We start from the raw sequence: 72089 nt of genomic DNA, 5'->3' as shown, positions 1-72089 counted from the left end.
TTCCAAAATAATTCCACTTTAGAGTTTTAATCATGTTCACTTTAACTGATCTGGAGAAGTCCAGCAACCATCCCAAGCTGACCCCTAAGGCTCACAGGGAACTAGGAGTGGGGATGCTGTGAGACTGGAGGACTTGTCCACACCTCATCCCTGCCTCAGACTAGATTCCTTCTCGGCATGCCCCCAGTGGCCCGTGCCCTTCTGCTCCAAAATCACTTCCCTCAGGCACTGAACACAGCCTTTGGGAGCCTGGAACGATTCCACAGACAGAGGGACCAGCAGGAGAAGGCGGACTCCCATCTCAGGCGTGTGAGGTCGCCTTCTAACCAGGGCCACGGGCTCGCGGACCTGAGCGCTCCTGCTAAATGGGCTTGTACCACTTTTCATCTGCCCCAGGATGCAACAAGCGCCGGGGACCAAGAGGTCACAGAGGGGAACTTAAACCACTGCAGGAGGCACCAGCCCTTCAGGGAGTGAGGGGAGGCTCCTTCTGCATGGGGGTCCCACTCGGGCACCAGCCGAGCACCTAATCACCAGCTCTCCCCGCTGGGCAGCCGGGACCCGGTCACTGCCCGACCCTCGCCCACCTGGCCCGGGGGGCGCCTCACCTGCAGGATGTCCCCTCTCTGACAGTCGATGGAGACCAGATCGTAGCGGATGGTGATGAACTCCTCCGGCTCTGCGATGAAGAATGTGGCGCAGTGTAGCTGCGGCCGGTCGGCGGTGAAGGTGAACTGGCCCTGGAGGCTCAGCATGTCCACGCACCCTGCGGGAGAGCAGCGGCGTGGCGGTCCGGGGCTGCAGCCCCCGCGGCGCCGCCCGGGGCAGCCTCTCTCCGCGCCCCAGCGACTCCCGGCCTCAGCGCCCGGCTCCCCGAGCGTCACCCCATCTCGCCCAGGGGCACCTCCTCGGACCGACCCTTCGCGACGGCAATCGGGGCATCCAGCTCCCTCCCAGGGGTCTGGCCAGCCCCCACCGCCCCACTGCCGGCAGCCGGCAGCCCGCACTCACGCAGGGCGCGGCGGTACAGCTGCGCCCCCTCCAGCTCCCGCTTCGGGCTGGCGCCGCCGCCGAGGTGTGCAAAAGGGTCGTGGTCCACTGCTTCCCGCAGCTGGCCGGGAAAATTAGTCAGTCCGGAACAGTTCAGGGAGGGGGAGCTGGGATCAGAAGGGGGATACCCTGCCCGCCCACGGCACAGAGAAGCAAGTGAGCAGGTCGATGTGTCCAGGGGGATCCGGAGAAGATGGGAAGTATCCACCAGACCGGGGCATCCCCAAGGGGCCAGAGGGAAAGGGGGAAGAGGTAGGCGGGAAGACCTAGGGGAAACCCGGGAACAGAGGGGGCACAGTGAAGGAGGAAAAAAGAGCTAACCCCAACATAATCTGAGAGCATAGGCAGCCTGCCCACCCCCAAGGCTGGACACTCAGGGTTGGAAGGTGAGATGGGTCAGCCCCAGGGAATCGCTCACCTCCAGGTACCGGCTCTCTCCTCGTAGAGCCAGCAGGCAGATCAGAACGAAGTGACCCTGAAGTTTGAAAGTGGGGGCCATGCCGGCCCTGCCGCTGCAGCTGGTCTTCCGGCTCCGGAGGTCTCAGGCTTTGCTTCCCAGGCTCACCCAGGCTGAGAGCTAGAAGCTGGTAGGGGCCCTTTGCTGGGTCTCTTTTATAGAGCAGTGAGGAGCGGAGGCTCTCTGCCCCTTAACTGATCTGAGCTCAGTAACCACGGGTTACCTGTCTCGGTGACAAAGTGCGTGGCGATGACGAGGGTCCAGCCCTCAGCCACAAGTTTTCAGAGTGGTCCAGCATTATTCACCAAGAGTGATTTCAGACACTTACAACTTAGTGAACTAAAGTGTGGGGAAAAGAATGAGGTAGGAATAGAGAGTAAGGGATGGCATTTACTTGACCTGCCACATGCTGGATTATCTTCTCCGGTGGATATGCAGGGAATTTCTGACTTTGCAAAGCCAAGTGACAATGTTACACACAGGCATAAAATGCCCACTCCCACACACAGCCTTACCATACAGCCTTGTCACATAACCTTAAATGGAATTGTGTTGGAAATTGTCAGAGAATATAGTATTCACGCGGTTGCCTCTCAGGAAGAGACTTGAGGAATTTTCAGCTCCAAGGAGTAGATGAACAGAAGTTGAAGTCTGATTTTGCAGAATATTGCAGTCACGTAATTCAAGCTTTCTTTCTTCCCTTGGTCTTTGCTGTATCCTGGTCCAGTTTCACGTAAGCATTTCCTTAAGAAAAAGCTAACTCTGGAGTCCGTGGACATCTGGATTTCAGCCAAACTATGTCATATGGCCTGAATGTATAGAGAGGATGGATACACTCCTGAGCCAGTTAATCATGGCCAGGACCTTAACATCCATCTGAACCCCTGAGAGATGGAGTCCTTCCATTTCACACCTTCAGATACCTGGATTACTTTCATACTCCAGTAGAAAGAACTGCTGAGAAGCTTTATTAAAACTGTTCATCAGCAAATTTGCAGGGCTAAACAAATGACTTAGAGATACAGGAATAAGTTAAGCTTATCTTTGTTGATTAGATAAGAAAATTGTTTCTCCTTATGTCCAAAATTGTGGGAAATATTAATGTCTCCACTTCTACCCCTCTCCAATCTCTGTGATTCAAGGCAACTACAAATTCTAAAAACTTCACATTTTTACCTTTGCCTGACAGAAAATTTGGTTTCTACCCACAGCTTTCTTTGCTATTAAAATTATTACATATAATAAGACTGTCATAGGGTTTTAACTCAAGAAAATGGTTGCATATTTAGTGTATAAATACTCTGAAGCAGTAATCTACCCACTGGTTCAGAACTTGATATTTTCTGGTTTTTTTCTTTTTATATGTTCTTATTTAAGACAATTCCCAGCTCTGAAGGAGCTGCCTCTTTATTGTTTAACCTGGAGGCTTTCCTAACATTGTCCAGTTCTGTAAACAGACCTCAGACCACAGACAGCCTGTGAGGAAGGGGCACCCAAAGGTCATAAACACTGGTCATCATGTCCTTCTCCCCATCCTGGGGTTGTTTAGATGTCTGAATCTTAGAGAGGGTATAAAGAAACCTGAGAGGAATTAAAAAAAAAAAAAAAGTGAAAAACACACAGCTTAATCCCAACTAGCCTGGCCCAGCATGCCCGGCCTGTCTCCCACCCTGGCTGTGCCTGGAGGGAGGCTATGCCACTCACAGGCCCATCCTCCTTTCTAGTCAACCCAGCCATGGCCTTGAATCACTGAGAGAGGGAGTCCTTCCATTCCACACCTTCAAAACCTGAATTACTTTCCTACTCCAGCATGCAGCCCAGCACTCAGCTTGGAGACCCCTGCTTACCCCATTCTGTGGGTCTGGTTTTATCAGCATTGTCACAGAGACATTCTTCTCCAAATCAGTCCTTCACCCACACACACAAGCTCATGGACCACCATGATGTTCCTAGCACGCATTTGTGGGTGCTCCTCCTCAGAAAGCACACCCAGAAGGAGCTGGGATGAATGAGGTGAAACTCGATGACAGACGGGCAACATCCTTCTTTATGGAAGAATCTACAAACTGGAGTATTATAGAAGATGGACTTCATTCCTGCCAAAGCCTGTGTGGGGAAATTCAAGTGTAAGTTTCACCAGTTTGGCAAATATCTGCTAAGTCAGTGGAGACCATGTTCTATTTTGTTTTTGTTTAAATAAGAGTAACTAAAGGATGAAAACTAGAACCTACAGGGGAATATCAAGAAGATAGAGTTGGAGGACAAAGAGAAGCAGTTAGCCATTCTCTATGAACAAAAGTATTAAAAATGGGTGAGAGCAATGGAGGGGGTCAGCTGGATTAGACCACTTTCTGGACAGTAACTAGGTCTGTGTCTGAAGAGGAATTGTTTCTATGGACCGATTCAGTCATTCAACTAGCTTAATATTTGTTTTAACCAAATTTGATTATTTTGTTGTACATTCTAAGTAAACCCAAGAGTCTCCACGCACCCTGGTTGGAAAATATTGGTATGTTCACCTCAATTCTCTGCCCACATTTTAGCTTCTCTACATATTTTTCTAGACAACCTCTCCCATGCTGATGTTAATACAATCCCTGATCAGTGTTTTTTAGATCTTAAATTATTGTTAGGCAGGGTTAAGACATCCTTTTCATTAGGTGAGACTTCCCTGGTGGCTCAGATGGTAAAGTGTCTGTCTATAATGCAGGAGACCTGGGTTCGATCCCTGGGTTGAGAAGGAAATGGCAACCTACTCCAGTATTCTTGCCTGGAGAATCCCATGGATGGAGGAGCCTGGTAGGCTACAATCCAGGGGGTCGCAAAGAGTCAGACACAACTGAGCACCTTCACTTTTCATTAGGTAAGAGGTTTTTTCTTTCACAAAGCCCCAGTGAAGACTGTCACCATGTAAAGCCTGAAGGTCCAGGTGACCACATGATACAGAAGCATATTCAGTCTATGAACACGGCAGGGGTGGGGTTTTAAATTGTGCTGAGGCTGAAGAGGTACACATAGCCAACTTCTAAGCAGCCGGGAGAGGAACTCTGTTGTCACTCATGGGGCCTATGACATGATTGTGACAGTCAAATGCTTGCTGCTGGAGGCTGCCAAGTCTTATGCACTGTGGTGTCAGAAGTAGCAAAGGGAACAACGTAACCCCAATTCTCCCCACTCTGGGGTTGGTCCAAGACACCCTTAAGTATTCCGTATACATAGTAGTGGGCTTCCCCAGGGGCTCAGCAGTAAAGAATCCATCTACAATGCAGGAGATGCAGGTTCAATCCCTGGGTCAGGAAGATCCCCTGAAGAAGGGAATGGCAAACCACTCCAGTATTCTTTGCCTGGAGAATCTCATGGACAGAGGAGCCTAGCAGGGTACAGTTCATAGGGTTACAAAGAGTCAGACGTGACTGAAGTGACTTAGCATGCACACTTAATAGTACACTTTTTCTTTTGTTGATCACTTGAACAGACAACATCATGAACATCTGCTCTAAAGAGCTTCCTTTTCTCATTCTGAAGTGGGACATAAAATATTGAGATTGGGAACTATGACTGACTTCTTTTAAAAATTTTTTAAAAATAATTTTATTTCTTTAGGCTGTGGTGGGTCTTTGTTGCTGCGCAGGCTTTTCTCTAGTTGCAGTGAGTGGGGGCTATTCTTCATTGTGGTATGCGGGTTTCTCATTGCAGTGGCTTCTCCTATTGCAGCCCGCGGGCTCTAGGGAACTTGAGCTTCAGTAGTTGCGGTTCCCAGGCTCTAAAGCACAGGCTCAGTAGTTGTGGTTCATGGGCTTAATTGCTCCAAGGCACCTGGGATCTTCCTGGATCAAAGATCCAACTGGTGTCTTTTACATTGGCAGGCAGATTCTTTACCACTGAGCCACCAGGGAAGCCCTATGATTGACTTCCTTAAGAAATAAAGATGGCTGGATTAAGCTCTTTGTAGTTATAGTATAGTATAGCGAAAGTCGTTCAGTCGTGTCTGACTCCTTGTGACCCCATGGACTGTATATTGGAGTGGGTAGCCGTTCCCTTCTCCAGGGGATCTTCCAACCCAGGGATCAAACCCAGGTCTCCCACATTGCAGGCGGATTAACCACCACCAAGGAAAACTAGCTTTCAGTTTCTTTCAAGGTAATTTTCTGTTTGAATGAATTTGGCTGTTTTTTAACAGGTATTTTTAACAGGCAAGGTTTCTTTTTCAGATGTGTTTGAGGCCAAAAGGAAGAAACTACACTAGTTCCTTGGGGGAACTAAGGTAAACTGGCCTCTGAGTGAAACAGTCATACATCAGTGATCTTCAACTCAAACCCCTGATCGCCCTTTGTTGCAGTTATGACGACCAGCTGTTAATGTAGGTTAGGACTCTGGGAGGCTGCGATAGCAAACTGGAACTGAAGGGGAAGGGGAAGTTATCATGCAACACTAGCTTGCAGAGCGGAAGGGCAGAAAACAGGAGTGGGGGGCAAATGCTATTTCCCAGTCTCTCTGTCTAAAACTGCCTTTGCCCAACATCTGTGGTAAGCCAGCCACCAATAATTCCTAAACTTTTTACATTTTACCATTAGACAAGTAAAATACTCTGAACCAGGGTACTCGTAATTCCCAGCCCATACTTTGTGAGAAAAGGCTCAGAGGCCACGGGATAGGATCTGGTCCAAATATGACTGTGCTCATGACAGCCATATGGGTGGAGAAGGGAAGGCAGTTTCCAGGGAAAAAAGAGGGGGGCAGATATTGGACACACAAAATAATAGGTGTCTTCAAAAGAGAGAAACAAAACAAAAACCCTCATTCAGTGACTTCGTTCATCCTAAGTTTTCTCCCCTATAAAATGGTGATCTACGCTAGGCTCATTGCAGGCATATCTCATTTTATTGCACTTCACAGATACTGCATCTTTTACAAATCAAAGGTTTGTGAAAACCCCACATAGTCAATGATTGGCCTTCTTTAGCAATAAAGGATTTTTAAACTAAGATCGGTGCATTAAATTTTTAAGATATAGTGCTACTGCATACTTAATAGACTACAGTAGAGTATAAACATAACATTTATATGTGCTGGGAAGCCAAAAAAATTTACTTGATTCACTGTAGTATTCACTTTATTGCAGTGGTCTGGAACCAAACCCACAACATCTTCGAGGTATGACTGTATAGGAATTAAATATTAATATAATATATACCCTTCAGAGAGAACGGTCTGAAATGATAGCTATTATTAAATTATACCAATAGGGACTTCCCTGGTGGTCCAGTGGTTAAGAATCCACCAGCAATGTAGGGAACGTGGGCTCAACCCCTGGTCAGGAAACTAAGATTACACATCCCCCGGAGCAACTAAGCCCACGCAACCAACTACTGAGACCACCTGTAGCACTATTGAAGTCCGAGAGCTCAGGAGCCTGCCAGCTGACACTACTGAGCCCACTCACCACAACTAGACCGTCCACGTGCTGCAATGAAAGATCCTGCATGATGCAACAAAGATACCTTGTGCCCCAACTAAGACGTCAGTTCAGTTCAGTCACTCAGTCATTTCCAACACTTTGCGACCCCACGGACTGCAGCATACTAGGCTTCCCTGTCCATCGCCAGCTCCTGGAGTTTACTCAAACTCATGGGCATTGAGTCGGTGATGCCATCCAACCATCTCATCCTCTGTCGTCCCTTTCTCCGGCCCTCAATCTTTCCCAGCATCAGGGTCTTTTCAAATGAGTCAGCTCTTCACATCAAGTGGCCAAAGTACTGGAGTTTCAGCTTCAGCACCAGTCCTTCCAATGAATATGCAGGACTGATCTCCTTTAGGATGGACTGGTTGGATCCCCTTGCAGTCCAAGGGACTCTCAAGAGTCTTCTCCAACACCACAGTTCAAAAGCATCAATTCTTTGGCACTCAGCTTTCTTTATAGTCCAACTCTCACATCCATACATGACTACTGGAAAAACCATAGCCTTGACTAGACGAACCTTTGTTGGCAAAGTAATATCTCTGCTTTTTAATATGCTGTCTAGGTTGGTCATAACTTTTCTTCCAAGGAGCAAGCATCTTTTAATTTCATGGCTGCAGTCACCATCTGCAGGGATTCTGGAGCCCAAAAAATAAAGTCTGTCACTGTTTCCACTGTTTCCCCATCTATTTGCCATGAAGCGATGGGACCGGATGCCATGATCTTAATTTTCTGAATGTTGAGCTTTAAGCCAACTTTTTCATTCTCCTCTTTCACTTTCATCAAGAGGCTCTTTAGTTCTTCTTTGCTTTCTGCCATAAGGATGCATATTTGAGGTTATTGATATTTTTCCCAGCAATCTCGATTCCAGCTTGTGCTTCATCCAGCCCAGTGTTTCTCATGATGTACTCTGCATATAAGTGAAATACGCAAGGTGACAATATACAGCCTTGACATACTCCTTTCCCTATTTGGAAACAGTCTGTTGTTCCATGTCCAATTCTAACTGTTGCTTCCTGACCTGCATACAGATTTCTAAGAGGCAGGTCAGGTGGCCTGGTATTCCCAAGGCAGCCAAATAAACAAATAAAATTATACCAATAATATTATATATCTTTATCAGTAGGTTTTTCCTTTCGAGGATAATTTTATAAGAGTACATTGTAAGATATGTTTTTCATATTATTACATTAGAATGAATGTCTTCATATCAAACCCAGGTCTCCCACATTGCAGGCGGATTCTTTATCACCTGAGCTACCAGGGAAGCCCAAGAATACTGGAGTGGGTAGCCTATCCCTTCTCGGGAGCTTCTTGACCCAGGAATGGAACTGGGGTCTCCTGCACTGCAGGCAGATTCTTTACCAGCTGAGCTACCAGGGAAGCCCTATTAGAGCATTAACAGATATTAAAAGCCATAGTTAGAAAAACAGAGAACTAAACTGAACTATATTACAGAACTGCATTTCAAAAGACTAGCTAAGGGGATATATGTAAACATATAGCTGATTCACTTTGTTGTGCAGTGGAAACTAACACAACATGGTAAAACAACTATATTCTAATAAAAAATTAAAAAAAAATACTAGCTATGAATGGGTCCCAGTAAAGATGATGCTTTATAATGGATAGTGGCTTACCTGCATCAGAGAGAAAAGCTGAAATGTGGGGAAAAGAGAAATTGATAAGATTGAGGAAAGGGGAAGGCTAAGTTATAAAGCAGAAACAGAAAATAAGATAACTAGGAACTACCCAAACAGAATAATACTTTGATTCCACATCAGAGATTACTGAATGACATCATCTTTTAAGCCTTGGGGATAGTGGGAATAAGAAAGCAATGATTTGGCAACATGGCTCCAAACAAACAGTGATGATGGGAGGAAAGGAGAGAGATTAAATGATCTGCCCAGATTATCACAATGAGTCAGAAACAAAGTCTAGGCTGAAAGGATCTCTATCCAGCCAGGTAATCAATCCCGCTTCAAAGACAACAACCCTGGACATTCATCCCCCAAATTATATTTTAGGTTTTAAAATTACTAACAGCAAAAGAGAGATGGCACCAGCCAAAGCGAGACACCAGCAGATCGATAACTACAAAGGAGATGGGGGTGGTTTATGTTTGTGCAATAGCTTCCTTGACTTTGGCGTGACATTGTTATCTCAACTCCCTTCAGGCTTACTCTAAAATATGCCATGACTAACATCTAGCCCGTAGATCATAATGAGATGCCATTTAGTAATCCCTCACTGCCTGCATCAAAGGGAAAAGTACAGCCGGGTCCAGAACTGGTGTGCTAGTCATTAGGTCGTGGTGACGCGCATGGGCACATAACATCAGCTTCTTCTCTGACGGCAGACAGATCAAGTGTAAAGAGGTTTTCATTGCTTAGTGCCTTAGAATAGATCTAAAGGAGACAAGTCTGCCAGTTACGTGGAGTGACACCAGAGGTTCTAAATAAGGAAAGCAATGGAGAAAAATGCAAGCAAGCACAGCGGTGGTGAGCTGTCTGCGGTGCCTTCTTAGCTGACTTTCATCAGAGCCCTGCCAGTGGCCAGCCTGCTCCTCCCTTCTGCCAACTCTTTCATCCCCTCTCCAGCCTCCCCTTCTCCCTTCTTTTCCTCCTTCTCCTGTGTCCTTCCTTGCACATACTCTGAGGAACAGACTTGGCTGCTCTAGCCTCAAAGCGTTTTATATATATGCCTGAGAGCCTTTACCATATTTTGTCATGACTTTTAACATGTCTGTATTCAACCCTAAAGGTAGACCCCTGGAAGTCTGCCCCTATATCTCATTCATCACAATCCTCTGCATCTAGTACACACACACACACACACACACACACACACACACACACACACACACACGGCACTCCTAGCACCCCTGGCTGGTACCTGAAAACAAACTGTGAAAGGGCCTTCTGCTTCTTCCATCTAGTTACAGATTAAAGAGCCGTCACCACTCCAATACTAGCTGACAACATCCAAAGATGTGACATCAGCCAGGTAGGGAGAATCAAATGTGAAACCTGAAGGGAGAGGAGGAGCTGAAGCGGTTCTGGAGTCAGCTCTGAGGAGCACCCCAGCTGTGTGCGGCGGCAGTGAGAAGAGTTTGGGAGAACGGGGAGACACGGCCGGGACTCAGGCAGGGCAGTTAGGGCAAAGACTTATCAGGCTGAACAGTATAATGCAACATAACTTAAAGGCAAACTAGTGCAAAAAATCCAGGATGAACAAAATACCAAAGTTTTAGATGAAGACACCGGTGCTCTTAGCGACTTTTTGCTCAGGCTTAGCACCGTGAAGCAACACCTGTGGGAGCAATCAAGAATTTCCAGGGCTTTATTCTGGTTCCCATGTACACCAGCTATAGGGTGAAAACGAAAGGGCTCTGGCTGAGGTGTCCCAAGCCCCAGATCACTGATTAGGAGCTTGGGCAAGTCATCACTTGATCTCTGAGAGGGAGGTGGGTATAATAGCCAATGTCAGAGCAGGAAACGGTGCTCTCAAGGGGTAGTTTATGGAGCATATAATACAAGGATGGTACAAAGGTGTGGGCAGTGTGCAGGGAAATCATGAGGGTGCAGAGTCCCAGGACTAATAGCAGAGAGGAGCTGTCACCCCGCTTCCTGGGCCACAGGACTGAAACAGGAGGATGAGAAAGAACAAGAGTGGTTAGTGGAAGCCCTCCAGCTTTCAGGGGCTATTGGGTCTCTGAGGACCCACCATGGCTTTAAAACTCGTCTGCAATTCTTTGACACTCTTCCCACAAAAAGAGGGAGCCCAATTCCTTTCCCCTAGAATACTGCATGATATTAATGACAAGCTTCTAATTGACAACAGATCCTGTAATCTGAGGCTAAGTTAGAAAAAAGCAACATACCTTCAGCATGGTGTCCTCTCCCTCTCTTGGGACACGTGCCTTTGGTGGCCTGAGCTACCATGTAAGAAGTCCAGCTCCCATGACGCTGCCATGTGGAGGGGTTATGTGGAGAGACCACAGAGTGGGAGAGAGCTGGGAGCCCAGCAGTTTCAGTCCCCAGATGTTTTGAGATGTTTTGACCATCCCAGCCCAGATCCCAGACATGTGACTGAAGAACTCCGGTTCTCAACCACCATCTGACTGCAAATCCTGAGAAACTATAAGCTGGAACAACCCCACTGAGTATTTCCCAAATACCCAACCCATAGGAACCATGAGAGATAATAAAGAACTGTTAAGTCACTAAGTTTGGGAGTGACATGTTATAAAGGAAACATAACCAATACTGGCCTGTCTTAGTCTGTTCTGACTGCTATAGTAGAATACCATAAATCAGGAAGCTTGTAAACAACAGAGATTTACTTCTCACAGTTCAAAAGTCCAAGATGAAGGCGTTGGCAAGACTCGGTGTCTGGTGAGGACCCACTTTCTGGTTTGTAGACAGCTGTCTTCTTCCTGTGTCCTCACATAGCAGAAGGGGCAAGGGAGCTCTCTGCTGTCTCTTTTGTAAAGGCACTAATCCCACTTATAAGGGTTCCACTCCTCTGACCTAATCACCTCCCAAAGGCCCCGCCTCCAAAGACCACCACACTGAGTTAGGTTTCAACACACTGATTTTGTGGGGACCCTAACATTCAGTTTACTGTAAGGCCCTTTCCAAGTCTAATCTACATTCTTTAAGGCTTTGATTTAGGATCCCCAGATGCCCGCGCTCTGTGACACAGCCTTTGTGAAGCCCTTGAGCTGAATCACCATCTTCGAGGCATGCCCTTGGGCCCAGACAGCTACATCAACGTCTGTATAAACAAGCGTGCTGGTGTCAAGCTTAGTTTGTGGGGTATAGTTAGAGGCTGGACAGTGGATGTTAATCAGCCCTGGAGAAACGGAACCCTGAGCCTCAGCCCTGCAACCAGCTGGCTGTGGGAACTACGTGTGAAAGACCGGTAAACACTGCTCCCTTTAAAATGCTGACCTTCTCCATTTTTAATCATTACTAAAGTGCAATCAGAGCAAGGCTGCTCTGAGGCATTTAAAGGGATGTGTTAGTCACTCAGTTGTGTCCGACTCTTTGTGACCCCATGGACTGTAGCCTGCCAGGCTCCTCTGTCCATGGAATTTTCCAGGCAAGAGTACTGGAGTGGGTAGCCATTATCTTCTCCAGGGGATCTTTCCCACCCAGGATTGAACTCAGGTCTCCTGCACTGCAGGCAGAATCTTTACTATTTGAGCCACCAGGGAAGCCCTGGGAGGCCATCTAATATTGAAGAAATTGGTTTTAGTCAATATAATAATTATATTTTAGGTCTCTTTCCTGCTTTTAAATCTCATGGTATAAAAACTGAGCTGAATACTAAACAGCTTTAGGTTAGAAAGTAAGCCTGCAGAGTTAACTGGAAGAGCTTTCAATAGCCAGAACTAGAATAATCTCAGTAGCGAAACAAGGAATTATTGGAATATAACCCAGTGTATAAAGTTCCTTGAGTCCACAATGATATAAATAAATGATTGAATACATTAGTAAATGGGAAGAAGAGAAAAATCTTCCATGCAGAAGAATTCCAGATAGTTGATCTCAGTATCAAGGAGAGGAAACAGCTCCCTACCCTACAGGTGAGGGCTCTGCAGAGTCACCTCCTTCCAAAGAGTACAGTGCAGGAAGAAGATGAATGGAAAGTAACTTTAAAGCATAGAAACCTGATAAACACTATCTCAGCCAGTTCAAGGTCAATATCAAGAGTCATTTCATAAATCACATTGCTAATACATACCCTTGATATGATGTGATGAAAATGGCACTTTACCTCTGTGATCTTCCTCTCATAAACCCATAACTGAGTCTAATCATGAGTAAAATATCAGACAAATTTCAATAGAAGAGCATCCTTTGATATACCTGATCACCATTCTTCACAACTGTCAACGTCATTATAAATAAGGAAAGTCTGAGAAACTGTCCGAGCCAAGAGGAGCCTAAGGAGAGAAGACAGTTAAATGGAATATGGTATCTTAGGTGGGATCCAAGAACAGAAAAAAAGCCATTAGGCAAAAACCAAGGAAATCTGAAAAAAAATGATGGATTTCAGTTAATAACAACATATCAAAATTGGCTCACTGACTGTAACAAATGTATGATACTAGTGTAATGTAAATAATATAAGAAACTATATGTGGGGTATATGGGAACTCTGTACTACCTGCTCAGTTTTTCTATAAATCCAAAAATGTTCTTAAAATATTGCATATTTATAATAAAACAGAATTTATTTTTAAAAAGTAAGCATTCCTACATAGGCTTTCAAGCATCAGAATATATTTGATATTTGCCAGGCAAGACCCAAAGAAATTTTATCTCCAAAATTTATTGGCTCTTCTCTTCTCTCTCTTAAAAGATAGTCTCTTAGTTCTATTCATTCCTGTGAAGTCTTGGTTTTCCCCCAGCTTCCCTTGCTCCTCCTGTTTGCACCTCCACCATCCTGCAGAAACGCCTCTCATTCTGTTGTTGTTCAGTCGCTAAGTCGTGTCTGACTCTTTGTGACCCCGTGGACTGCAGCACACCAGGCTTCCTGGTCCTTTACCATCTCCCAGTTTGCTCAAACTCATGTCCACTGAGTCTGTGATGCCATCCAACCATCTCATCCTCTGTCGTCCCGTTCTCCTCCTGCCGTCAATCCTCTTATTTAGGCCACTCCTAATTTTTATATCTAAGGGTCACTTCCATTGATCTTCAACATCTCTGTATTATTTGACACTTTCTCCTTTTTTTCTTTTTGGAATTCTTATTCTTTTGCTTTTAGATAACCTTGATTTTTTTTTATGAGTCAGACATATACCAAATTTGAAAACACTGAAAAAATGAGTTAAGCCCCAGTGTTGTTTCATATTACTTCACCCCTTATATGGGTTTCCCAGGGGACACTAGTGGTAAAGAGCCCACCTGCCAGTAAGACTAAGAGAAACAGCCTCCATCCCTGGGTCAGGAAGATCCCCTGGAGGAGGGCATGGCAGCTCACTGGAGAATCCCATGGACAGAGGAGCCGGCAGCCCATGGTCCACAGGGTCACAAAGAGCTGGACATGGCTGAAGCACCTGAGCATGCACACGCGCACCCTTTAATGACAGATGCAAATTTGCAGCCCCAAACTCAGCAGCTGATTTTCTTTGTATCTTAATCAGAAAGGCAGAGTCAAAGAAAAGCTTAAAAGCTTTTTTCCTTAAAAAATCTTTTTTTTCTCCCTAAACCTGAAATATGTGATCCTAAAGAAGCAAATAATTTGAAATTGTCTGGGGGACATAATAATTTGCATTTAAAGTTATTAGTTGTGTGGCAGCAGGATGTAGGAGAAAAAGAAACTGTTCCTATATACCCCACATACAGTTTCTTTGTATGAAATATCACAAGATTTCAGGCTTGAATTAGAATGCTTTTTGTATGGTGAACAAAGAAAGGGATAAAGGCACATTCTATCAGTTTAAAGATGTGAGTTGCTGAAACAACTGGATATCTGTATGGGGGAAAAAAAACCCTAATTTGATTCCTACCTCATACCATACATACACAAAACTTCATTTGAGATAGATCCCAGACATAGACATGAAAGTTAAAACTCTAAAGCATATAGAAGAAAACATGGAAAAATATCCTTGAAACCTTGAGATAGACAAATAATTCTTAGGTTACAGAAAGAACTAACCATAAAAGAAAAACTGATAAATTGAACTTCATTAAAATTAAACATTTCTGATCATCAAAAGACACCATGAAGAAAATGCAAAGACAAGCCACAGAATGCGATAAAGTATTATTAACTAAGATATCTGACAAACCAATAATACAAAGAAAACAATTCTATTTTGAAACAGGTTCAAGATGATGGAGTAGAAGGAATGTACTCATCTCCTGAGAGCACCAAACTCGCAACTAGCTGTTGACCAGTCATTGACAGGAGGAAGAATACTGGATACCTTCCTCCACCAAAAAGATACCCCACATCCAAAGACAAAGGAGAAGCTGCAGTGAGACGGTAGGAGGAGCACAGTCATGATAAAATCAAATCGCATACTTGCTGGGTAGGCAACCCACAAACTGGAGAACAATGATATCAAAGAAGTTCTCCCACTGTTGTGAAGGTTCTGAGCCCCGTATCAGGCTTCCCAGCCTAGAGATCCAACAAAGTGACTAGGAATCCCCAGGGAATCTGACCTTGAAGGCCAGTAAGCTTTGATTACAGGACTTGCACAGGCCTGGGGGAAACAGAGGCTGCACTCTTAGAGGGCACAAACAGAATCTTGCATGCACCAGGACCCAGAGGAAAGGAGCAGTGACCTCACAGGAGACTGAAGCAGACCTACCTGCTCGTGTTGGAGGTTCTCCTGTGGAGGCTGCAGGTCTGTAGAGGCTAGCCGCGGGGCTGGGGGCACGGGCAGCAGTAGTCCTGGGCGGTGCCCGTTGGTGTAAGCCCTCTTGGAGGTCACCATTCGTCCTACCATCGAGCCTGCAGACTCCAGGGCTGGGTCACTTCAGGCCAGAAAACTAACAAAGAGGGAGCACAGTCTCATCCATCAGCAGACAATCAGATTAAAGTTTTACTGGGGCATGGCTCTGCCCACCAGAGCAAGACCCAGTGCTACCCAGCATTAGTCCTTCCCATCAGGAAGCTCACACAAGTCTCTTAGCCTCCTCCATGAGAGAGCAGACAGAAGAAGCAAGAATGGCTACAATCCTGCAGCCACCAGAACGAAAATCACATCACAGAAAGTTAATCAAAATGAAAAGCCTATGTCCCCTAATGAAAGGTTATGTCCCAGGGGAAGGGACAAAACAAAATCCCAGAAAAGCAATTAAATGAAGTGGAGATAGGCAACCTTCCAGAAGAGGAATTCAGAATAATAATAGTGACGATGATCCAGGATGAAGTTGCAAGGAGTGTTTACCGAAGACCTGGAAGACCTAAAGAACAAACCAACAGAGAAGAACCACACACTAGAAGGAATCAATAGCAGAGTAACTGAGGCAGAAGAACAGATAAGTGACCTAGAAGACAGAATGGTGGACATCACTGCCACAGAACAGAATATAGAAAAAAGGATGAAATACAAAAAAGAAGACAGCCTAAGATATTAACACTGTATCCTACCATGTATTGATATAACCATGGACAGATATAACCAGGATTAACATATTGGTATTTATATTTTCATATACATATATATATAATTTTCCTTACAAAAATAAAATGATAGTGCATATATTATTTTACAAAATGATCCATTCACATCTTACATCACTAACATGTTTTTGTGTTATTAAATATAACTTTTCCCACATCACTTGAATGGTTGTATACATTCTATTGGCATATTTTATTTAACCAATACTCTATTGATAAACTTTTCTATTATTTCCAATAATTTACTACTGCAACCAAACCAATGAATCATTTTAATCCCTTATTTTGATTCTCTAGACTTAAAAATTTAAGTGTATCCTCACCATGGATTCTCAAAGGTGACATTTCTTTAAGTCTGGGACCAAGGATAAATCCACAGACCAGGGAGAAGGTAGTACCATTTATGGTATTAGAGGGAAGATAAATCAATTTCTTTTCATAAAGTCATGAGCACTCAGAGTCAGATGCCTCCTACAACATTCACTCATTACCTTCTTTTCGACTTAAAAGAGACTCTGAAAGAAAAGGAGCTGAAGCCTGCGGCCAGACTGAGCCAAGTGGCTGCTTTATTTCTGAGGCTGGGTGGTGGGTTTCAGGTTGCTACACATGGCAGCTCGCAGCACATTATCCTTGTCTGTAAAGACCTCTGGGTATTCTGAGAGCAAGAAAGGTCAAATTAATCTCAATGATGTGTCAAATTAGTAATCATATTAATTCCATATTGTCACCTGCTCTTTGGCAGGTTTGATAAGCCACATGTTAAATTGATTATGCAAATTATCTTAGGTAAATTAAAACATCTGTTGCACACATCACCAGATTTCAAGGTGAAAGTCTTTCTGAAGGTGAGCTTTCAGGCCCACACTAAACATGATGTCTCTTCTGGCTATGCTGTGCATTGGTTTGCCAGCCTCTCAGCTCATCATCAAGATCTTCCCTTTCTTATGCCATTCACCAGAACGCTACATTTTCACTGCACTGATGATAAGCTGGCTTGTTTTTCATACATAATACATGTTGACATGATCTATAAAAATGGGAATGAAAAATATAGCGTAAGTACAAGAGATTTATCTTTTTGCTTCATGAAAGGAGAAGTCATGAGGCCACAAAGGAGATAGGGGTGGACACTGGAAATCGTTCCAGGAGACCCCACAGAAAATACAGGCTTAAGAACTCCGGGAGTCTTTCTCACTCATTTGTTCCTTCTAGTGAAATCATCTAGTGTTGAGTTCATTATTATGCCTTCTTTCTTTCCACCACCATCATTTCTAAGCTGTGTTTTCAATAAAAAGGATTGACGGGATTCTCAAATTTTAGGTTTACATAAGAAGCGACTCAGGAGCTAGTTAAAAATACAAAGAGTATCATTTAGTAGGACTGGGTTGCTGAAGGAGGGCATGGCACCCCGCTCCAGGATTCTTGCCTGGAGAAGCGCACTTACAGAGGAGCCTGGTGGGCTGCAGCCCATCAAAGATACACAACTGAGGGACTAGGCACAGCAGAGGACCAGGGTGGGGCCCAGAGAGCTACATTTTTTAGGTGTGCAAGGTGAGTCTGATGTAGCAGGCTATGGTCTGCATGTGGAAGAACACTTGTGTCAAGGATGCTTAAGAGCAGGGGTCCCAGTATGCGACATCAGATCTGAATTCTTCCTCTGCAGCCATGAAATTAAAAGACACTTGCTCCTTGGAAGAAAAGTTATGACCAACCTAGACAGCATACTAAAAAGCAGAGACATTACTTTACCAACAAAGTTCTGTCTATCAAAGCTATGGTTTTTCCAGTAGTCATGTATGGATGCGAGAGTTGGACTATAAAGAAAGCTGAGCGCCAAAGAATTGATGCTTTTGAACTGTGGTGTTGGAGAAGACTCTTGAGAGTCCCTTGAACTGCAAGGAGATCCAATCAGTCCATCCTAAAGGAGATCAGTCCTGAGTGTTCATTAGAAGGATTGATGCTGAACCTGAAACTCCAATACTTTGGCCACCTGATGTGAAGAACTGACTCATTGGAAAAGACCCTGATGCTGGGAAAGATTGAAGGTAGGAGAAGGGGACGACAGAGGATGAGATGGTTGGATGGCATCACCGACTCAATAGACATGAGTTTGATTAGGTTCTGGGAGTTGGTGATGAACAGGGAAGCCTGGCGTGCTGCAGTCCATGGGGTTGCAAAGAGCCGGACACGACTGAGCAACCGAACTGAACTCTGCACTTATTCCCCTTACAGCCCTGAGCAAGTTATTCAGTGTAAACATCAGATCCCCAGTCTATAAAATGGGGATACTGTTTATCACATTGTACACTTTAGATTTATATAATATTATGTCAATGATATTGCAATAAAAAATAATAAAATTAAAAATAAAATAAGAATATCACAATATGGGTGAAACTTGAAAATACAATGCTAAGTGAAATAAGTCAGACACAAAAACACAAGCATTGTATCATTCCACTTATATGAGAGTACTAGAATATGGAGATGATAGAGACAGAAAGTTGAACGGTGGCTGCCAGGGGCTGGGGGGAGAGGGAGGGGAAGGTTTTCTCTCATGGGTACCATTTCGGTTTGGGAGGATGGTGGTGGCATAACAATGTGAATGTATGTGATTTATTAAACTGTATACTTAAAAATGATTAAAAGTAAAAAAATTCTATGTGTATTTTTGCACAATGAAAAGAGAGATACGCCCAACAGAGAATGAGGTAAATAAATTGATAAGTTGTATTATTAAAAAACGGGGGGACTCATTTCTGCTCCTGAAGGTTGTTGTGAATCTTGCGTGAGAAAATGCATGAACACCTCTGACTTAATACAGGGCCTGGCATGGACCAAACTGTCAGCAGAGGGTGGTTCTGCCCAAGGGCTCCTTCCTGCACACAGCAGCAGGTCACAGGGCGTGCTGAGCCGGGGAGGCATTATATGCCAAGGCTCGGGCTCGTGTGGCCCAGACTTGATCAGATCAGCAAACGTCTCAGGTCTCATGGGGTGCCGTCCAACTGTGCAGTGGCCACCCCACTTGCTCCAGTTCTTCTAGAAGAGGCTATCTCACGTTCTGTAGGATTCTCCCTGCTCCCTGCTCTTGCCAGAGAAAATACAGCTCCACAACAGCATTGCCCTCTCCAAGCCGGCCCTGAGGGAGTTGAGAACGCCACCCAGCAACACAGTGGAGGACAGAAGAGAGGAACCTTGCCCTGGGGGCCCCTGCAGACATCTGGCTCCTCCCCCTTCTCAGTCATCCCACCCACCATGCAGGTCTTGAGCTGCTATTAAGACCTCACCTCACCTGCCTGTTCTGAAGCCTTCTCTTCCCTCCCTCCCCTTTGAATCATCTACCTTCTATACATAACTCAGCAAATTGTTGATGTTTTACAAAATACATGCTCAGACATTCTTTTAAAGAAAACCCCCACAGTTGCAAACAGTAAGAACTAAGACTGTTACATCAAATTAAACTTAATGACAAAAGAGCCTCTTCGTTTTCCCTTGGATTTATTTTAATATTGATGAAGCAAATATAATTTTGGTTTCTAATTAGTTTTAGCTCCCACTGATACTAAGCCACTTTGTTTAAGCTTTAAATGTTACAAAGAATAATTAAAGGCTTTCCTTGTCCTATTTGTTTATTTTAATCTTTGTTCCCAAACCATACTGGTAAAAAAATAAGACGAGCTTCATTTAATGTTTATTTTTAAAATGTTCATGAATCAAAAATTGACTCTTCTTTGAAAAGGTAACAAAGTCACTCATCTGTGGGGTGGGGATTGGTAGGCAGCCCAGCGGGCTCAGTTTTCCTAACTTTACCTTTTTCCATTTCATCAAAGGTCTTTAAACTGTGGTGCTGGATAAGACTCGAGAGTCCCTTGGACTGCAAGGAGATCAAACCAGTTAATCTTAAAGGAAATCAACCCTGAATACTCATTGGAAGCACTGATGCTGAAGCTAAAGCTGAAATACTTAGGCCACCGGATGTGAAGAGCCGACTCATTGGAAAAGACCCTGATGCTGGGAAGGATTGAGGGCAGGAGGAGAAGGGGATGACAGAGGATGAGATAGTCGGATAACATCATGAACTCGATGGACATGAGTTTGAGCAAGCTCTGGGAGATGGTGAGGGACAGGGAAGCCTGGCGTGCTGTAGTCCAGGGAGTCAGGAAGAGTCAGACACGACTTGGCAAATGAACAACAACAAATGGTCTTCACTTCTGTCTCATAACTGTAAGGGCACAAAATCTCATGCTGTTGAAAGCCTTGAGGAGAGCTCAGAAAAACACTTAATCACTCAGATTGCAGCTATAGGATATTAAAACAACCAGTCAGTCTTACACAAAAAGCAAACCACCACCAACAGCAAATATATCAGTATGATGGGAAGGAAAATAAGGGTGAACACTAAATGCCTGAATTTACAACCTATTGTTTTGAAATACCCAGACACAACACAAGTGACCTTTGAACAAGAACTTAAATCGTGAAAAGATATATTGGGAGGATTTGGAATATCAATTTTACATATACACAAATAATAAACAGGTCATTTTAGAAAAGTAAACACAGATAAATGAAAAAAAGATCAAATAACTTAGAATTTCACCTTCCAGAATTAACTAATGTTATAGACTCTAATCCTATTCTATTCCTCTGTATCTCTCTCCATAGATAGATGAGTGTGAATGTATGTACTGTGTGAGTGTGTACATCCTGGAGTCAAATTTACATGCTACAAGTTAGGGTTACAAAGGAAAAAGGAAGAAAAGAAATGTTCTTTCTTCCCTACAGACGGTCTCTCATTCTCAAGGCTACATCTTGCCCCTGGGAACAAGTCTCCCAATGTCAGTGGCCTCTTAATTCCAACACCAGTGTTCTCAGATCCCTACCCATCTGGTCCTTTTTACAGCACTTCTTCAGTCCCTGCCAAGGCTCAACTAGAGGGCAGGAAGTGAGGACATCTCCTCCTGTGGACTGACTGTCTCCCTTCTAAGTTTATATATTGAAGCTGTAACTCCCAGTGGGTTGGCATTTGGAGGTGGGGCATTTGGGAGACAATTAAGTTTAATGAGGTCATGAGGATGGGGCCCCCATAATGAGATCAGAGTTCTTATAAGGAGAGAGACCAGAACTCTCTCTCTCTCTCCCAGGCATATAAGGACACAGTTGGAAGACAGATATCTAGGAACCAGGAAGTAGACCCATGTCAGGAACCCAATCTACTGCCACCTTGATTTTGGGTTCCCAGCCTCCAGGCCTGTGAGAAATAAATGTCTGTGGATTAAGCCACCCAGCTTGTAGTGTTTTGTTATACAACCTGGGCTAAGACAACTCCAGATTCTACCTGTACAACTCAGCAATTTGTTCACGTCCCCATGCCTGGGGTTAATCTGTGAAGCAGTGATAATCCTACCGAACTTTTGAGTTGTTAGAGGATTAACTGAGATCATATGCCAGGGGCTTTGTATCTCTACCAGGAACAAAATAGAACTGAACCAACACTACCGCCCACAGCCAAGCATTTTCCACCTGGAGAAATAGACCCAATGTAGTTAAAGTCTGTGTGTTCCCTCTCTCAGGAATTAACTGAATTGCCAAGGAGAGCCTCAGCACTGATCCATAAAGAGAACAGACCATTTTGTCTGAGTTTAGAGTGTCAGTGTGTGGGGGGCGCTTTTTAAGGCCCACCCATCCACCCCACCCCGCAAATCACTCTTTAAGAAATGCCACTGTCCCTGTGAGAGGCAAAAGTACTGTGTAAACAGGAGGCTTGATCGGCTCTATTACTTTACTCTTTATTTACTTCTAGCAGGTCCATAGGTTTCAAACCCACGTGTTTTAAAACTTCGACTTGAGAACAGCCTCTTAACCCCTCCTCAAAACAAATGGCATGTATCTATGTGCAAAAATACATTAATATCAACTGAGTTTTGTAAGTTTGGAGATTCTTTTCTGACTCTATTTAGGATAAATGCAAAAACCATAGGTTTAAACAACAACAACCAAAAGGAATGAGTATCTCTTCCTTAAATTAACATCTGAGGCAGAAAAACGTTAATAGAACTGAGTCTACAACTGTTTCTCCAACACAGGTTGCAAATAATCATTGAGTTGACCCAAAGGGGCCCCTTTAAGATGGGATCCAACTTTCTTTGCTTTTTCGCCAAGGTCAAACCCACTCATACTGGCTCCACAACTTCAGGCAAGGAAGCTCTACATTCTAGCTCTTCTGGATTTCGCCTGAATTAAGTTAGGCGTCAATTTTCACAAAAAGTGTGCTGCTGGGCTGTATTTTTGAAAATATCTTCTCCAGTAGACTCCTAACCCATCTCCCAGATGGGTAATATGCCAGGAAATTGCAGGACCACAAACACCTTCTTCCCTCTGGATCCCCCGTTTACCTGAAGTAATGGTCAATTGCTCAGAAACATCAGCAGTGAGTCAGACTCAGCGATCAATAGAACAGAGCCCCGAGGTATTAAATAGAGAGATAACCTAAAGGTAAAGTTTAAGCAGCCCCAGCTGACATGCTAATCAGTCATTTTCAGAGCTGGGTGATGGCATTTTTTCTAGGGTGTCAAGAGCTCAGTAAAGAGCTTCCTGGTGCAGACTGAACAGGACAATTGATCCAAATTGCCTTCTGCTCTGAACAACCAAATCTTCAGATCTGTGGCCCTAAAGCCCACAATGTAAGATCTGTGCCTACTGGCAAAGGAAACATAGCTTGATTGGGTTTTGATGTGCTCTGGAACTGAGTTCAGTCCTGGTTCTGCTGTGCCCAGAGGCTCTCGGGTCCCTTCTGTGGACCTCAATTTCCTCCTCTGTAAAATGCAGATTTGCATTAGTCAGGGCCCCACATCTGCCCAAGTTCAAGACCCAGCAGAGAGACTGTTCAACAGAGAGATCCCACCCACTAGAGGCAGAGTCCAGGCCAGGCCTCACAGATGGCTTTGCTCTGCCCAGAGTTTAGGAAACACTGGATTTGGAACTTACTGCGTCTTCCCTAGTTCTCAAATTTCTGATTTAAAGATGTAAAACTACTCTGGAGAGGAGTAGCTTTTCTTTAACATGTTAAGATGTCTTTACTATGTTATAGGAAGAGCAGGCCAGCAATGGGTACCAGGAGCATCTTAGGATGCTGACGCCCAAGATGGTTTTATTACCATTTGCCTCTTCACATGAAGGTGCACACGTGTCTCCTTTCATCTGTTCTGATAGCTCTCCTTAACACCATGCTCGTCCTTCCTTCAGCAGGGAGGCAGGGGGGTGGGGTTTGGCTTCCAGGTGAGCTGGACTCACACACATGAGGGTAACAGGAAGAGAGGCCAGGGGTCTCCCAACAGAGGAAATAGGCTGCAAGTGTCAGACATTTTTTTATCCTTCCCTTAAGTGGCAGGAAGAAACAAACTACTCATGGAAATGTTTTTCTTAAGCTGTGTAAATGAAACTATGTATTTGCTTAGGAACTTGCCTTTCTTCAAAATGGTTCCACCTAAAACTTTTTTTTTTTTCTTTTCTCAAACCTTGGGCTGATAATAGCTCAACAAACCAGTATTCATATCAATTGTTTTATGGCTGGGGGATGACATACCTCATGCCATCCTACCTCAAAAACGCCTATTGTGGGAGAGGGGCCTGGTGAAACTCCTTCAGCCTTGAGGTGTCTCTCCTATCTGATTAATACCTTTCCTAACAGACATAAAACAGCTTGCTAAAACTAGCAAGGGGGACACTCCGTTCCCCCTTCTGATGTCTATGTCAGAAGCTTTCTCTGTCCCTTTTCCACTTTAATAAAACTCTGCTGCACAAAAGCTCTTGAGTGAGCAAGCCTGGTCCCTGGGTCCTGCTAAATCTTCTTCGGAGATCACTGTTCACCACAAACTATTACACACACACACACACACATCAAGCCCCATTTGTGAACTTTTTTCAGCAAAGAAAAGCACAATATGCACCTAGCTTCTCTCTGCCGTGTAAAAATCTAGGATGGATCTATCACTCAAAGACCAACTTTTTTCCTATGTGTTGGAACATTATTCAACCAGGAGCTTTCATTCCACAGCCAAGCCCTTTAAATTTTCTCTCTGTAGCATCCATCAACAAGGTTGATGGTAAGTTCCTCTTACTGTGGCTCGGACTAATAGTGAAGGAAACACAAGAGCCAGACAAATAGTCAACTTCCAACACAGTAAGTGATGCTGGGAGTCTGCAGAGGATTACAGAGCTCCATCCGGATATGAAAAGAGCCCTCCTTTGTGACGGAGCCCAGGCTGCTTTGGCCTTCAAGTAGTCTTCTATCATGTCGATGGAAGTGGGAGCTGTGTGTGGCTTTGATAGTTTACTACTCTGCAGCGCAATTTGGAAAGAAAGCAGCAGCTCTAAGCAGCTTCTCTCTCCTGGCTCATCCTTTCCCCACAGAGCTCTGTTATCACTGTGTAAAATGTGTCAGGAGGGACAATTCTCTCTCCCACCCTGAAGATGCATTATCTCATTTTCAAAATAGGCTGAGACAATGTAAGTGCAACAGCACTTACATTTAACTCTGTCAAGTAAAAAGATTACTCGAGAAACAATCAAATTCTAAAATTTCAGGCATCTTTCTGCTGCATATATGTCCACTTCCTCTACACGGGGGAGATTATTGATGGCCCAGTGATGGTCTTTGTTTCATTTGCAGTTGAAGGGCCAAACAGCTATAATTTATAGAGGTCCCTATTGTGTAAAAATACCAGGGAAGGTGCCCCGGAGCTTCTGCCGAGCTTCCCTGGGGCGGCTTCCCGAGCCGGTGCCAGGTGGGGCCGGAGGGCAATCACAGTGGCCAGAGAGGCCTGCGGTGCTCAGCGCTGCATGAAAATTATCAGAGATTGTTACAGACGATTGCTGTTCTCAAGGTGCTGCGTGCCCAAGCAGTTCAGGACCTTGAAAGTTTGGGCAGACATCAGAGAGAAGCACTTAAAAATCCCATTGGATGTGTGGGAAAACTCCAGAAGAAGGCTGGTATAGGGCTTCCATGTCCACAGAGAGTTCTTCAGGCACCTCAGATTGTATGGGACCAATTAATCAATAGCCTTGGGAACTTTGAAAGAGAATTTTTAAATCATAAAAGACATACTAGGAGAGTTAAACTAGTTTTTGATAAAGTAGGTTTACCTGCTAGACCAAAATGTCCCTTAGATCCTAGGAAGGATTGGGAGTCCCTCTCATACTCTATATTACCTTTGAGTGATGGTCCAGAAGGTTCAAACTGTCGTCCTCAGATGATAAGAGGACACCTGTGTGATGATACATTTAACCAATTGTGGACTGCTGAAAACCAGAAGAAGGTTGAACGATTACTCCTGAAATACCCTCCTGAGGAAGGAGAGTCTCGACGCTAGCAGAAGAGAGCAGATGAACGGGGCAACAGAACAGCCAGACAGGTTGCCAGCTGAGTGCAGAAGGATTTCATAAAACTAAACGAAAAACTAAAAAAAAAAAAACTAACTAAATCTGGCCTTCCAGTCCCAAGCAGAACACTGAAGGATACACATTCTCTAAGAGTCCTCAACAAGCAGACGACAGCACCCTTTGCAAAGCACCTCTTTAAACCTTCCATTTCATGGCTGCCCATGAGCCACCATTGTATGCGGGAGAAGATGATGACCGACCCCGTCTCCATAGGCCCATAAACACTGCTGCTGAGGAGGCATCAGACGGAGACAATATTCCTACTACATACAGGAAGTGGGGGCTTCCAGGGCGGCTCAGCAGTAAAGAATCCACGTGGCTTCGATCCATCGAGCAGATCCCCTGAAGGAGGAAACAGACCCACTCCAGTATTCTTCCCTGGGAAATCCCATGAACAGAGGAGACTGGCGGGCTACAGTCCCTGGGGTCTCAAAGAGTCGGACATGACTCAGCCGCTAAACAACAACAACATGGGAATTTCCCTGAATATAAGGAATATTAGAGTTATTAAAATTAAAAAAACAACAACACAGAAAAACTTCAGCAAAGGCAAGCTGAAAGTGGATTTGTGCAACATGCGAGTTTCAAGTGTGATAAATGTGGAGCAGAACCTATCCAGGGTGTTCAGTGGCACTGCCAGGATTGCCCTCCAGAAATGTTTTTGGATTTCTGTGATTCTGGCTCAGACTGCCCTCATGAAACAGATACTCACATGGAAGATCACCAACTAGAATCTGTTTACAGGCCACAGACATTCTTAGAGACTACAGAATGTCCCAGGGCACTAGTCATAATGACCTTGACCCAAAGTACTTTCTAGCAAACAGATAACATGGAAGAGAACATCATATACTGGCCCTCTACAACACATAGCAATAGTACCACTGTGCCATTCACATAACTGTGAATTATGTGCACAGTTTGGAAAGATTCTCTGAAATGACACTCACAGCACAACAGCTTCCTGAGTGTGCTTGTCGAGTCCAGCTCTGCGCTGTCGCGGTTCTAGATCACTGCCCAGCAGCTGAACATTCCCAAGGAGCAAAGGGTTTCCCTGGTGAAATTCTCACCACCACTTTAAAGCCTATTAGGTGGTGATCTTAAGTGGGTGAGATCGAAATAGGAGCACATATTAAAAAGAGAGTACATTCCAAAGGTTTCCGAGAATTTGGTCATAAATATGCTAATGAGAAGAAAAAGTACATTAAAACAGCTTAGTTGCTTTCGGTTTTGTGAAAATAGTTTTCAGTACAGAAACTGACTTTTTAGACAAAAGTTTAACCAATGATGGTGTTTGCCTCAAGGATATATACACTGCAAAAGAACTCACTGTCCCAGTGGTGGCCACTGATGGCCTTTAATGAATCTGAACAACTTAACCATATTGATGTCTAATTTCCTTTAACCACAATGAACGGTCCTTATTATCAACAGCAAAGCACTACGGGAGGGAACTGCAGCATTGCCTCCTTAACCAGCTCATGGTGTGTGAACGTGATAAAATTGTCACTCACATATATTTTTTAAATGTAATGGTATATAAGATGATCATGGGTGTGCACAAACCATGATGAAAAGTGCCAGTGGTAATACTGTGTAGTCTCTAACTCGCGACATTAATTCCTTTAAAATACACAGCCTTCTGCTTCTATATTTGGAGTTGTCAGTGCAGCTCATTGAAGAAAACTGCCTAATAAAAAAATCACATATGGTAATAATTTCCCTCTTTTGTAGTCTGTACAAGATCCATAAAAGACTGTATTTTTATTACTATTTAAATAAGTGATTAAATTTAGTCTGTGCAGCGAGCAAGAGCTCACGTGCACTCTTCTACACTGCTGGATTTTGTTGTGCATCATTTAAAACATTTTGTTTTTTCTTATCTGTGTACACAGTGTGTTCTTAAATAATTTTCATTTGTCAGGAGAATGGTGAGAAATAAACCATGTGGATACTAAACCACATGTCTGTTTATATTATATTTAAAATGATAGTGAGCTAGACCCTTTGTTTCAAGAGAGCAGAGCCTGTTCTGCCTCAGGTGCTTCCAAAGCATATTTGAAATCAATAGATGGTTGGAACATGGGAGGTGATCTTCAATCCAGTTTTCATGGGTCTTTTAATATCTGTGTAATGCCAGCACCCGCTTCGCTCCATCCCCACCCCTGCCCATGTCTTCAGAGCAGAGATGGCAGAGGTGGGGGATAAGAAACACACATACACACACAGCTTGGAGTCAGCGTGACCTTAGCTTGAACCCTGGCTTTGCCACGTATCAGCTATTTGATCCTGAAAAGTTTGCTTTACCATTTTGAGCCTCAGTTTCCTCATATGTAAGAATGGGGATACTAATTCTTACTTTGTAAGCTTGCTGAGAAGCTTCAGGGTCACAACAGGGGTTAAGACACGGGGACAAGGCCTGACCTGAAAGAAGGCCAGTCCTCATCCCCCAAGCCCCCCTTCTATGCCTGTCATTTCACATGTCAAAACTCAAATCCTTGTCTCACATCTCCAAAACGCTCTTTGGATTTTCTGTCAGTTTTCCAGCAGTTTTCTTCAAGAACCTAAGCCACCGCTGGGTCATTAACTTCCCAAGGCTTTGAGGTGAATGATTGTGCAGGCAGTCGGCTGTGTCCGAGAGGAGTTGTGGAGGCCTAGTTTATTACCAGGAAGGACCAAAATGTAAAGGGAACGGTGGGGCCGTCTGACCTTCTGAGACTCGGAACTTCTCTCCATTCACAGTACGTTCAGTAAGTCATGTCTGAGTATTTACTACCTTCCAGACATTGCTCTAGAGGCTGGGGAAATGGCAGTAAACAAGGCCTGCTCGGGTCTGCTCTCCTGGATCTCATGAGCTGGTGAGCACAGACCCTTGTAGTCAGTTTGGGCTATGAGAAGTTCCATAGACTTGGGGGCCTACACAGCAAATATTTATTTCTCACGGCTCTGGGCTGGGAAATCTGAGGTCATGGTGCCAGCATGGTTGGGTTCTGGTGAGGGCCCTCCTTCTGACTTACAGACAGTTGCCTTTTTGCTGTGTCCTCAGATAGTTGAGAGAAAGAGAGATGACCTTGCTCCTATTTCTTCTAACAAGGGCACTAATCCCATTCATGAGGGCTCCACCCTCATGACAAAATTACCTCCCAAAGGGCCCATCTTCAAATACCATCACATGGTATGAGAGCAGACCTTCAAAATATGAATTTTGAGAGGACACAAACGTTTAATCCATAGAAGACAATGATCAAACCCAGAGACCAGATAACACTAGAAGTGCAATGAAGATAAAACAAGAAAAAAGAACCAAGAATGATTGCAGGGTGGGGGGGAGTCCTTTAGATAAGAGACCAGAGTAGCCATCCTGAGGACATGTGAACAGAGACAAGAAAGGTGAGAAGGAGCCAACTCCCTGAGGATCTGGGGCAGAGGAAGGGCAGTGTGGCAGCCTCGATTGCACACCTGAACCCCAGAAAGGGCCAGTGGGCTAGAGCTTGGGAGAACACAGTGTGGGATGAGGTTGCGGAGGTAGGTGGGATGCAGAAACCTGTGTTTCGCAGGCCAGGACAAGGAATTGGGCTTTAGAATACATCTCACCCGGAACTTCAGAAAAGACCTGAAGGATTCAAACACCACTGAAAAAGGACACGTATTTGCACATTTCATTTCTTGTGGGTCAGGAACCTTACTTTGGGTCCTATTGCCTTGCTCTTATTATCAGTGTAAGAAGGAAGCAGACGTCTTAAAGCCATACACTCCTAAGAGAACCACAAATAGACTGAATGGGGCAGTTGCCTCAGCCACTAAGTGGTAAAGACACTGTCTTAACTCATAGACAACAAAATCGATAATAAAACATTCAGAGGAACCACAACAGGAAATTAAAGGCAGGACTCTGGGAGAGACAAAGCCTAATCTTCATACATACTATGAAAATTTATAAGGAAAAGCATAAACCAGATAAATTTGTAACTCTTCAGGGGGAATCTGTTCCATTTTGAAAAGATGACTCTTCTGCTTTGATGTGAAGAGAACGTCCATCTGGTTTCATCAGCCTCTTCTCTCTCTCCAGTCCCGTCATCCTCTTTCTCTGCTTTCTCACCTTTCTCCTGTCCCAGGGCCCACTTTGTCCTTTCTCCATCTCAGACATTTAGCCTCTTCCTCAAATCCAGGCAGCAGGGGCCTCCCTGGTGGTCCAGTGGTTAGGACTCTGCCTCCTAACGCAGGAGGTGCAGGTTTGGTCCCTGGTCAGGAAATGAGACCCCACACAGTGTGGCCAAAAAGAAAAAGCCAGGCAGACAGTGTGGCGGGGCTGAATTTCAGTCCTACTCACTCCCTCAGTCCTTCCTCGCTCCATCACTGAACTACCACTTTCATCTTTTCCCCCAAATCTATTACCTGAGTGTCGGGGGAAGGTGAACTTCCTCTGTGTTTCCTCATTGTAAGCCTTTCCACAGGACTACCTGAATTCCGCAGCATGGGCATAGCGGGAAAATGAGAGAGGGCTCTTGAGGGTTAAAGGATATTCAAGAGACTTAACAATCAAATGTAATGTGTGGATCTCATTTAGTTTCTAATTCAGACAAACCAAGGGCAAGAAGAGACATTAGGAGACAACCACAGAACTAGATTGTGAACTTTGTATTGGATGGTATCACTAAGTGATTATTGTTACTAGGTGTGTCATGGCATTTTTAAAAGAACATGTCCATGTTTTCACCCAACAGTTAACGTTTATTACTGTTATAATAAGAAGAAGTGACAGATTTTCCCTTCCCGTGGAAGTTGCAAGTTTTAGGGTAAAGCCACACCCTGCTGACTGATGCTGCTGTGGGCTCATCCTCACTGCTCTCTGCCCAAGTATCAAGTGAGTGCTTGGCCCTAAATGCGAGGCACTGCTCAAGACAGTCAACACTATTCCAAACAGACCCCTCCTGAGAGTAACACTTTTCAAGAGTGCTTTTCCACTTTCTTTAGCCCCAGATGAGCACTCAGGAACTTCCTGACATCATGGGTACCCATAGTCGCCGGAAATCCAGCAGCTGGTTGTGGAGTATATTTCTTGCTGATTATTATAATGTTGAAACCAGGTGCATTTACTGGAAGTTTATGTATCACTCCAGGTGAGTGTGCTCTATGTTGAAGAAGTAAGTAGCATTACATTATATTCAGAATTGATCCCTGGGTCAGGAAGGTCCCCTGGAAAAGGAAATGGCAACCCACTCCAGTATTCTTTCCTGGGAAGTAACATGGACAGAGGGGCCTGGCGAACTACAGTCCATGGGGTTGCAGAAGAATCAGACATGACTTAGTGACTAAACAACAGCAAAAACATAACCTTTCATGGGAGCTGGATAGACTTGTCCTTCCTAAGTTAGGCAAACTCCAGTGAAAGAGAGCACTGTATTCATCATGACAGCATGTGTGAGCGCCTTCGTGGGAAGGAGTCTCAGCAGTGGACTCAGCTCCTAAAGCCAACTGAAGTCAAACGTGTGTTTCAGAAAAAGAACCACAAATGGCCAGCAAGCATATAGAAAGACACTCCAAAACATCTATAAGTCTTTAAATGCAAATTTAAAAGGTTATTATATTGGCAAAAAATAAAGCTGGATAATATCCAATGTTAGCGAAGATGGGGAAAAAAAAGACTCACATAGAGATCTGGGACTATAATTGGTATAAGGTTTCTGGATGGAAATTCAACACCATAAAGTAACATTTCCCAAGTAGCTCAGTTGGTAAGGAATCTGCCTGCAATGCAGGAGACCTGGGTTCGATCCCTGTGTTGGGAAGATCCCCTGGAGAAGGGAATGGCAACCCACTCCAGTACTCTTGCCTAGAGAATCCCATGGACAGAGGCCTGGCAAGCTATAGTCCATGGGATCGCAGAGTCGGACACGACTGTGTGACTTTCACTTCACAAAGTAACATTTTAAATGTATTTACCTTGGACACAAGTCAATTCCAGTCTTAGGAGTGAATCCTACAGATCGGCTCTACTATGGACTGCCTTGTGTCCCCTCAAAATTCATATGGTGAAGCCCTAGTCCCTTTGTGACTATCTTCAGAGATAGGGGCTTTAGGAGGTAATTAAGGTTCAATGAGGTCGCAAAGGTAGGGCCCTAATCTGATGGGACTTCGGCCTTTTAAAAAGAGGAAGAAGGAAGAAAAGAAGAGGAAGAGAGAGAGGGGTAAGGACACAGCGAGAAGGCAGCGTGAGGCGGGCAGCGAGCTCTCACCAGAAACGGGGCTGAATGGCACCTTGATTTCGGGCTCCTCAGCCCTCAGAACTGTGAGGAAATAAGCTCCTACTGTTTAGGCCGCCCAGTCTATGGCTTTTGTTATGACAGCAAGAGCAGACTGGTGCAGACTCCCGAGCGTTAGCACAGATACACACTTAAGAACTGTCAGCGCAGCTCCGCTTGTAACAGCAAAACAGTGGGAAGCAGCCTAAATGCCCACCAACAGGAAACTAGAACTTTAACACAGTGGAAACACTGGGTCCTGAGGTGCACTGTCAATTCCAGTCTTGCTATACAGTCAATTTCTGGTTTTTTAGACCTAAAATTCCCCTTGACCTCTGGAAGACAAAATAGCCAAATGATTACTTATCTCATTCCTGACATTCCTGATTTTGTGTGATTGTGAGACTGTGTTGTCACCACCTCAAACCTAGACAGCCTGACAATGTCAACAATACCAAAGCCTGTCAGTCAGCCTGTCTATGAAGAGCATATGGGACCATGTTCCCAAATGGCAGCATATTCCCAAATGGGAATCTCATGTGTCTTACGTTCTAAAACATTATTAGATGGGTGAAACAGGAATTTTTTTTATGTGTAAATGTAGGCATGCCTCAGATACTGCAGGTTCAGTTCCAGGTCACTGCAATAAAGTGACTATCCAATAAAGCAGGTCACACAAACTTTTCAGTTTCCCAGTATACATAAAAGTGCATTATGTTTACACTATACTGTAGGCTAACTGTGCAATAGCGTTATGAGGCCTGCACGCCTCTGGGGACCAGAAACGTCTCTCCTCCAAAGCTCTGGGGAAATCCATTCTTCAGGAATAATTCCATTTCTCTTGACACTTTCCTTGGACACTTCTCACGTAATTACCTTAATGGCTCTAGCTCTGGAAAACAAAAGCTAGGAAGACTAGTGGTTTTCAGGCAACTTTCACAGGCCTTCACTTTGTAAGGAAGCCTTACTTTTCTTTTCATTTTTTTTAGCCTTACTTTTCTTGACTGGGATAAAGAAAGTGACAAATTGCAAGTAGAAACAAGGTAGTATCTTAAAAACTCATGTTATAGAACTTTTTAAAAACCAAATTGGGACCATAACAAACACCTCCTGTTTAAAGTTAATATTATACAGTAGACACTTTTCACTGTAGACAACAGTCTTTGAAAACACGTATGTAATGACCTCATAGCATCCCCTTTCTTGATAAGAAACTGAGAAAGGTGGAGAAGTCGAGGGGAAAATAGCCTCTCCAGGTGGCAGGCAGTGGCACCAACCGGAGAGAGTCGGCTGGATAAAACCCATGAGCTGCAGAATCCAGGCTGGACCAGAGGTGCCCAGGCCGTCACCATTACCACCGTCTTCTCCCACACCCAGGCCAACTGAGTCAGAATCTGAGTGGGAGGGGGGCTCATATTCATCTCTGTTTTTATGCAACACCTTGGGTGAATGTCATGTGAAGTTGGAATTCAAAACCACTGCTTTAGGAGCTTCCCTGGTGGTACAGGGGACAAGAATCTGCCTGCCAGTGCAGAGGACTCGGGTTCGATCCCTGGTCCGGGAAGATTCCAAGTTCTGTGGGGCAACGAAAGCTCATGCACCACAACTCCTGGGCCCTTGTGCTGGAACCGCGGAAGCCCATGCCCCGAGGGCCTGTGTTCCACCAGAGCAGCCGCTGCGAGAAGCCCCAGTACCACGAGGAGGAGCCCCTGCCCACTGCAACCAGAGAAAGCCCGCGCGGCGACGAAGACCCAGCACAGCCAAAAGGTAAGATCAGTAATTTTTAAAACACACCAAACACTGCTTTAAAGAGTCAAATATTTTAGGGGGACATGTAGAAACATAAAAACTGCTCTAAGTAATAAGAAAAAAAATGGTTTCTCGTAACATTCAGGATAAATTTCAGAGTTCTCATATTAATACTCAAGGTCCTTTCTGATTCTGAGCCCTGCCTCTCCAGCCCCATTTCCTGCTCTCCACACCCCAGGAGACCCCAATAACAGCGTTTCCAACATGCCCTATGACTTCAGACCTGCGCGATTTGGCCCATATTCTTTCTCTTTAACATCTTCTCCCCGTTTCTTTGCTTCCGGAAAGCCTTCTTTCAGTCCCCGATTCTTAAGCAAATACAAAATCTGTCTTTTTAAAATTAAAACTCAAGGTTTGGGGGCTTTGTTAAAGCTTTCTAGCCATCTGTATTGTCAGTCACACATCCAGGCTAGGGCCCCAGGCAAACATAGGCTGTTGCCTTCCATAAGCCTTGTCTTCCAGTAACCACACTGAGAAAATGTTAAACATCAGAATGTGCTAATTTAGAGATGACCCTTGAATGTTCTTTAAAGTTCATTTAAGCTCCAGAAATGCGAGGCCAGTGCCTCTGAGCAGAAGCAATAATCAATTTTGCCTCCTGCAAACTTATTGTAAATACCTAACACACACATAAAACAAAGTCTCTACTAGAAAAGAGCTTTTGGTACATCATGTAATTCTTACTCATTTGAAATCTAATTTGACACATAAAATTGCTTTTCCTCACTTTTGATAGATTTTTAGAAACACCATGAAATGAACATTGTTTTTCCATTTATTTCTCCCTGTTGAGAATGTCCCTACTTGAATAAAATGTGGGAAATTTTTGGATTTACTTCTCATAAATTAGTGGCCTACTTAAGAATATGTAAACCTGGGGACCAAATTAAATGAAAAGTTTAAAGACCCCTGAGAAATAGTCAGACCTTCTCTTGTATAAGCAATATACCTTCTTGTAAGAAAAAAATCCTAAATATCTCTGAAATAAGTGTTCAATTTTTTTCTTCTCATTTTTTCTTCCAACCTTTTGAGGGATAGAAGAAATAAATACTTCTTTTCTAGAATGTTCTGACCTCTAAATTCTCTCTGTCCTATCTGTTCAGAATTGGTTTAAGGGAAATAAAAAATATTATCCTATTTAAAGAAAAAAATAACAGGTCTTACTTAGTACTAAAAAATCAACAACTGGCAGATTCTTTTATTTGCTTATTAAATAGTTATTAAGCACCTACCATCAGCCAGATAGGGAGATAAAAGTGTTAGTTGCTCAGTCATGTCTGACTCTTTGCATCCCCATGGACTGTGGCCCACCAGGCTCTTCTGTCCTTGGGATTTTCCAAGAAATGATACTGGCGTGGGCTGCCATGCCCTCCAGGGGCTCTCCCCGACCCAGGGATTGAACCCAGGTCTCCTGCATTGCAGGCGGATTCTTTCTTGTCTGAGCCACCAGGGAAGCCTGAAATAGGGAGACAGGCACTCTGGAAAGAACACCGCGGTCAGGGTCATTGGTTTACTGATGAGCCCTGTCCTGGCAAAAGTCAAGGGCAGGCCTCTGTTCTCAACTCATTCCTTCTCTCAGTGGATTTCACCCTCTTTCCTTCTCCAGAAACTTTCTTCCCTAGGCTCCTGAAGCCCCATACTCACCTGGTTTTCCTTCTACCCCCTGACCATGACTTTGCTGTATCATTTGCTGGCTTCCCTTTTTCCGGAGAGCTAACCGTTGGACCTTTCTTCTTCTCTATCCACATTCTCCTCCTAAATGATCTCCTCTAATCTTATGGCTAAACACCGTCTAGACGCTAACGGCTCCCAAATCTGTATTCCCAGTCTCCTGTTTAATCTGAGATCTGGACTAGGTCCTATATCCAACCGCTCATGTGATACCTCCACTTGGATGTCCAACAGGGATTTCAAACAGAGCTATTCCCCATATGTGCCCACACAAAGCTGCTCCTACCCCAGTCTTTCCTATTCAGTAAAATTCATCATTTGCTTGAGTCAAAATCTAAATATTAGGGATTATGTTTATCTGTGTATAACAGAATCCAACTTAACCAAGGAGCAGTTTTTGTTTGCTTTCACATAACGAGAGGACCAGAGGCAGGCGGACCAGGGCTGTGTGGTTAGTTGGTTCCTCTCAGCCAACAATGTCCCGGCTCCTCCTTTTTCCTTCTCTGTCCTCATGGTCACAAGATGGCAGCCCCACCTCCAGCCTCACAGCTACACGCCAACGGAAAGAAAAGGATGAACAAGGTAAGGCACACAGCCTATATGGAAATAGCAGAAATTCCCAGAAATTCCTAGTAGCTCTCTGCTTATTTCTCATTGCCCAGAACTGTGTTACAAGCTCCACTTCAGATGCAAGAGAGGCTGGGGAATAAGACTTTCTAGCTCAGCACATTGCTACCCTGCACAAACCAGGGCTCTATCATATGGAAGAAAGGTGGAGTGGATATCAGATAGGCAATAGCAGTGCCCACACTATGGTCCTGGACTGCTCTCTGTCCTACGCCTCATTACCAATCCCTCCGCAAGCCCTATCACTCTCACCTCCGAAAGATGGCAAATCCAACTGCTTCTTTTCATCTCCCCTGCTCAGATTCCAGCCCGAGATGCCACTGTCTCTCCCTCAGAACACAGCCCATGGCCTCCGCAAAGGTCACCCTCTTCCACATTTACCCTCTCTCTAGCTCTTTCTTCACACCACAGCTGGGACAAGCACTTAAAATTATAATCACACCATATTCCCTTTCTTAAATTCTCCAAAGGATCCATCACAGTTGGAGTTTCCTCCTAGTAGATCCTGATTCAGTAGTTTATGTGAGAGGTGCAGGACCCATGGGAGGGCTTTGCAGAGACGGGGAAGGGACAGGAGCCCAGAGCAGGAGCAAGAAGCCCTCCTCCCCACGGGCCACGGAAACTCAGCCCAGAGGAAACCCAGGAAAAAGGCGGAAGATGCTTGCCTCAGAATTACGTGACCCCAGGGGCAAGTCAGTAATTCCACACCAGCCCCCAAGGGTGGCTGAACACCTTAGCCCTGGACTTAGCCCTTTCCTGAGCTAACTCACTGCGAAAGCCAGCACTTCCTCCCACTTCTCGGTCTTTCTGCTTCCAGACCCACAGCTTCTTCCTCTTGAAGCAGAATCACAAGAGGGTGCAAGAACAACTTTATTTCTTTAATAGGATAAATTCAAAGTACAATTGAAGGGTGATGAACATCTGTGAGAAATCTGCTAAGTTCTAGTCTCATTTGAAAGAGCTAATTTTTGTGATGCTCTCTAACAGACAAAAAAAGCATATAACATTTTTCACTGAGATTAATAGGTACATACTACTATATAAAAAATAGGTAAATAAAAAGGATCTGCTGTATAGTACTGGGAACTATATTCAATATCTTGTAAAACCTTTATTGGAAAAAATTGAAAAAGATATAGAAGTGTGTGTGTGTGTATATATATATATCTGAATATATATGTACACACACACACACATATATATAGCTGAATCACTTTGATATAGACCTCAAACTATCATAACATTGAAAGCCAACTACACTTCAATAAAAATAGGAAAATTCCATACACATAGGAAAATTCCAAGTAGGGCATACAAGATTTGGAATATTTATTCCAAATCAATTTATTAACATATACATCACCTAATAATCCTAGCAACTGATTATAATACATGTATATTATACTTATAAATGGCATTACTGTGACTACGGCTCTGCAAGAAATAGACGAACAATAAGTAACTATGGATATATTTCAGCCTTTAGATAATCTTACTTCTTTTCTTTACTTTCATTTCTTCTTCAATTGTTCTACAAAGTAATCATTACAAGCAACTGTCAGAGCTGCCACCATGACCACAAATTCATTAAAATCCACTTTGTTGTCCTTATTGGCATCCAGGTCCTGCATTATCTTATCAACCAACTCGGGATCCTCCTGGCACTAAAAGGAAAAAGAAAATTTCTAACTCCCAGGTTTTCAGGTTCATGACAACTGAAATCACACCTTCCTTTTATCTACATTAAAGTCTTCATTTCCATTTTTAGCATCGAAAGCAATTTCCAAGAGCCTATTTGCAGGTGGGTTTGAACCCGGGCACACTTTCTAAGTGAGCCTGGGCCTCTGCCCCCAGTCCATATGGTCCTCAGACCTAAACACCAAAAGGAGCAAATAGTAACTCATCAAAGTGAGCTGCTGATGCTGAAAATGCATTTACCAGACAGCAAGATGGAGGGCCAGAACCGGGGGAGCAGCGGGGGTAGGGGGACATGAAAAGAAGGAAGCTTTGAAGCCAACCAGGGAGCAGGAGTGACTGCCATTTACCGACGAGACTTGGAGCAAATCACTTAACGTGTTAATACTTCGTTTTTCATCAAATGAGGAGAATAATATCTCCCTACAAATCGAGGGGGTATCTCAATACACTTTTATGAGCACTTAGCACCAGGTTGTTAGATTTAGCAAATAAAAATTCAGGACACCCAATCAAATGTGGATTTCAGATGAACAATGAATACTTTTTTGGTATAAGTATTGCCCCCCATAAGTATGTCATATTATATATTATCCGACATCCTGTTTTGTGTATCACAAAACAAAACAGAGGCACCCAGTAAAGGGTAGATCTTTTAAGAATGACTCCATTTTATTGGTGGAAAGGAAAGCCAGGAGCCCATTGAGGAAAGCAAGGTTCAGAAAGGATGGGGCTATGCAGCACCCACTTTTCCTATAATTAGAGGTTGATGAGAAATGTTTCCCAAAGTATAGTTCATTTCCTCCAAGAATTCCCCATTGTCCTCTTATTAGCTGCCACTAAACGGCTGGACATTTAAACTGAACTGATCAATTCAATCAAAAACAATCACAAATTTCACTTGAATAAATCAATCTGCCAATTTTCACTTACCGAGTCTTTTATTCTAAATGTTACATGACACAGTCACCAAACTGAATTTGAAAAATAAAAATGTTCTTGGGGACTCCTAAAATTACTAAAAAGGTATTGTTTGTTAAAATTTTTTAATTTTTTTCGCATAGAGGGTGGGGATAAAAGATTGTCATAATTACTACTGTGTTAAGACAGTAGTTAATTGTCTTAAGTAGTTAACTTAACACAGTTAACTACTGTGTTAAGACAGCGTTTGATAACATCACACCAGGCTACAACGTGTACTAAAACTCCAAAGCTCCAAAAACACCAGAGTGAGCATTTTCCTCAGGGTAGGCTCCTAACACTCCATTGTAAGGTTTCACCTGTGGATTTATCCAACTCCTGGCCATTTTGAGATGTAAATCTGTTTGCTGTTTCACTGGTCACAGGCCAGACAGCTCTTGCCTCAGTCCCACTCAGCTTGTTCTTGGCTGACAAACTTGCTAGTATTTATCATTCACCAGGAAATTTGCTACCACAGCATGCAGTACCCCTGGCTTCATTTCTGGCCCCAAACATCATATTTATTCATTTACAGACAGCTGGATAGACAGCTCCAGGTCATGTCACTGGTTACATATGTCACTATATGTCACATGTCACTATAGCACCAAGTATAACTAGCTGTACTTTCGCTGCACTAGGATACTGAATAATCTACAAAAGCCTCAAATATAATTTCCAACACCTGGAAACCCTTCCCCCCGAGACACCATGGAAAGGGATATGTGCCCACAGACACAGCAAAGGTCCTAGTGTTTGCTCCCCTGTATTTAGACTCTCGATAGGAATTACATGGTGTGGACAGCGCGCGGCAGATGGTGTTCACAGAGGCTGACCCTGGACGTGCACGGCTTCCACCCTCTGCCGAACGGGGAGGACGGCCGGACTCACCGAGAGGACTTCCGTGAGCTCTCGCTGCAGGAGCATCTTCAGCTCCCCTTGTTGAGCTTGAACCTGTCTCCTTCCCTGCAGGAGTAGCGTTGGAAGGTTCCAATCCTGATGTCCATGGCAAGCTCCAGCTGGGTGGGCCTGCGGGCAGCAGAGGGGAGCACTCCAGGGCAGATCACCAAAGCCGGGGAGAAAACGCTTGTGAAGGCTAAACTGGTGGAGAAACACCAACACCTTCATTAAAACGGAATATCGCCATCCCCTGCTCAGCTCACACCCCAAGGGATGGCTGTTAAAGCAGGATGATCCTGCCTCTCTAGGGCAAGCTACAGAAATCTCTGCAGGTTGGTTTTTTCCTCCTCCCCTAATCTCCTCTCCTCCATGATGGAGCTGGTTCAGAGTGTTTGGAAGTTAGCAATCAGACAACAAATTCAGAGCTGTGATAAAACACAGGTTAAAAAATTAACAAAAAGAGAAAGGAAACACGTAACTTCATACCTGTTCAGCCAACGCAGGGCTCCATCAACAGGTGTTTATACAATTAAACTCTAACCATTTATACCTGGGGCGGGGGGGGGGGGGGGGGGCCACCTCAGCACACCTGTTTCCAAGAAGATGAAAATTGCCTGTGACAAGAGATTCAAATGGAAATAACTCTGAGCCCGTTTTTAACCAGGAAAAGGAACAGGTGTGAGCTGCTACCCCAGGGCCATCAGGGAAGGGCTGGCCCTCACCGTGTGTCCTGGAGGAGAAGGCGAAGAAGTAAAAAGCCTGTGGTTACCCGTCATTAAGGGGAATGTGGGTACAAATGCGGTCAGATGCTAGGAAGTTGTTGACTGGAAAGAAATCTAAATATATAGGAGCAGAGAAGAAACACTGGTTCAAACCTGGAGACTCCTCAGCAAGGCCAACCACGAGGTCAAGGGAACACACTCAGAGAAGACCCTTTAAACTCTCCAATGGACAGGGACTTATTTAGCTCTAAAGAAAGGGGGAGAAAATGAGAAAGCTCCGTGCATGCCAATTTAGAAAAGAAAAAACAGCGACTCTGGGTGTGTAGGAAAGAAATAAAAATAAGGATAGATACGTGTTCCCTGGTCAGAAAACAAAGATCTCCTACATGCGGACAGGCACAGCCAAAAGAAAAAAAAAAAAGAATATATATGTGCATATATACTTGAGTTTGCCTAAGCAATCACTGAAAGTTTACAAAAGAAAGTAAGGAAAAGCAGTAGCTACAAGGGTCGAGATGGAAACGGAGAGGTTGGGAGTAGGATTTTCATTTACCCCTTTCAAACTGCTTTTAACTTTTTCAGTTACAGGACTGTATTGCCTAATTAAAGAAGGAAAGAAAGAAAGAAATCCATGGAAGGAAGCCCTTGAAGCCATGTATGCAGGAATCCACGGTGGGGAATGTCCAAGTGAGAGAAACTGACCAAAGAAAAAGTCCCTGGAAAAACCCAAGCCAGAGACTGGCCACTGTGCTTTCAACGCTGCCTGTGCCCGACTTGAATTATATGGAAAGCAAACCAGTTATCCCCTTTGTAGCTCCTTTCACAAGCCTGTTGGACTGTGTCCTCAGCCAGCCCACGCCCGTCCCCCTTGTCATCAGGCAGCCCCCAGGACCTCCCGAGAGGTCTCCAGAGACGCTGTCACCTTGTACCTAAAGCTTAATTCTCAAAAGAATAATTTTATTATTTTTTTAAAGAGTAATTTTAAATTAGCTTTTTTTATGATGAAAGTAATAATGCATGTGGTAAAACAGAGTTCTGAATACTCCAGAGCATGAAATAAAAGTAAACTTCTCTCCACCATGTCCCACCCGAGCCCTTCTCGGTTAACACTTACCTGCGTGAGAAGCAGGATTGTGGTGGTGGAAAGCATGGACTGCCTGTCTCCAGCTCTCGCCTCTGTCCCTGACTAGCTGTGGGATCCTACACTCTGTGTCCCCATTTCCCAATCTGTTTAAACAGGATCACAGTAGTACCTACCCAACAGAAAGGATTAAACATGTGCCTGGAACACTCTGAGTGCTTTGTTTGTATCAGCTATTATTATCCTTACAGAAAAAAAGATACATTTATCACTTATATAACTATATGTGATATTATGGGCTTCCCAGGTGGCATGAGTGGTAAAGGACCCACCTGCCAGTGCAGGAGACAGAAGAGACTCAGGCTTGATTCCTGAGTAGGGACGATCCCCTGGAGGAGGGCATGCAACCCACTCCTGGAGAATCCCATAGACAGAGGAACTTTGTGGGCTATGGTCTGAGGAGTCACAGAGCGTCAGGTACCACTGAAGCAACTTAGCGTGCGTGCGCACACACACACACACACACACACACACACACATAACAGCATTAACACGTGTGTACTTTTTTTTTAACTTAATATAACTCTTACTATATCAACACAGAAAGATCTACTCCATTCTTCACTGAGATGGTGTATTATTCCATGGGATGCATGTCCCTACATATAATCATGAAATATTTTTCAGGTATTGATGTTATGCTAGGCCCTGGGTCAATACAGGAGAAGAACCTTGCCCCAGCAAACCTCATTTCTATTTGTACTGGGGCTGTGCAGGAAACGCTGTGTCTTTTTTATGTTGGATCTTCTAACCAAGAACTCCCCTATGGCTTTGTGACTATATTCTCCCGATCTGCTCATTTCTGAATGCAATTTCTTTGACTCCTAAACGTCGGCAATTTCAGCCACTCCTATCATTTCCCTGGTGGCTCAGACAGTAAAGAATCTGCCTGCAATGTAGGAGACCCGGGTTTGATCCCTGGGTTGGGAAGATCCCCTGGAGGAGGGAATAGTAACCCACTCCGGGATTCTTGCCTGGAGAATTCCATGGACAGCGGAGCCTGGCGGGCTACAGTCCATAGGGTCAAAAAGAGACTGAGTGCTGTAACACTTAAAATTTCAGTCACTCCCCAAAGCATATCTTTTGGCCCAGAGTTCTCTACTAATCTCCAAAACCACTATCCAACCATCTGCTGGACCCCATTCCTACCAGAGTGTCACACAAGCTTCTCAAACTCAATGAGGACCAAAGCCAAACCCACACCCTTCCCCCACCCACCTGCTCCTCCTGCTCCCGGCACCCAGCATCTGGCACCGTTTGTAAATATCAGTTGAATTTGTCCATCTCTCTCCATCCTTCACCACCTACAGGACTTGGTGATTTGGAGTCTCATTACTGTGATCGCTTCTTTACTACTCTCTCTACTCACTATTCTCCTTCATCCTGCTGTCAAGAGTAATCCAAAACACAAGTCAACACCCACACTCCGGGGCATTCATCCATCTGACCTGCCTACAACCTGGCCAAAATACTGTGCTCTATCCTTCCCTGCCTTAGCTGTTCTGGGCCCAGGGCCTGGAAAGCTAATTCTGTCACTCCTCAGGCTCCGTTCAAATATCTCCTCTTAGAAGTTTTCTTGCAAGCTTCCCAGCTCCTCACCCTTTCCTCTGATAGGTGCCCACCTCTGCGCTCACTTGTCCCCTGGAGCACCTCCTTTTCTTTTTTATCCCCTTCTTTTTGGTCTGCCCACATACTCCTCACTCTCCAGACTGAATGGGCAGAATCGATACCTGGTTCATCCTTGCACTCCGCAGCATTTAGCACAGCATCAAGCATATGAAGGAAAAGCTTTGAAATCTGGCTGTTGACCACCAGACACATGACTGCAAATATCTTTTCTTGTATCCCCATATTTCTAGACAATGATTTTTGTAAGACAATAAATTTATTCATTGTAGATAAGAAAAGAAATCTTTGCTGATGGATGGATTAATGAACAGATGCCTCAGAGAAGGAAACCAAGCTCCCGAAAGAGTTGAGCCTTGTCGGGTTTAATTGTCCAAAGAATTATTTGATTTGCATTTATTCCACATACAAAATTTGTTTCATCGAAGAGACAGACAACAGTTATTTCCGAGAATATAAAGAGTTTGAATTTGGAACTATTTTCAGATTAAGCTGCTGAAGTTTTAAATGTACTAAAATGGGTAAGTCTCCATAGAATATGCGGGTCTCAGCAGTATTATATCTAAATCATATTCAACCAAAAATAATTTACTTGGAAAATTCAGTTGGCAGGGAAACTTTTTAATATTGAAAATTATAACGTTGTAATTATAGTCTGATTCTAAGATGCAAAATACATATGACCTTGGTGTGCTCTGCTCTCGGGGTCTGAAAGCCAGGTGATTTCCGCTCGGCTTTAGCAGAGCTCGATGTTTCCTTTGGTATATGGTGCCCTCTAGTGTCACACCGCAGCACTGCATCTGGAAGCTCTCTAATTCCCAGACGGCCTTGGCATTGCTTGTAGGCTCAACCGGTCGGCTCTTTGTGACCCTATGGACTGTAGCCCACCTGGCTCTTCTGTTCATGGGATTTTTCCCAGGAAGAACACTGGAGTGAGACGCTACTTCCTCCTCTTCCCAATTCAGGGATCTAACCCACATTGCTTGCGTCTCCTGCATTGGCAAGCGAATTCTTTACCACTAGTGCCACCTGGAAAGCCCCCTAATTCCCAGAGTGTGCTTGAAATTGTAAACCATGGCCCTTCTTCAGGGACTTATCTGTGGTGGTGTTGGTGGTGGTCAGTCCATTCAGTAGTCCATTCACTCTTTACGACCCCATGGACTGCAGCACGCCAAGCTTCCTTGACCTTCACCATCTCCTGGAGCTTGCTCAAACTCATGTCCATCGAGTTGGTGATGCCATCCAACCATCTCATCCTGTTGTCCCCTTCTCCTCCTGCCTTCAATCTTTCCTAGCATCAGGGTCGTTTCTAATGAGTCAGCTCTTCACATCAGGTGGCCAAAGTATTGGAGTTTCAGGTTCAGCATCAGTCCTTTCAGTGAATATTCAAGGTTGATTTCCTTTAATATTGATTGGTTTGATCTCCTTGCAGTCCAAGGGATTCTCAAGAATCTTCTCCAACACCACAGTTCAAAAGCATCAGTTCTTCAGCACTCAGCCTTCTTTATGGTCCAACTCTCACATCCATACATGACTACTGGAAAAACCTTAGCTTTCACTATTCGGACATTTGTTGGCAAAGTAATGTCTCTGCTTTCTAATATGCTGTCTAGGTAGGTCATAGCTTTTCTTCCAAGGAGCAAGCATCTTGTAATTTCATGGCTGCAGTCACCATCTGCAGTGATTTTGGAGCTCTTTTTTGGAGGGGCCTTTGGAGCACTTTATTTTCTTATAGTCTGTCACTGTTTGCATTGTTTCCACATCTATTTGCCATGAAGCAATGGCACCAGATTCCATGATCTTAGTTTTTTGAATGTTAACTTTTAAGCCAGCTTTTTCACTCTCCTCTTTCACCTTCATCAAGAGGCTCTTTAGTTCCTCTTCAACGTCTGCCATAAGAGTGGTGTCATCTGCATATCTGAGGTTATTGATATTTCTACCCTCACAGTCCAGAAAAACAGGTTTAGAGGCCCAACCACACATTCCTGTCACGCAAGTCATATGTTTCTGCCCCAGCAACTACAGAAAGGGGATTTCCTCTCTCTCTGCCTTCAATCATGTCCCTAAGCCCCTGAATTCCCTGCTGAATTAAAGGCATTTATCTTGCCTTTTACCCACAGATGACTGAGAATCAAAAAGAAGAGGAATCCTAAAGGCAAGAATTTCTTTAACACAAGTCAAACATCTATTTTTCTTGGCCAAAATGTGAAGATTTTCTTTGCTTCAAAGTAATCCAGTGTGGGAGAGGTAGGTGATATGGTGGGAAGTGGATAGAAAAGACATTAAACCAGATTGGCCCTGAGTCAGGGAACTGTTGAAGGTGAGTACTGGGGACGTGAGAGTTCTTCAGAGAATTCTACATTCCGATTTTCTATGCATTTGAAATCCTCCTTAATAAAAGTACACATACACATACCTACACACAATCCCCACACCAGTCAGCATGAGGCAAAGGTAAGCCAAACTGGAATTATCTCTCAGAGGAAAAGAAGTAACTCAGTGGCATTGTGTATATGGAGGAATTCTGACAGAAGCTGCTGCCACTGATGCAATCAACTGAAGAAGAGCAACTTAACCTAAGAATATTTTAAAAACCTAACCCTGTTGGTGGGAATGCAAACTAGTACAGCCACTATGGAGAACAGTGTGGAGATTCCCTAAAAAACTGGAAATAGAACTGCCATATGACCCAGCAATCCCACTCCTGGGCATACACACCGAGGAAACCAGATCTGAAAGAGACATGTGCACCCCAATGTTCATCGCAGCACTGTTTATAATAGCCAGGACATGGAAGCAACCTAGAAGCCCATCAGCAGACGAACGGATAAGAAAGCTGTGGTACATATATACAATGGAATATTACTCAGCCATTAAAAAGAATACATTTGAATCAGTTCTAACAAGATGGATAAAACTGGAGCCCATTATACCGAGTGAAGTAAGCCAGAAAGATAAATACCAATACAGTATACTAACACATATATATGGAATTTAGAAAGATGGTAATGATAACCCTATATGCAAGACAGGAAAAGAGACACAGATGTACAGAACAGACTTTTGGACTCTGTGGGAGAAGGCAAGGGTGGGATGATCTGAGAGAACAGCATCGAAACTTGATAAATTGTATATTATCAAGGGTGAAACAGATCGCCAGCCCAGGTTGGATGCATGAGACAAGTGCTCCAGGCTGGTGCACTGGGATGACCCAGAGGGATGGGATGGGGAGGGAGGTGGGAGGGGGGGTCGGGATGGGGAACACATGTAGATCCATGGCTGATTCATGTCAATGTATGGCCAAAACCACTACAATATTGTAATTAGCCTCCAACTAATAAAAATAAATGGAAAAAAAAATAAAATAAAATAAAAACCTAACCCTGAAGGCTGTTAAACACTGAGATAAATCAGGAGACGATAGCTAAGGAAATTCTTTCACTGAAAACAGAAAGTGAAACTGAGTTATTCATATTGACAGTGAAGAAGGAAAACGCGAACGCTTGTTAGTTGCCCAAATTTATTCTGGGGCCAAACAAGGCAGTCTGAACTTAGCCATGATGGCTAGACCGAAAGCAAGCAGGTAGACTGTGTTTGGACAGTGACATGTATCCATGCCGCAGGCCTGAACCTCATTCCCGTGTCTATTGTCAGGACTAGCTATTAGCAAGTCCAACAGTTACGCTTCCCTTGTCCACTAAACCCACAACCCCTCTCTGCGAAGTTTCAGTGGTGACCCGCCCTCAGAATGGCCCCCAGGGACCCTCATCCCCCGGTACTCACACCTCTGTGTAGACCCTGCCCGCAGTGAATGGAGCGGACCTGTGTTAGCAACAGGATATTGTGTGTGCCTGACGGCGCGGGCATAAAAGACACCACGGCTTCAGCTTGCTTCCTCTTGGACCACAGGCGCCGGGGAAGGTCGGCCGCCATGTTGGGAGGGTACTCGAGGAGCCTTCTGGAGAGACCCACGAGGCAGAGAGCTGACCGAGAGCCAGCACCAGCCGTCAGACGTGTGACGCGCGCCCTTAGCAGCGGCCCTCCAGCCACGGCGAGCCTCCAGACGGCTCCAGCAGCATGGCCTCTTGGGAGACTCCAAGCCACGACAACAGCTACACAGCTCCCGAGTTAGTGTCCATCGGAAAGCATGAGAGGCAGTAAATGTTGTTTCAAGCTAAATTGGGGTTAACTGTTATGCAACAGCAGATAACTAGTATAGTTTGTGCCAAGCCTGGGAGTAGATGGCAGAAGACTGAGAAGGAATGAGTGACTGTCAGAAATCCCTTGAGTTTCACATACTTCTAGAACTCGGTTTTGATTGCCTCCAGAGAGGTTCCAAGCTAGGCTTCAATAGTACATGAACTGAGAACTTCCAGACTTACAAGGTGGATTTAGAAAAGGTAGAGGAACCAGAGATCAAATTGCCAACATCTGTTAGATCATAGAAAAATCTAGAGAATTCCAGAAAAACATCTACTTCTGCTTCATTGACTACACTAAAGCCTTTGACTGTGCAGATCACAATGAACTGTGGAAAATTCTTAAAGAGACAGGAATACCAGACCATTGTACTTGCCTCCTGAGAAGCTTGTATGCAAGTCAAGAAGCAACAGTTAGAACCAGAAATGGAATAATAGGCTGGTTCCAAATTGGGAAAGGAGTAGGTCAAGGGTGTATATTGTCACCCTGCTTATTTAACTTAAATGCAGAGTACATCATGAGAAATGCTGGGCTGGATGAAGCACAAGCTGGACTCAAGATTACTGGGAGAAATATCAATAACCTCAGATATGCAGATGACACCACCCTTATGGCAGAAAGCAAAGAGAAACTAAAGAGCCTCTTGATGAAGGTGAAACAGGAAAGCGAAAAAGCTGGCTTAAAATTCAACATTGAAGAAATGAAGATCATGGCATTTGGTCCCCTCACTTCATGGCCAATAGATGGGGAAACAATGGAAACAGTGAAAAATTTATTTCCTTGGGCTCCAAAATCACTGCAGATAGTGACTGCAGCCATGAAATTAAAAGATGCCTGCTTCTTGGAAGAAAAGCTATGACCAGCCTAGACAGCATATTAGAAAGCAGAGACATTACTTTGCCAACAAAGGTCCATCTACTCAAAGCTGTTTTTTTTCAGTAGTCATGTATGGATGTGAGAGTTGGACCATAAAGAAGGATGAGAGTCAAAGAATTCATGTTTTTGAACTGTGGTGCTGGAGAAGACTCTTGAGAGTCCCATGGACTGAAAGGAGATCAAGCTAAGGGAAATCAAACCTGAATATTCATTGGAAGGACTGATGCTGAAGCTCCAGTACTTTGGCCACCTGATGCAAAGAGACAACTCATTGGAAAAGACTCTGATTCTGGGAAACATAGAAGGCAGGAGGAGAAGGGGACAACAGAAAATGAGATGTTTGGATGGCATGACTGATTCAACAGGCATGAGTTTGAGTAAGCTCCAGGAGATGGCAAAGGACAAGGAAGCCTGGCGTGCTGCAGTCCACGGGGTCGCAGAATCAGACACGACTGAGGGACTGAACTACAACAAGGGAGGCTCCATCCATTGGACCTATCAAAAGATAACTGACAAACTGGAACTGGTCCTGACAGGTCCATCTTTTAGCAAGCAAAGATGTTATTGCCTCAATTTCTGGGTAGATAACAACTTCCAGAAAGCCATTTTTTCAAATTGGCTAGGGAAATGGCCCCCTGGAGAAAGAAATGGAAACCCACTCCAGTACTCTTGCCTAGAACACCCCATGCACAAAGGAGCCTAGCACAGAGTCGCAAAGAGTCCGACATGACCGAGCGACTGAGCACAGGGAAATTAAACAAAGAATATAAGTTCCTAAGACCTCATGGGGTTATGTTGTGTTATAGAATTTTTTTTATGATTCCCTCAAAATTTTAGGTTAGAAAGTTGCTATGGAAGACTTTAGGAAAAACAAGAGTGGGACAGACCAGGGCAATTTTTCTCTGCAGAATGACATCTCAGAAGGAGTATGTGTACAGGTCCAGATTTTTTAAGACTTTCATCCACAAGTCCTTATATTAAACCCAGATTTCATATGCAAGTCCTTCTATTACTGTACTGTACTTGACATTGTTTCCATTTCCTACCTTTCTAAAGATTCTTTCCTCTTGGTTTCCATTGTGTCTTGCCATGCTGACTTTCTTACAATGTCTCTCTTCTTCCTCTGTGTTTTTTCCTCAGCAGGAACCTTTAATGCCTGCCCTTTGAATGTGGGTGTTCTCCATTGCTTTAGGTGGTCAACCTAGGCATTTCCATCGACCATGATGGTGTTACCTACAAACTATATGATTCCAATTTCCAAGTCTGTTTCCCCAATTCCAACCTGATATCTGAAACCCTTGAGAATCATGCATGCATGCTCAGTCACTTCAGTCATGTCCGACTCTATGTGACCCTATGGACTGCAGCTCACCAGACTCCTCTGTCCATGGGATTCTCTAGGCAAGATTACTGGAGTGGGTTGCCATTTCCTTCTCCAGGGGATCTTCCTGACTCAGGGATGGAGCCTGAGTCTCCTGCATTGGCAAGTGGGTTCTTTACCACTAGCGCCACCGGGGAAGCCCTTGAGAATCATACCAGTATGGTTTTATTTCTATTCATCTAGAATATAGATCTACAACTTCTTGTCTTGTCAGTGTTGTTCACAAGTCATCTACTTACCTCTTCAATACTTATACTCCCTGGAAGAAAAATTAGATTGTTTATGGATTTCATTGCTCTTTCTTTGGACTTGAACTGGTAATTGGTTTTACTAGATATGGTGTGTGTCAGCAAATTAAAGTAACCAAATAAAAGTAGTTTAATAAGGACATTTATCTCAAACAACAAGGGTTGGTTGTTTCTGTGTTTTAACAATGTCATTAACGACCAGAAACCTTTTGTCTTTCCTCCTTATCATCTTCTGTATGCTGGCTCTCACCCCTCATGGTTACAAGGTGGCTGCTGCAAGTCCAGACATCACATCTTTGGATCATCTATGAAAGATTACTTGTAGTCCATCCATTTCCCCAGATTTTCTATATTTTCTAAAATTATCCCTATAATAGGTCAGTTTGGTAGAGTTTTAGGTTCCTGAACTATATCAGAATGGCCTCCCCTAGAATTGCGAAGCAATTGTGCCTATGGAAACGCTACTTGACTAATTTGAGGGAAGCTTCTAGAATGAGCCCTAGATTTGTACACATTCTGGGGATGGAACACATCACTCCTTCTCTAGGAAGACTCTCAGGAGAAATTTTTGTGTGGTCTTGTGCTGAAAAGAGCCCTGATTTGCTTAAGCAATCATCTTATGGACAAGACGAATTGCCTGGCTGGTAAGATGTCCTCTTTTTCTTCAACTGCTTCAAAGCCCAGTGCCAAGTCTGTGGGCCACTTAGGCCAAATACATGAATTTACCACCTGTCATAAACTCAAATCCCTACAGCAGGAACCAAGTTTAAACTATTCAACAGCAGGTACAACAAAGGCACCAGTCAGAATGCACAACTGTTGTAAACCATGAGCATCAGCCTTCATTGACAGCCAGGCAGCTACAGAGTGAAACAGGCAAACTAGAGTGAGAATTTAAAAAGAAGTCTCAATCTATTTTTTTTTTCACATTTGATAGAGATAGTCCATGATGATAAATGGGACTGACACTCTACCTCAGTGTTGGGAAGACAATAGGGAGTGGTGGGGACTGTGGTAAGTTGGAGAACCCATGCCCTCTTAAGAACAGTGACTGCTCCTCAGATCCAGATAATTGTTGCCAGATTAGAACACGGCTCAGGGCTCTTAGAACTTCCAATATGGTTAAAACAAAGCCAGAAATCCTAATTTTTGAGGAGCCTGGATTTTAAGACTATACTCCAAAAAAGCAACAAACAAAAAGCCCAACCAAAAATAAACAAGCATTAAAGCACAGGCAAATGCAAACAATACAGGTCAGATGACTCTAGTCAGCTGTGACTTCTGCTTTCTGCTGCATATTTTGTATCAACTTCCTCAGTTTTACACTCCATTCTAATTTTTCTTTCTTTTGCTTCTACTTAGTTAACATTTTCCTCTATTTTATGTATCCTTGCATATCACTTTAAATTCTACCTGGGATGGTTGTCCTGCCAGGCTCCTCTCTCCATGGGATTTCCCAGGCAGGAATACAGGAGACGGTTGCCATTTCCTTCTCCAGGGGATTGTTCTGACCCAGGGACAGACCCACTGGGTCAGATTCTTTACCACTGAGCCCCCGGGGAAGCCCCTACATGGGAGAGAGAAGAGGATAAATGCACTGACCCCAGGACGTCTCCCCTTAGACAGCCTATTGGCACATCAAATACCTCAGTCACACCAGACTGAACTGACCCCTTTCCCGTCCTGACTCCCCCACTCCTCTGGAGGGTCCAGACAGCCCCCCCTTTGTGTGCTGTCTCAACCAGCAGCAACGCCCCTGCTCATCTGACTGCTTGAGCCAGGAGCCCGAGCGTCACACTCTTTTTGGCCCCTCCTCTGCTCATTCAGTCATGGTCAGGCTTTATCCCCTCCTCTCTGACCCTAGCATGGCGATTCAGACCCTGGCCATTTCTGGCCTGAATTACTCTAAGAGACTAGGCTCACCTCCTGCACCCTCTCTGCTTTTCTTCAGGCTCAGCCTCTGCAAGCTGCCGGGATGCACGCCTGGCCCTCTGCCTCCCTTAACCTCAGGGAGGGTCCCCGCCGTCTCCTGGGGAAGTCCCAGCTCCACGTCTCACCAGCCCCCGCTGCCCCACAAAACACGCTGCTCCAGGGACACTCAGATACTCAGCTCAGGCACTGGTCCTCCCAGGAAGCCTCCCTGACACCCCAAAGCTCCCCAGAATATCAGAGACCTCCTAGTGCTCCCTCGTCACCTCATGCTTTCCTCTGTCCCTGCACAAGAACTAGATTAAAAGAAAATAATAGTTTTAGTTAATAATAGTAATAGTTAATAGTAGTTGGGCTTCCCTTGCAGCTCAGCTGGTAAAGAGTCCACGTGTAATGCATGAGACCTGGGTTCGATCCCTGGGTTGGGAAGATCCCCTGGAGAAGGGAAAGGCTACCCACTCCAGTATTCTACCCTGGAGAACTCCATGGACTGTATAGTTCATGGGGTCACAAAGAAGTCAGACATGACTGAGCCACTTTCACTTCACAATAGTAGTTAACAGCAGTCAGCACATACACTGGCCAAGCACCATTCTAGGCAATTAAAATGCATTCGTTTGTTTCATGCTCAAAAACCGTATGAAGAAATATTAGGCCAGTTTGATGGCTTAATAAGCTGAAGCACAGGGAAATCAGTAGCTTCCCTAAAGTCTTTGCTGGTGAATGGGAACCGGGTTCATTCGGCTCCAGAGTACTTGCTCTTCACCACCAGGAGGCGCTGGTGCTCACAGGGTCTGTCTCAATCTGTTTCTCCTGCCCATTCCATTGACCCAGAGATTTATGGGCTCCAGGTCATAAACTGCAGCTCTGTCTGCATGCTCCCCTGATAACAAACACCGTATCTACCCTGCCCTGAGTCTGGATTCCATAGCCGCAAAGACTTCCTCAGACCTAGGTGATTCCCAGCCAGGGCTCCAGAATTAGGTTTCTGCAGAAAGCTTGTCTTCTCCACCCCCTCTGAAATCAAGATAAGAGCGTTCTTCTTACCTCATCCCCCTGGAAGGCAGCTTTAAGGGTTAAAAAAACAAAAAGTAGAAGATTATTCTGGTTTCTGACTCTAGTTAGAAACCAGACGTCTGAGGAAGGAGAGTCCCTGGGTGGGGGTTGGGGACGACAGCAAAGGTCACGGGGTGGTTGCCATGGGGCTTCCTGTGTGAAAAGTATCCTCATTACTGTGATCACAAGAGGAAGAAAAAGAGGGGGAGCAAGAGACGCAGGAGCTGGAGGGAGGAGCTGACAGAGGCTCAGAGCCCTGGGCTTCTGACGGGCCCCCTGTCCTGCACAGATGGTTTCCTTCCGGCTCCTGTGACCATCCTGGCCTCCTGCTTCATTCCCATCTCACCTGGAGAGACTCAGGTGTCTACGTATTCCTGTCCAAGCTGAAAGATCCAGAAGAACCTTCGAGGTGTGGCTTGGCCTCCCCAGATCTGCTCAGGAGATTTTACTCAGTTCTGCTCGCATCTTTCCAGACGCCAGCGGAAGACCACCCCCAAGCAGACACAGGAGTCGCTCAGGCTCTGCCTCACAGCAGCTAGCCCAGGGCAACGTGGGCATCCGCCCTGGACCCGAGGTGGCTCCCGGCCTGGAGAATCACCACCCAAAGCAAAGGGCGGGGCAGACGGACGGGCGGAAAGAGTCCAACACACACAGGAGGCTCCTGAAAGAAGACACTCCAGGGCGGGCGCTGAGAACTGAAACATCGCTCTTTCTAAAATAACTGTTCCAGCCCACCTGAAAAAAGATGATGAGAGGCTCCAAACTGTAGATTTAGGGAATGTTGGACATTCTGGGGAGGCCAGAATGAACGCGTGGGAGCGGAAGGTCCATGTGAAATGCCCACGCAGTCAGTTAATGATGGTCCTGTCAAGAGGGGAGTTTCCAGGCACAGCTAGAGGGGGCCGGGGGCATTCTCCCCGTCCTTAGAAGAGCACATTCAGACCCACACACAGAAGAGAGAGCGATAAGAGCAAAGTGATTAGGGTTTTCGAATTCCTGCCGCTTCCCATAAAGTGTAAAATGAGCAGATGTATAATCAGAGTTCTTGGGTTAAAGAGCCTTTTCTCTCCTGTCGTAGGGCTTTTGAATTGCCAGTGGAAGGACTTCTCTGGCAGGACCGTGGTTAAGAACACACCCTGCAGCCCAGGGCACACTGATCTGACCCCTGGTCCAGGAAGATCGCACATGCAGTGAGGCAATAAGCCGTGGCCCTCGAGCCTGGCCGCGACAGGAGGCCCTGCAGTGAGGAGCCCGCGCAGCCCAACGAGAGAGTGGCCCCCCTGCTGCAACCAGAGAGCCCATGTGCAGCAAGGAGGACCCAGCACAGCTACATGTAACGTAAATTAATTTTTTAAATTTACAATTACCTTTTTAAAAAATTAACTATCAGCAGACTAGAATTAGCAAAATCCAGACTATGGGAAAGTCTCCCAACAAATAACCTGTTTCTTCAACAAATTGCAAAAAGAAAACAAAAAAAGTTAAGAGACTTAAAAGACATGAATCAATCACAATGCATGAGCTTTATTTGGAGTCTTTATTTTTTAACTAAAAACCCCAATATGACATTTGAGACGAATAAAAATTTAAACACTGACAGGATAGTTGATATTAAAAATTACTTATTTTTAAGGTATGACTTTGAAATTCCTTGTTAGGACTTCCCCGGTGGTCCAGTGGCTGACTCAATGCTCCCGGTGCAGGGGACCTGGTTCGATCCCTGGTCAGGGAACTAGATCACCCATGCTGCAAATAAAGATCCTGCATGCTGCAACGAGGACCTGGTGTAGTCTTTCTTTTAGAGTCACTGAAACATTTACAAGTGAGATAATATGATTTCTGAGGTTTGCTTCAGAATAAACGGGATGGGGAAGTGAATGGGGTAGAACTGAAGGATTGACGGTTGTTGGGGCTGAGTGGATACATGGGCCTGGAGCTTCCTTATACAATTCTTTCAACTGGGTGGGCACAAAATTCTCTATAATTATTAAATTTTTAAAAAGGAAAAAAAAAGAATTCATTTTAATTAATTGAAATATATCATTGGAATACATATTATCATTTTCCTCCTTGCCCCACAATTCTTTTAAAACCATAAATTCTGATAAGTCAGCTATACTTTCAACAAAATCCCTCATCTACAAAATGTCTTTAGTTGGAGCGAAAATTTGTCTGTCACCAATAAAATACAAGTGCCCTCCAAGTGCCTGAGCTCAGAACACAAGACTTAGCTAAAACTGCTCTCTCAGGATTAGGTTATTAAGTCTAGCTAGCCAGTGCTACAAAGAAGCTCTAATTAAACTCTTGTATCAACTGAAGTCATTCACCCCAGGCTACATGGTGAAACTGGAGTAAGGCAATCAGACAAGAGCCAAGACTGGAGCAATGATGCAGAGAATTAATCTCTAATCTGCAGGTGAGCTGGCTGGGGCCTGGGGCTCAGACTCCAAGCTGTGAGGTACCAGCTGGAGGAGCTGCAGCCATGCCCTCCTATTCTCTACAGAAGGACCATGAAGGACTTTCTAGTCTAGAATAAAGGAGGTTCCAAATCAAACAGAAGATTTCTGCAACTCACTCAGAAGAAGAATTGAGGTTTCCTTTCAGAAATAATACAGAGAGACATGAGACCAAGTTTCTCCCAGGCCAGCACCTTTCAAGTGGCCCTGCTGGAGTGGTGAAGAGTGGCAGAAGAATATGCCCAAAGAACAAAGTCAATTAAGGGGGTAAGACACAGTTTCATTTCTCCCAACATGGTCATAGCTCTGCATGATCAATACACTCAAAATGCATGACGTTTAGGATGGTAAATATTTAAGACTGTGAAAATTGTGCTTATAACAGTGTGGGTCATAGACACTGGTGCACCACCTCAAGGGGGCAATTAATCAAGATCAAAATGACATATACCTTTTGACCCAGAAACTCTACTTCTAGAAATATAGTCTCTCTCTCCCACCATCACTATCTCCCTGCTGTCTTCTGGATCACCCCCATTACCACATCCTAAAGATAACAGAGGCACCCCCAGTGCCTCTCTTTGCCCCAAATTCCTCCATTCCCGTTCACAATTAAACCTGCTGGACAGGATTGTCTGTCATCACTGAATTCACTTCCTTATTCTCTCTTGAACACCTTTCCTTCTGAAAAGACTAGAGGTTTTGTCAAGGTCACCAATGTTCTCCATTGATAAGATCCAATAGTCACTTCTCTATTCTTCTCTCTCTTGACCTCTAGTAATATTTCCTGATTAACCCCTCTCCTTTACGCCCTTGACATGCCCAAAACAGTCTCTGGGCTTGCTTTCTGCTCCAGTGGCCAGTCCTTCTAAGTCTCTTTTACTGGCTCCTTTTCTGCCCAGAAAGTTTTAAGTGCCAAAGGCCTTTGTCCCAGGCGCCCTTCTCTTCATCTGTTCTCTTGTCTAGAATATCTAAGTCCTTTACTTTAAAAGGGTTAGTGATGTGGCCAATGACTCAAGTCTGGATCTCTGGCCCTAATCACTCTAAAAAGAAAATTCCAAACTCAGATATCCAAATGTTCTACTCAACAGTTCTCCCTGGATGTCTGACAGGCATCGCAAACTCAAGATGTCATGGCCAAGATAGAACTCTTGACTTATAGCCTCCAAACTTACTCACTCCTAATTATTGCACTATCATCCACTGAGAAAAAAAAATCTAGGTATTATCTTCAATTCCTAGATTTCTCTTTTCCTTACATCCGTTGACTTTACCTTCAAAACAGTCCAAACCCTTCTCTCCATCTCTATCATCCCAATTCAAGACAGCATCATCTCTTGATTGCATTGCTGGAATTCCCTAATTGTTCTTGCTTGCCTCTTGCCCTTCTATAATCTATATCCTGTAGCAGCCAGTGACTACCAGTAAAACAGTCCTATGGCATCCCACCTAGAGTGAAAGTCAAGCTTCTTATTCCCTTACAAGTAAGCCTCTTCAGCTACCCAGCACCTGCCTATCTCACCCATCTATTCACTCATACTTTTTTCCCCTCACCCACTCCCATGAGACCCTTGCTTGGGATCCTCCCAGAGATGGCTTTCTTGTCCTTAAATATTGCAACTTAAATTTCACTTTCTTAGAAACTTTCCCCGGAGAAGGCAATGGCACCCCACTCCAGTACTCTTGCCTGGAAAATCCCATGGACAGAGGAGCCTGGTGGGTTGCGGTCCATGGGGTCGCTAAGAGTCAGACACGACTGAGCGACTTAGCAGCAGCAGAAACCTTCCCTGATACCATAGTACAAAAGACTCCTAGCATTTACCCTCTCTTAGAATTTACTACTATTAGATATTTTTCTTATTTCTGGTCTCTGCCCCATTAGAAAGTAAACTCAGTGAGAACAGGGATCTTGTCTATTCTGTTCTCCACAATATCCCTCAGTGTCTTGAGCATGACTTGGCACATAGTACCCAGTGGAAGGATACTGAGTGAACAAGTATGTAAAGATATAGAAAGATATTTACCCAAAGACTGCTTGAATAGCAATACAAGTATAGCCAAAAAAAAAAAATTGGAAATGACTTAAAAGCTAGAGGATTCCTTTTAGTATATCCATACAGTGGGTAGAGCCATTTAAAATAATGAGGTCAATCTATAAGTGCTGATAAGGAAACAATATCCAAGATGTGTTTGTACAGTGTGGTACCCAGCCTCCAATGCGGCCCCCACTGATCCTTGAGTGCTGGTATTTATGCCTTTACGTAGTCTGTAGTCTCCTCCCAAGTGAACTGAAGCTATCTACATATATGACCCGTAGAGTAAGGTGGAGATGACGGTGGATGACACCGGAGGCCAGGCTCCAACAGGCAGTGCAACGCCTCCATTTTCTCCGGATCACTCATTTTGGGGAAAGGCAACCTTCACGTTACGATGTCACTTGAGCAGGACTGTGGACAAGCCCTTGCAGAGAGGAACCAGGAATCCGGCCAGCAGCCAGCACCAACACGCCAGGCCTGCGAGGAAGCCACACGGAAAGGGGATCCTCCAGTTCCAGCCAAGCCTTCAGGGGACTGCAACCTCCTGAGACCCCGCGCCAGGACCACCTGCCTCAACGGCTCCCAGGTCGTGACTCACAGAAACCACGCAAGTCAGTGAATGTTGGCTGTTATTTTAAACCACTAAGTTTTTGAGGAAATTGGTTATGCATAAAAGACATAGGTAGTTAACTCCTCTTTTACTATTAAAAAAAAAAAAGCATATGGGCACTTCCATTTATTCACGCATAGAAAACACCTCAAAAGAGGCCACGCTCTGACGTGGGCGGGCAGGGAGGGACTATGTCCACTTTTCAGTATGCGCTCCGATATTCTCAGATTTACTTACAACAACCACTATTACTTTTATAATCTTTTTTTTAAGGTTTAAGCATCACAATATGAAGAGAGAAGCCACAGTAATGGCCCTTCCTAAGCCTTCTTGTCCTTCGGTTTTCCTTGATTTTCTCCCACTCTCAGGGCCTGGCTTTAGAATAGTCTCTTCTTCAAAGGTTTTCCAGTAACACAAACACTGGGTTTTGGTTTTGGTTTTTGTTTAAGATGATTAATTTCACTGAGAACATGAATCCTACAATTAGAATGCTGCTAAAATTGGGATCCTGGTTTAATCATTTGCATTTAATAAGGCAACAATGTTGCAGTAACTGTGGGACGCAAAGCTGGTGCTCCGCAGGGCAACCTGGAGGGGTGAGAAGGGGAGGGAGGGGAGACCTAAGGATACTTGTGGCTGATTCACGCTGATGTATGGCAAAAGCCATCACAATATTGTAAAGTAATAATCCTCTAATTAAAAACAAATAAAGGAAAAGAAGAAAACAGTCGCGAGATGAATGTATGAGCCACTCACACCTTCGGGGTGCTGAAGACTTAAGCAGAGATCGTGGAGCCCACAGCTCGGGCTGCAGTTTCTGCAGGAGGTGGTGAACCGTAGCTGGTCATGCCTCGCTCCTCATCAGTACAGACACCGGGAAATGTTCCACAGGCTGACTAACAGTAGAGGCAAAGGCAGTTCACACTCAAAACACAGAATTCGTCACACTCTCCCTCAATAAGGACATTGCCAGAGTGTGACCTGAGGGGCTCCAATGATCTACATTTAAACAGAACAACCATCTCAGTGACTTTCCAAGGCTTGGGTAAAATGGAGGACTGATCCCTGAGTTTGGTTTTCCCTCTTCAGAATTAGCAGTGGGGGTGGACTAAACACATGTCTTTGACTAGTGTAAAATCAGAAACTTCGCTTTTTAAGACAACAACCAAACTCTGCAGCCCAGACCCACGGTGTTAATTGATGAGACCAGGGAACAGTGTAGCAAACTGTACCTTTGATTCGGTGATAAACTCCAGTCCTCTTGAGCATCTCCAGAGGAGGAAAGTTACAGGAACAAAGTTGCAGTCCCTAAACTATGCATACTGATGAGATTATAGCCCCAGGATTGAGGAAGTCTTGGTAACAGGGAAATTAATTACCTCTGAAACTCCTGCTGCAAACAACTGAAATGACAGAGAGAAATGCCCAAACAACTTCAGTTTAGCGTGTGTTCTGCACAATGGGACACAAACCCACATTTGCTTTCAAATTCAGAGAGCCCTCCTTTAGTCACTGGAGCCAGTGTAGTGCAGCATTCAAACTGCCAGATAGTTTAGAAAAACCACAGCCCAGCAAGATAGGGAACACAGAGGGAAGACAGGCACGCCCAGGGCGCTCCTGAGCCCAGGGCCAGAGTTCCTCAGCTGGCCTGCCCCGCCCCGCCACTGGCGGGGCCTGATTCAGGCAGAGCAGGGCCTCAAAGGGAAAAGAAACAAACTCCGCTGGAGGAGCATTTGATTCAGCAAACAGACGCTCTTATGACTCTATTTCCCAGATCATTTCTTGTACACTTCCTTCATGTAGATTCACAGATTTGGTGAAAATGAACCAAGAAAAAGCCTTCTTCCATAGGGTAGGGATTAAAATTATGATCACTCAGGTACGGAATACGTCACTGAACAAAAGGAGGAAGATCCATGTGAATTAATTTAGAAGTTGGCATATACATGTACGTATATGTATTTACATACACAAACACATTCATTCTTAAAGAGTATAACATACATACAAAGTACATACATTTTCTATAAACAATTGTAAACATTAGTTCCCTTTGTGAGATAAGAATGGACAGGAGTGGCAAAGAAGTACATTTTTCATTTTATATATTTTTATTGTTTGGTTTTTTTTTTTTTTTTTACTGACTAACAGGGGGACGGGAGGATTGGTCTCTCAGAAACGGAGTTGGCCGGCCCATCCCCCACCAGCCTCCGCCCCCCAAAAAAACAAAACAAAACAAAAAAAATGACTAACAAAGAAATAGCAAAGACCAAAAAAATGCTTTCCACTGATCAGCCTGTGAGCCATTTGTTTCTGCTCGCTTTTACCCTGGGGAGGCCATCTTTTGCTTTCCCACCTGTAAAATGGAAGCAAGCCGACCATGAGGAAGCCTGCCATGAGACGGAGAGCTGAGCCGGCAAGGAAGGCAGGGTGCATCTGGCCAAGAAGCGAAAGGCGGCAGACCAGAAATGAGATCACATCTGTCGTCAGAGACGAACAGTAATAATGCTACATTAAACTTATGAGGACGTGCCAAACGTTTCATCCTAACCTGCATTTTACAAACAAGAAACTGAGGCACAGAGAAGCATCTTCCTCAGGAAACCAAAACAAAGACATGACGGAGTCAGAATTCAACCTTGCCTGGCGGGAGCCCTGCTGCCTCAACATGAACTAATGCAACAGATGTTTTCCAAACATTTCAAAAGACTGATGGATGAGCATTTCTGGAAATAAGTGCAAAAACACTTTTTGGTAGAAGTATACATTACTGAAGCCCATTTGGCAAGTGTTACCAAAATTTAAAATGAGCACCCAACTTTTGACCTGGCCATTCTCCTTTCTGGAACTCATCCTACAATGAAAGTGAAAGTCGGTCAGTCGTATCCGACTCTTTGCGACACCATGGACTATACAGTCCATGGGATTCTCCAGGCCAGAATACTGGAGTGGGTAGCTGTTCCCTTCTCCAGGGGATCTTCCCAACCCAGGGATCGAACCCAGGTCTCCCACACCACAGGCAGATTCTTTACCAGCTGAGCCATCAAGAAGCCCTCATCCTACAGAAATACTCACAAAGACGCCTACATACGGATGTTCAGTGTGGCACTGTTTTAACAGAGAAAAAAAGAGAGGGAGAGAGAAACAACTCCAGGAGCCATAAGTATGGAAATGACAACATGACTAAAACCTCACAATATACCCAAAATATTAAGTAGCTTGTATCCTTTAAAAATGGAGGTCAATCCATAGATGCAGACATGTGAAGAATTCTAAAATGTAGTTAAAAGAAAAATAATTATTACAGAGCAATGTGTACAATATGACCCTCTTTACATAAAAAATAAGATGTGAGAATCACTTTCATTTCTTCTTAGAAGAGTGATGCCTTTATTTCCCTATTCTCCGTTCCTTGAAAACAAAAATGAAAGCAAAAACCACACAATTCAGAGATAAGCAGTAAAAAATAAAAGTCATGTGTTATTTATAAATCAATCATACAGTAAAATAATTATTTTAAAAGGTCACAAATACAACAGTTGCATAAAGTCAGCTTGGAGTCAAGTACCTTTTAAAATACATTGCAAATCATCTCTATTTTAGTGTTCTCTTCCAAACAGATGTGGTTCAAACTCAAGAGACGGCTTTATCATTTCATATTTGATAAAAAGTCAACAAAACTGACAATAAATAGTCCAATAATTTCTAAAAATACTAGGTGGTAAACACTATTCTTAGTTATGAAAAAATCTACTATTCAGACAACCTGAAGATTTCACTGAAGTCAGTAAAGACACAAAATTAGCTTTTCCACATTTAAAATGCTCGTCGTATTTTCCTTGAAGTGATAACGATACATACAAAAGCTCAAAGCATTAATAAAGAAATGATTGGAAGTCCCAATGAGTCAATGAACAGACTTTGTTCTGAGCTGGACGGGAAAGAGATACAAAACGTTCTGTTTTGGTTCATTTTTCAAAAATTGCCATGGCTCCTTGTCAAGTGGAAGCAGTACCCAGACCAAAGGTTCCCAAACACTGGAGTGTAAGAAAGACTTGTTAAAATGCAGGTTCCTGGGCCCTGCCCCAGACTCTGAGCTCTGATTCCTGAGTACAATAAATCTACATTTTCAAACAAGATGCACAATGATTTTGATGAAGTGGTACAAGAACCCCACCCTTCAAACTTGTTGCCGTTGGTTGGAAACCTGACTTGCGGCAGCTCCCCCACCTCTTTAGTTTCCCCATCTGTATAGCCAGTCAACTGTACTGATCATCTCTGAGGGCCCTGAAGCCCTAATACATCTGGGCCGACCCCAGATGTAAAAGAAACGTAGCTGCAGCTAAAAACTTAAGCCTTCACGCCAAGACTAGTCTTTGCACTTCATGGGGCTTCTGTCTTTTCTGCACCGTCTGAAAAGTCTGCTTTGATCAGTTCCATTTCTGGGAGCCCCTGAGTAGAGGAATTCTGAAACTGACATTCCACGTGAATTGGGGGGACTTTCCTCATGCAAACAGGGAAGCTTCCAGCCACCCTGAGAGGTGCTGCATATGCATGGTATGTGGTGAAACCTACTTGGTTAGGAAACAACAGAAGCATCTCCGGAATGGTAAGCAGGCTCCAAAGCCTCTAGCAGAACTTCCACCGAGGAACCGGACCACTCAGTAGGAGCCTTTGACACTGGTTGAACTCGAAGAGTAAGAGCTGGATTTCCCCGAGAATTTCTTTGACGAGATGGATACCTGCATCTGCTTTACAGTACGGACGCTCCGGCAGAGAAGCGCATTCTTGGCATGATCCCTGAAGTCCTGTGAGATGAAGTAATAGACAAAGGGGTCGATGCAGCTGTTGAGGGTGGAGAGACAGAGGGCGACGATGTACAGGGCGTAGACGTGACTCTGGCCCCAGGTCTTGATCAGGAAGTAGTGCACCACGAGCAGAAGGTTACTGGGGGTGAAGCAGATCAGGTGCATGGCCAGCACGGTGACAATGAGCTTGATGGCCCTCCGCCTCTTCTTTCCCGAGCTCTCATCCATGGCAGAAGACTGGAGGGTCCGGATCATGAGCACATAGGCCGAGGCCGTGAGGAAGGCTGGGAACAGGAAGACTCCGATGGCCAGAGAGAGGAAGTAATTGAACATGTCTCCCACCAGCACCTCCTCCGGCAAAACATCGTGGCAGGTCGTGATGTTAAGGGCCGGGATGTAGGCGGTCTGCTTCACGACGTACAAGGGGATGGTAAGCAGCAGAATGAGCAGCCATATTCCCAGGGAGACGCCGATGGCAATGTTTGCCTGCTTCTTGGGGTGCACCATGGGGTTCACGATGACCCAGTATCTCTGCACGCTGAGGCAGGTCATGAAGAGGATAGAGCAGTACATGTTGCCGTAGAAAAAGCCAATGAGCACCTTGCAAAGAGACTCCCCGTAAGTCCAGTTGTTGCCATGGATGTGATACGCGATCTTCAAGGGGAACCAGGTAACCGAGAGGAGGTCGGCCAAGGCCAGGTTGGCCATGTAAATCACAGCGGGGTGCTTCTTCTTTGTTCGGAAAAGAAAGACCCACAGGGCCATGCCATTGCTTGGCAAACCAACCACGAATACGATCGTGTAGACAACTGGAAGAAAGACAGTGGTCAGCTTTCCAGTGAGGACGGAGGTAGAAAACTCATCCACGGAAAAGCCTGGTTTCACCGTCACTCCTCTGCCACTGACCACAGGTGAGTCAGCCACGCTGCCGATGAGGCTTCTTCCTTTAGACAATCTCTTGTTTCCTGCGCAAGAAAGGCAAGGCGGACAAGAGTCATTACAGCAATCAGAGTTTCCACAGAGATGCCGGTTTGTCCAAATACAAGCACTTCAGAGAAAGACCGGCTGGTGGGAAGGTCACGGGCAAGATGGTGCCCAGCACGTCAGTTATCACCTGAAAGCTCGGGAAGAGGAGGAAAGCAAGACAGCAGCTGAGGAGAAAAAGCAGCAGTGAAACGGACTGAGCAAGAACGGGCGGAAGCCCGAGAAGACCGTGTGCTGGCGAGCCTGCCTTTCTCCAGGGCAGGGTAGATGAAGGAAGCTTCCTGCGCTGTGTGAAGGCAGAGAAAGAAGGTGGGCAGGAGGAGGGCACACAGTGCTTCCGGGGCTTGTGATGGGTGGTGGGATCACTGGGATTTCTCTGGTCTGGATTCGTGTGCCTGCTGTGTTATTTTTGTTGTCGTTATTTTTTTAAATCCTAATTTTCTATTTTTTAAGTCTTTGTGGAATTTGTTATAATACTGCTTCTATTTTATGTTTCGGATTTTTGGCCATGTGGCACATGGGATCTTCGCTCCCTGACCAGGGATCAAAGCTGCACCCCCTGCATTGAAAGATGAAATCTGAACTTTTGGACCACTAGAGAAGTCCCCCTGCTCTGTGTGTGTGTGTGTGTGTGGTTGTGTGCATGTGGTGTGTTTACTTTTACAATGGGTATTTTTTTTTAATGGGAGGGTTCTGAAGTATGTGTACAACATGACAATGATTTCTATGAATCCTGGAAAAAACTGACAGTATATCATTTAGTTTTACAAACTGTCCACACTCATTAGTCTCCGACTGTTCTCATAATGGCCATCTACCTCATTTGTGCTGCAAGACAACTCAGCCTGGCCCATCACTCCTTAGCCCAAGGTCCAATACAGAGAGGTTCCCAGGAGCTCAGAGACACTGCTTCTCTAGACACAAGGACAGCCTCAGCCAGAGCAGAGACCTCCCGCTTCTCTAAGGCTTCCTGGAGACCTGCCCATGCCGAAGAGCGGGCAGCAAGCCTGCTGACCTCAAGGTCACCAGGCAGCTGGGTGCACGATTTCTGTTCAGACAAATGTGTATTCTGACATTTAAGCAAGTAATATGCTAAGCTTTAACAACTTCCACTCTCATCCCCAAATTATGAATTAAACTTTAGAAATCACGAATGAATGGCATAGCCAGCCTACATCCTGCCCCAACCAAGTATTCATCAACCCGCAGAACAAAGTGAGGGACAGTGTAAGGACACAGAAGGACCTGACTTTACTTCTGGGGAAGAGCAGCCCTTCACCATAGCATGTTCATACCAGGGAGGATGCTCAATCTACTCACAACCTTATCTGATAATCTGTATGTGTTGTCATCATTTTTTCCTTTTCTACCTAAGACACGGCTGATGGGAAGGTAAAGTGGTACAGTCACTGTGCAAAACCACCTGGCAGTTCCTCAAACGGTTCACCACAGAAGTGCCATACAACCCAGCGATTCCTACTCCTATGTGTACACCCAGGAAAACACAGAAACAGGTACAGCAATGCTCAGGACAGCAGTATTCATTAGAGCTCCAAAGGAGAAATAACCCAGATGTCCATCACCTGATGAATGGGTAAACAAAATGCGGTCTATGCCTACAACGGAACATGATTTAGCAATAAAAGGAAACGAAGTACTGATACATGCTACAGGTGAAGCTTGAAAAGATTATGCTTTTGAAAGAAGCCTCAGGAGCATGTATTATAGGAGTCCATTTATAATAATGTCCTGAATAGGCAAATTTACAGACAAAAAAAACAGATTACTGGTTGCCAGGAGCTGGGGAATGGGGCAAACTGGGGGGATGATGGCTAAGGAATAGGCTGGAGTGTTCTTATAGGATAAAAAAATATTCTAAAGTTGATTGTGGTCATGGATAGATTATCTGTGAATAGTCTAAAAGGCATTGAATTGTAGACTTTGACTAGGTGAACTGTATGGTTTGCAAGTTACATCTTAATAAACCTGTTAAAGAATGACACCTGATGGAAGGCTGAGGTGTCATTACTAAAGCTGACTGAGGGGTACCAGGGATTCCCTGGAACATTCTACCCTCATGTGTCTAGAATTTTCCATAAAAACAAACATACACCAGGTCACAAAAGTTCATGCAGAGAGATAAACATCTATTTTATATTAGGATACTAAAATAAAGGGGGGTGGGGAAGGAGCCAGAAATACTACAAAAAGGTAGGGAAGGATTCAAAGAGTGAGAAAGAAAGATTTCCTGAGAATATTCGCACTTAGAACCCTGACTGACTGCACTCTAGAATACCATTCATATTAGCTGTGTTCATCGAACCAGTGGCAGAGCACACAACCAGCATGCCACTTGGTATGACCGAGCAACGCCAGAACTACTCACACCAACACTGCTGAACGTCAAGCTGCTGCCCAAAGTCCCCTGAAGCCCTTCCGGCACAGGGCATGGGCTTCCACCTCAGACAGTGTCCTCAGTTCACAGAACTTGTCTAGAGCGGACGCCATCCCAGCTTCTAACTCTGTAACCCATCCGTAAACCAGACAACATCATTTCTATTTTACAGGGTGAAGATACTTAATCAACACTGAAGCGCAATGACAGTCACAATATAGTGTCAACTGAAAAAGCCACTGGCGGAATAATATGCTTCCAACTATATAACAATATTACAATTTGTCAACAAATCTGAAGTCTAGGAAAACACCCACTACACCATAAACTCTGGCCATCTCTAGAGTAAAATGGGTGGTGGGGGGAGAACTTTATTTTTTTTACCTTTATACCCTTCTAAGTCATTTGGATTGCTTTTTCAAAGGCGTGTAAACTGGTGTAATCTATTTGAAGGGCAATTTGGCAAAATATCAAAAATTTTAAGTGTGCTTGCCCTATGACCCACTGATTTACTGCTAGGAATTTGTTCTGCATGTATACTAGCTAAAGTAAACAAAAATAGTGTATGTACAAGAATATTTACTAGAATATTATTTACCATGGTAAAACAAAAACGATAGTTTCAATGTCCATCAAAAAAACAAAAAAGGCGAGTTCAATAATTTATGGAATTTACACAATGAATAACGTTCCCCCTACAAAGGTATGGACAGATTTTCCTATATTGACCATGACTAGATCGTATAGGTTAAAAAAAACTGTAGGACAGCATGTACAGTGTGATTCTTCTACTGTTATACAATACATGTATTTCTGCATAAAGAAGTCTGTTGTGAGTGAAGAAGGGAGAGAACGGGGATGTTTCACTTTTAACCTTTTTTTTTTTTTTTTTTTTTTCACTTTTAACCTTTTTGATTTGCACTTTTAACTTTAAAAACATTACCTATTCTTTGTTATATTAAGCTTCCTCCTGTGGCCCACCTTCCCAACATAAGCAAGTATAGAGCAGCTACTTTATTTGTTTAAACTCTCCTCTTGTGTTCTTTCCCCTATTATCCTCCTCACCCCCAAATATTCTTTTGCTCTGAACTTTGGGAGCACAGATCAAAAAAGAAAAGCTTCCATTTCTTGGTACCCTCTCTAGGGACACTTTAGTCAAATTTCTTGTGTTTTTTCAGGATGAACTGTTTTCCTCTCAACATTTGCCCAGCTAATAAAACCGTAAGAAAGTCAAACACACACTTCACTAAAACATCACCTATCAAAATTAATTAGTAACTACAAGGTCAGGCAGGTGACCAAACACAAATTTAAGGTCCCATCTTCACGTTCGTTGCAGTGTCCTCACTTATTACAAAACATGGAAAGTAGCCCATGGGTCTATCAACAGAGGACCAGTTAAAAATTATTATACATCCACTGGTAACATTTTAGATTCATTAAAAATGTTTTATATTTACTAACATGCTACTGATGTTTGGTCATTGATGTTTATTCACTATTGATGTTTACTTTTACTCGTTGGAAAAGACCCTGATGCTGGGAAAGACTGAAGGCAAAAGGAGAAGGGGACAGCAGAGGATGAGATGGTTAGATAACATCACCAACTCAATGGACATGAATTTGGACAAACTCCAAGAGATATTGGAGGACAGAGGAGCCTGGCATGCTGCAGTCCATGGGGTCACAAAGAGTCAGGCCTAGCCTAGCGACTGAGCAATGACAACTGACTGATGTTTATATAAACACATAGTTGTACAAAAATTTTTTCTCTATTTATGAATACATATTTTGTGCATGGATGTATGAAAGCATGAGAAAGGCTAGAAACCAAAATGTTAGCAATGCTTTGGGTAATGAGGGTGATTTAATTAATGCCACCTCATTTTTGGACTTATTTTTCCTTTACAGTAATCACATACGGCTTGGATCATTAATGACCAATTACAAAGAGAACACAAGTTTCAATGTCCAAAAGAAAAATGGAATGACTGCATTACAGAGGACTTCTCAGGCTTGTGACACGGTAGTAAGTTAAGTACCTGAAAAAAGCCAACTTAAATGCCAAACTGCCATCAACTGCCAGGTAACTCTGGGCCAGTCCCTTTCTTCATTTTTCATTCACTATTTTCTGACGTCCTTTAGGGAAAGAGATGTGTTGGGCCGTGGTGATGGAGGTGCCATTAAGGGTCCCTGGCCTCCTGAAGTATGTGATCCAGTTGGGGGAGAGAGAAAACTATTTACAGAAATAACCATCCATCACTCAGATGGTAAAGAATCCACCTGCAATGCAAGAGACCCAGGTTCTATCCCTGGGTCTGAGAGATCCTCTGGAAAAGGGAATGGCTACCCTCTCCAGTATTCTTGCATGGAGAATTCCATGGACAGAGGAGCCTGGCGGGCTACAGTCCCTGGGGTCACAAAGGGTCAAGCCACTAACACACATCACTATCTCGTGATAGGAAAGAAGGCAGGGGTATGATGGAGAGTTCTCCTTGCCTGTCCCCCTCAATTCTGTGGCCCCTATCTGTGAAATGATAAGGTTACTTTCTAGGCTGAGTTCCCTTCCATAAGGCAGTCTTCTGGGGGAAAACCTTTGGGAAGAAAAGTCTAGGATGCGTCCTGCTGCAAACTGAACGGGATACCTGGGGGCCAGACTGAAGGGGGTGAGCAAAGACAGCTGCTGAGGGTCAGAAACACTGGTGATGCCACGCTTCTTAGCAAAACCAACTTAGTTTCAAGTTGTGGGGGAAGCTCCATCTACCTGAAGTAGAACTGACCTGACCCTTTAGCAAAGTTACCCTGCAAAGGAGTAAGAGTATGTGGAAGGGGAAAAAAGTGCAATATTGAATAGTCCTGTTTAACAAGTAACTTGCTCTTTGTCGTTGTTGTTCAATGAAGTCCGCCTTATACTTGAGAAATCCCCCCAGCTCCTGCCCCTCACTTTGTAAACAAGAACAAGCCACACTCAGGCAAGCTCCCTATAGGAACCCTCTGAATCATAAAATAGAGGAATCCACATCCTCACATTTTATAGATGTCTGCACATACTAAGCCTTGCTCCTAAATTTTAGGTTTCTAAGTTTAAAACAGAACAGTAAAGGGACATGCAGTCATCACAGTTTCAGTACTTACAGGAAATAAACATCTTTATTCTAATGCTGACAATAAAATGCATACCAGGGGTGTGGTTTTTCAAGTATCCACCATAATAATACCCTTTTCTGTAACTACAGAAGGAAAAGAATCACATTCTTCTGATTCACACTCACAGTGACTTGCTCTTTCACAGTGTCTTCATGAAGAGGATAAAAGTGAGAAGCTGCCTTAACAACAGGTCTACAAATTTCGCAGGGAAACAAAAGCTTCCCTTTTAAGGCTCCCCATCCGTTAGCATCACAGAATGAGTTTGGGTAGGCTCCGGGGGTTGGCGGACAGGCAAGCCCGGCGTGCGGCAGTCCACGGGGTCGCCAAGAGTCGGACACGGCTGAGCGACTGGACTGAACTTAGGCGACACGCGGCCTGAGAGCGCCCACGCCCGGGAGGGCAGCTCGGCCCGGGAGACGGCCCCTCCCGCCTGGCAAGTCCGAACTCACCCGGGCACCGGCTGCGGCGCCCAAGCTGGTACCTGCGCGGCCCCAGGGAGGCTCCCAGGTCCTTCCGTGCCCGGCGCGGGCAGCCTCGGGCCTACGGGCCTGGTGGCGGCCAGTGTGGCACCGAAGGGCCGGGAAACCCGGGGCCCAGAGGTCACCTGCTCGAATGTAAAGCAGGATTCAAGAAGTTCCGTTCGTTCACCTGTTCTACTGGCCTACAACCCGGAGTGAGCGCCTGGCACCCGAAGAACCCAACGGGGCCCGGCCCCGGCTTCCCGACTCCGGCCACGAGCCGTCCCAGAGGAGCTGCCGGCCCCGGGGCGGGGCGGGGAGGCAGGTTGAATGCCGAGGGCCGACCCCAAAGAGGGGCCTCCAGAAGTTGCAGGAGGCTCAGAAAGCGACTCAAAGTTCCCAGGCCGCGGGCTCCATCCCGCTCTTTGAGGCCATCAACTCGCTAACTCCGCGGGTCCCGCAGGACCAGGCAGGAAAAAAGTGTGCGAAAGCTCCTTAATGACTAGTGTTTGCCAAGAAACCTCGGGGGGACCCGAGGGACTCAACCCCCCGGGTCCTCCGTAGACGCGAGCACCCCGCTCTCTTCCGCTGGCCTCCGCAGGCTTCAGCCCCTGCCGGTGGTCCCAGCTGGGGCCCCGGAGGCCCCCGCTCTGAAGCCAGAAGCGGAGCCGCCGGGATCCGGGAGGAGGCAGCGGCCGCACTGCACCCTTCGCGCATCCACCCGGCGGCCGCCTCCCACCCACGGCGCCCGCGACCCCCGCTCCCGAGCAGCACGACCCCTCCCGGCCGAGCCTCTCACCTGGGACGGTGCGGTTGCAGGAGGCAGAGGCCGCCAGCAGGAGGACACCCCCGAGCAGCCACGCCGCGCTCCGGCTTCGCATCCTTCCAGCAGCGCCGACGCCGGGCGGACGGGGAGCCCGCCGCCGCCACAGCCCCGAAACTCAAGAGTTCCCCTCGCCGATCGGCTCAGGTAGGAAGCCACCCTCCCGCCTGCCCCTGATTGGAGCCTGCGCGCACGCCTCCCAAGAACCGGATAAGTTTCAGTGAAACTCCAGCCTCTCGCCGCACCTGCGCGGGCCACGCCCCGGGGCCGGAACGCACTGCTCCGCCCCGCGGTTCCGAGACCTGGAGCCCCGGGCCCGGCCCCCCGGCCCCGCGGGCCGTGCGCTGGGGGCCCCGCCCCGGCCCGCCGCCCGAGGTGCGCCCGCCGCGTAGAAACTGTGCTGTAATCTTCGAAAGGCTGGAAGACTCTCGTGGGATCTCCGCGGCCTGCGCAAGCCGAAAACCGCCTTTAACCTTGAATTACTCCTGCGGAACCAGCGTTATCCACCCCCACCCCCGCCGTTCCTAAAGGGCAAACAGCAAAGGCCCGAGCTCGCTGCAGTAATCTTGGGTACTTCGTAGAAGCCTCCCAGTGTCGTCCGCGCTGTGGGATGAGGGGTGACTTTCTAGTCTGCACTGGTAGGATGGACGTCTGCGGGCCCCCGCCAACACGATGGGGAGCAGGCAGGGGTCCGGGATCTGTCATCAGGATCTGTGTTTAAGTTTCCGCTCGGCTGTTAACTAGCTGCGACCCCTCATAAACCTCTCACCCTTCTAGGCGCCCTTCCCCGTCTGTGAAGTGGGAGGGAGAAAACAGCTGTAACAGCTACTTAAGGAACTACGTGTAAATGATTCAGGAGCCCAGTCTAGATTAATCCCCCGAACATAAAAAACATGCAATAGCTATTATTCCCATTTTGCAGACGAGGAAACTGAATTAAGGTTGAACAAACTGCCCACAGTCACGCAGTGGTAGTCATAGATTGTAAATATCCATCATATGTAAACTTGAGTCTGTGACTTCTGCTTTCTTCTATTAATCACTGCTCCCGCCAGAGTCTCTTCTGTATTGAAAGCCCACAGTCCAGAGAAATATATAAGCATTTATATTTACAAGTAGAGCTTCCCAGTGGCGCTAGTGGTAAAGGATCTGCCTGCCAATGCAGGAGATTTAAGAGACGCGGATTCGATCCTTGGGTTGGGAAGATCCCCTGGAGGAGGGCATGGTAACCCATTCCAGCATTCTTACCTGGAGAATCTCCTGGACAGAGGAACCTGACGGGCTACCGTCCATGAGGTCACACAGAGGCAGGCACGACTGAATCAACTTAGCACATATTTATAAGTTTGTGTGCAGAACTGTTGTGTGCATGCTTTCAGCTCAAGGTAGAAAGAGGTTTTTAACAGGTCGGATTCTCTGGCAGTCCATTGGTTAGACTCGGCTCTTTCACTGTCATGGCCAGGGTTCCATTTCTGGTTGAGGAGCTAAGATCCCCACCAGCTGTCAGGTGAGGCCAAAATCAAAACAAACAAACAGAAACAGTCCCAGTCCTGAGGGCTGCCTGGTGAGGTTAAGGCCACCTCACCGTCGGACGTGAAGCAAAGGACCAGGGCATGTGTCCTGCATGTTGGAGAAGCCGTTCCCTACCAGGATCAGGGGTCAGGCTGATGAGTCCAGGTCACCTCTTGAGCGTCTTGAGCTCTGGGAGTCCATAGTTCTTTCTAGAAGAC

The 72089-nt window shown here is 44.9% G+C and overlaps 3 protein-coding genes and 1 pseudogene across 4 annotated transcripts in view; 1 reads left to right on the top strand and 3 right to left on the bottom strand.

Annotated features, from left to right (window-relative positions):
• Positions 1–1881, bottom strand: part of LOC122444020 (corticotropin releasing hormone binding protein) — a 22250-nt gene extending 20369 nt beyond the window's left edge. Inside the window, exons 1-3 of one of the 2 annotated variants that reach the window (XR_006270172.1) lie at positions 1469–1881; positions 1012–1111; positions 609–766 (exon numbers count right to left, since the gene is read on the bottom strand). Coding sequence is in view for 1 of the 2 variants with exons in the window: in XM_043472824.1 (XP_043328759.1) it covers positions 609–766; positions 1012–1111; positions 1469–1549 (339 nt within the window). In the remaining variant the exon portion in view is untranslated. The remainder of the gene's footprint in view (positions 1–608; positions 767–1011; positions 1112–1468) is intronic. The other variant, XM_043472824.1, reaches the window with a different exon arrangement.
• A 20640-nt stretch (positions 1882–22521) lies between these two features.
• LOC122444012 lies at positions 22522–26390 on the top strand (annotated as a pseudogene).
• An 11029-nt stretch (positions 26391–37419) lies between these two features.
• S100Z (S100 calcium binding protein Z) lies at positions 37420–46885 on the bottom strand. The gene is given in 5 exon segments (XM_043472816.1): positions 37420–37572; positions 39455–39504; positions 39507–39664; positions 40233–40299; positions 46738–46885. Coding segments are annotated over 5 exon segments (576 nt in total).
• Positions 46886–61555: 14670 nt separating this feature from the next.
• F2RL1 (F2R like trypsin receptor 1) lies at positions 61556–70814 on the bottom strand. Its single transcript, XM_043470705.1, has 2 exons — positions 70336–70814; positions 61556–63517 (listed from the first exon to the last, which is right to left on the bottom strand). The coding sequence occupies exons 1-2, from the start codon at positions 70415–70417 to the stop codon at positions 62406–62408; spliced, it is 1194 nt and encodes a 397-aa protein (XP_043326640.1). The 5' UTR covers positions 70418–70814; the 3' UTR covers positions 61556–62405.
• Between the last annotated feature and the right edge of the window lie 1275 nt (positions 70815–72089).

Source organism: Cervus canadensis, chromosome 6 (assembly GCF_019320065.1).
Source record: "Cervus canadensis isolate Bull #8, Minnesota chromosome 6, ASM1932006v1, whole genome shotgun sequence".
In the NCBI taxonomy this organism is placed as follows: domain Eukaryota; kingdom Metazoa; phylum Chordata; class Mammalia; order Artiodactyla; family Cervidae; genus Cervus; species Cervus canadensis.
Note: the sequence above shows the minus strand (reverse complement) of the source record. Positions and strands in the feature narration are given on the sequence as shown.

Bases quoted from the DNA above. Each gene is read 5' to 3' on its own strand.
- F2RL1 (XM_043470705.1), bottom strand. From the start codon at position 70,417: ATGCGAAGCCGGAGCGCGGCGTGGCTGCTCGGGGGTGTCCTCCTGCTG. The intron at 63,518-70,335 runs GTGAGAGGCTCG...TTTCTTGCGCAG, and splicing joins CTGCAACCGCACCGTCCCAG to GAAACAAGAGATTGTCTAAA.